We start from the raw sequence: 55,052 nt of genomic DNA, 5'->3' as shown, positions 1-55,052 counted from the left end.
GTCTGATGGAGCCTGGTGGAACCCCTGAGACTATGGCCCTAGCTGCCCTTCAGGTCTGGAATCGAACCCACTCCTGTGGCTTCCAACCAAACAAAAGACAGGCATATGAGCTGAACATTTATATTAGGTAGATACACTCCTTGGAGAGGTCAATCCTGGGAGAATAGAAGGGCTGTGTATCAGCAGGGAAACAGCTGGGGGCAGGAGTACATGGGAGGGAAGGATACAGGGAAGAGGTAACTATGGAGAGAAAGTGGGAAGAGAGCTGTTGCATTGTGGAAAACTGTAGTCAATGTCATGAGATAGAGTGTATGTGAACTGCTGTATGGAAAATGAATTTGCTCTGTAAACTTTCACCCAAATCACAACAAAAATTTTAAAAAATATACCAATTTTTAAATTTTATATGGATCCACAACACAAGATAATGATGCATTGCATTGGGCAAATCTGCTGCAAAAGACCTCTTTAAAGTGTTAGAAAGCAAAGATGTCACTGAGGGGTAAGATGCACTTGACCCAAGCCTTGTTATTCTCAGTCACTTGATATGCATGTGAAAGCTGGACAATGAATTTAAGAACTGATTCATCTCAATTATGGTGTTGGCAAAGAATATTAAATACACTATAGATTACTAAAAGAAGGAACAAATCTGTCTTGGAAGAAGTACAGCCAAACTGCTCCTTAGAAGCAAGGATGGCAAGATTTTATCTCACATTGGACATATCAGGAGGGTCCAATTCCTGGAAAAGGACATCATGCTTGGTATAGTAGAAAGTCAGCCAAAAAGAGGAAGACTCTCAATGAGATGGATTGACACAGTGGTCCCAACAGTGGTCTAAAATACAGCAACTATTATGCATATCGTGTGGGACCCACAGTCAGATTCTGTTGTACATGTCACTGTGAGTCGGGGCTCACTCCACAGCACCCAACAGCAAACAACAACATAATAAAGTGCATCTTGGAGGGTTTAATGAAGACTGGTAGGTAACGTTTCCTGAATTTTAATTTTTGAAGGGGAAAAAAAAATCAGGTTTTGGTTCTTATGTTAGGGTATTATCAGAACTAGCCATCACTCCATTTAATTCTCCTAACGATTATGCGAGATAGGCACCACTGCCTTCTTTTCACAGAGGCTCGAAAACAAGAAGCAACTTATGCAGTGTCCCGCAGTGAAGGGCCCAGCCAGAAGAGCCTACCTATCCCACCTCGCAACGCCACAGTTCTAAGGCGGGGCCAGTGCGGAAATGTATGCTTGGATTCTCTGAGCCCTCTCACCAAATACACCAGCAGTTTCCGGAAGCTTGCCCGAGACTCTCAGTACGCTTGCGCCGCCCCGCCCCGTGACGTCACGACGCCGCCCCGCCCCTTTCTGGAACGCGAAGCCGCTGAGCGGGCCGGCGGCCATTTTGTGAAGCGGCGAAGGAGGTGGTGACTGCGGTGGGCTCCGGGAAGCCGTTCGGGCTGGGGCTGTCGGCCGCGGGGCGGAGGCACTCGCGCGGGGGGTAACTCGGGTCTGGGTTCGGGTACCGCGCAGCTCTCCCCGGTAAGACTCCCGCAGCCCAGGAACGGGCGGGGCAGTGCGGGGCTCGAGCCGCCCCTTGGCTCGGGGCGGGGCTTTCGGAGGCCTGCTAGCCCGCCTCAGCGAGCGCCCCACACAAAGGGTTGGGGCAGGGCTGCAGGGTATTTGGGACGCTGCTTAAACCTGTAAGGTCTGAAGGATGCAAGGAGCAAGCAAGAGTTAGGATGAACCTGCGTACTAAAGTGGAAACGAAGCCATGGAAAAGATGCCCCTTTGGTTTGAGGAGGTGGAGGCCAGAGCTGGGAGGCCCAGCAGCCTGCAAACTAACGGAGACTACATTGAAAACACACCTATATCCTGAAACAGGGTCGATCTTCAGAGCCTCTAACGAGGAAGAGATGATAAATCTCTGTTTCCTGAGGCAAAGAGATAATCGTAGTGAGGGCCTTCCTTACACTCGAAGTGGAAAGGCGGCCCTTGTGGCCTACCAGGAAAAAGGGACAAAAGTTGGCACAGCTGGGGGTGGGTAGCCGAAGTCGACACACCCCTGTGAATCCAGGATGAAGTCGGAACTGGCCGCCTCTGGCCTGAAAGTGGGAGGGATTACAGTGAAATGGCTCCTAAGATCCCACTTTGGTCTAGTCAATTTGAGAAACCGGCCACTAGTCTCCAATGGTCTGAGAATTGCTATGAAGATGCCTCCCAAGTAGTATGGGTAGCTATGAATCGGCATCGACTCGATGGCAGGGGGTTTGGTTTTTGGTTTAAGTCTAGGAAGGGCCTGCTATGAGCTGCACCATTACAGTTTCTTTGGGAGGGTGCCTCCGGCAATGAGGAAGAAGGCAGCCCAATGGGATATGGAGAGTGGGTGCTTTTGATGGAGGGTCAATTGAGTTTTTCTGATGAAGGCTAGCAGTGCTCATTTGCAGCCACGTGAAAGAGTGGCAGGATCTTAGTATCTACAGGTTATGAAAAATCAGGGGCCATAGGGTTTTTGAGGATTGTTCAGCGCTAAACCTCAGCTGGGAGGTGTATACTGAGAACTTGAGCTCTGTAGGAGAACTTTCTAAGTCCTAAAGCTCCACTTGACTGTTGGATTCCCAGAGATGACCTAATGTAAATTTTGAGCATTTAACAGGAACCATTTTATGTTATTTAAGAGTAAGGTGATGCTTGTCAGTGAAACCACCTGAAAAATGTGATCGCAACTAAATGTTGAAGATAGTGGCTTGTGATTGGAGTTAATCCTATTATAGCTTATTGCTCCATTGGTTTCAAATAGTGTAAGTTTTGTAAAATGCAGTATTAGCCACAGAATTGCTTGGGACCTTGTCATCTAGTTTATATTGTTAATTCATTTCAGAGTGTTCACGGTTGACGAAAATAGCACAAGTTTGGATATTTAGGGAGATCCTGTTTTTTGATGATAAAAATATACAGAACTATTTGATTTTGAAATTTGGTACTTTTGATAGAATGGAGGACTTTTGGATCTAGTGGAAAGTAGTATGTCTAGGCATTTTCCAAGAATATTAAGGAGTTGGAAAAAACTTACAGGTGGTTCAAATAATTTTGATGGTAATTTCTGAAGAAAATGAAATGTGTTTTTATGAAAGTTAATGAGGATGTACTTTGTATTATTGGACAGTTTTTGTTGTTTTAAATGAAATAGGGAATGCATTTTATCATGACCTATATGCTCCATTACATTTTGATTACTTTGTTTATGGATTGTAATGTATAATTTCTATTTATCTTACGTTCACATTTGTTAGGTGAAAAATCTGAAGCTTTAGAAACCATGCTGGTAGTTACTTGGAACATTTTGTTATGTGATAATACCAGTGTATACTTAGGTTTCTTTCACTTTCTTTGACCTGCCAAATGTTTTGATGACTGCATATTGAGAGTTGGGGATTGTTGGTACAATTTTTAGAAGTGAAACTGAGTTTTGTGGACCAGTGTGTTCAAGGTGCTGGAACACAGTGACAATGTTACTCTGTTTGTATTACATTTTGTAGAGATCTGCTCCATCATTCAGTTTAGATGAATGTTTTCCTTTGTAGGTATTTTGGAATGACCTCTAAGTGTCAATAATTGGCTAACAAAAGATGCTCTTAGATATCGCTCCCTAAAACGTGGGAACTGTTGATCATTTTTCTACCTTCTGCCTGGCTCAAAAGTACTTAATAAGTGTTCATGGGATAAATGAATATTGTTAAATGTTTTAGGGCAACTCAGCAGAAAAATAAGTTCACCCTTTATAGGTTGATCAAATTTTACTACTACCCAACTACCTTTTGATTTGCATAGGGTTTAGTAAATTAAATTTAAAGATTAGATCTTAAAAGCAGTAGTGAGAGTGAACATGGTTGGTTAGGTTATAAGTAATATTGTTGCTTTGAAGAGTAAATGAAGGCAGAATGAAACTTTCTGTTGGCATTTTGGGGGAATGAAAAATATTAAAATCAGGCAGAATAAATGTCTTTTTATTTGCTGCCTTTGAGTGCTGACTGTTAATGGGACAGTTGAGTAATAGATCATAAAAAGGATAGATCTCTTTAGGATCAGAAGCAATGTTTTATTAAGATGATCCCAGAATCTGAAATGTGATTCATGTGGGGGAAGAAGGGGCAAAATCAAGTGAATGAAGTTACGGTTGTTTTGTAATACCTACCATAATGTGATTATGCTGCTTTAGCAGTGTGCCAGTTGTGGTTGTCAGTTGCTCATTTCTCTCTAAGGTGAACATTTGAGTGGTTATTTTTGTTTCTTTTGGATCTACAGAACCTAGTTCTGCTGTATCTTGGTTCTTGTTGCTTAAAGACTGTTAGCTGAACAAAGTTAAAATTCACTTTTGGATGTATATTACCAAATGAAAAGTAGACATAGTCAAGTTCTAGTTTGTGCCTTGATTTCCTTCCTGATAAAGAGGATTGTTGTCAGACATTTTATTCTGAAATTACTAGTGATTGGAATGACTAGTAAAAAAGAAAGTCCGTCTTGTTATAATAATATGCTACATTATTTAATTTTATAGCAGGTATTTATAAATATCTGTGTATGTATCTGGTGTTTGTAAAGCTGAAGCAAGGACATTATGTAGGGCTAATTCCTAGCATAAAGTGGAAAGTATACCAAGGCAGCCTTCTTGTTTTAGATCTTTTGAGTTGAATTTAATGCAAATCAGGCATCTCTTCTCCTTCCCTTCCCTTATGCTGTATGTATAGGTAAAACATGTATATATCTGTTTTGTTACCTAGAATTATTCCAGTGTTAATCTTTTAAAAATTTACCAGTTTAAAGTGAGTTGATTGAGTGGATTTTTCATTTTGGGATCTTGCATTCAATCTATAGCTGGCGTTCAGAACACAGGATTGAGCTGGTTCCTAGAAAACAGTGATACCTCTCTTAAATTACTGTGCTCTTTACAAAATGAAGTCTTGAAAACCAAAGAATAAAAATTAAAAATCATAAAAGTACTTCAATGTTCAGTTTCCATTTCAAGGAATAGGTTTGATACCAAGGTTTGTGAAATTCTGTCTTCTAGCTTTAACTTTCTGTATGATTTTCCTTGGTATGGAGTGAGATAAGGTTTCCTCTTTGCAGAAATAGATAAGAATCACATATTTATTTATATGTACGTTGACGTTGGGTGGGGTTTTTTTTTTTTTTGACATATTTTTAATTGAACACATAATACTTACAGTTGTCATTTGCCAGATAAAATTGAACATTTTAACCTTTCCTTGTTTAATGAAGTTTCTTCTTGTTAAAGTAATTTCTAGTAACCTGTTACAGAGATTTTTGAGAGAGTGTTCCTTTTGGGTTTAACTGACTGATCCAGAATTTGTTCTTCTCCAGGACAGATGGTGCTTTCTTGGGTCTGGTAGAGAAGAGGCTGAGGAGCCTGTTTCCCTTATCTTCCAGGGCACATGTCCTGGCCCATGCCAGACCTTTTAAATTGGAATTTCCACTGGAGGATCAGATGTTTATCACATGTGCTTAAATGAAAAATTATGCTGGTTCTGTGGGTCATTGAGCCAAACCTCAAATTTAGAAATGATTGCTGCAGTAATTCTGTTTCACATTGAGCATAGACTTTACTGGAAGCAAGCTTTTCTTTTTCAAATTTCATTTTGTGATCCATTGGATAAACTACTAGATGTGGCTTTTAAATGTAGAGTTTTTAAACTCTTCAGATCTAGTTAGTAAGGATAGATTTGTACAATTTGTAAAAGATTAATACAACGCCCTAGGCATTTAAAAATGTCGGGTTTTTTTTGTTTGTTTTTGTGGCAACACAGTCTCACTGTTTTTTAGTAATTTGAGTAGTTGATTAGATTTTTGGCTTGTCCTTTAGAAAGATTTGGACTAACTATCACTTAGAATTTCAGAAATATGTTACTTCTGGGTGGTGAACGTTAAGCTAGCTGGTGGTCTTTTGATTTTGAAAGATATTAATTCAAAATCAGCATCATTCTGATAAGTAAGTAGTCTTCTGTTGATAATTCTGTAACAGCCTTTTTTTTTCCCCCCCTACTCTGTTTCTCTGAAGTAAAAAACCTTTTGAATAGAGTTGTCTTAGCATGTGGTCATATATATTGCTTTTGTTTCGTTCATAATACCATTAGTTTGGAAGAAATTCCAACGAAAGATGAGTGACTTACCATAACTTTGGAAAACGTTTTAAATATGCCAGACTCTAGAAGTTTGTTGTTCTTTTAAAATAAAACAAGTTTCTTGTTAGCGGAAAAAGTGTTTTTCCTTAGTACTTTGATATCCAGTGGTTTTAGGTAGGAATTAGTCCTGATAGCCAGAACTTTTCACATCGTGTATGTTTTGTGATGTTTGATGCTATTTTGGTGCAGAGGAAAGCATATTGAAAGTAATTGCAGTAATTTCCATGAGTATCCTTAAATTGATGATTTAATTTGTCCAAGAACTGTTACTGTGTGAACTTACACTTTTTCATCAAAAATTTGGTTGGAACCTGGGGAAATAGACAGCAGTTGGACTTGTGTGATGGAGTTTTCTGGACTTCTTTGTGACAGTTTTTATTAGACCCAGCTAGTTTAATCATCTAGTGATAAAAACAATTACCAGTTGTGAAGCTGAGCTTTTATGACTGCTTTCAATTCATTCTTGGACTGATTTTGACACATTCTTGATCTATGTAAATATATTATGTTTTGAGAGATACTCAGATTTGAAATCAATACCAAGTAATAATCATGCGTGGGATTTTGGATCACATTGTCGCTCCCCCCCTTGGTATGCATTCTAATGAAGTACTCTGGTGGTTTCAGACTCGCCTTCTTAATGTACAGTTCAGTGTGGCCTGTGCTTGTTGTTTTGTGTTTCCTGCATTGATTTTTGCCTCCGTTTATTCTCTATTGCAGTCTAAAAGTTGGTTTTAATTGGTTGCCCACAGGATTGACTTGGCCTCTACTTCTTGTTAAGAAAATACATCTCTTGTTTTATCAGGTAAGAGATTTTGAATAGAGGTTTGTTTTTATACAAAATAAAATGATATGGCTTAAATAATATAAAAATATGTATAGTAACTAAATTGTATGTGTGTGTGTGTTTAAGCTTATCTGAGGGATGGAGTTGGGGGTTGGGTGAACTTGGGTGCTTTAAACAGTTGTTGCTTCTCAGGGGTCAGTTTAGGATGCATTTTTCCCGCTGCATTCCTGACTGTTAGGCAGTAAGTAGCTGTTTTTTCCTCAGTAGTATTTTAGACTAATTATAAATACAGGTGCTTGTTATTGCTGTGGTTATTATGCATATTCCCTAGAGGTATGGTATAGATATCGGGCTATATGTTTCAGAGAACAAATTTTGGACTTCAGAAGGAACCTTAGAGATTGTAATCTGACTCTCTTGTTTAGTTAACTAAGTTAGGTTTAAGATGAGTTAAAATGACTTCTCTGAGGTTAGATGGGTACTTAGCAGAATAGCAGATGTTATTTTATATCTTTCAAAACATGTAAACTAAGTGTTCTGCAGGTGGCTTTATGAATAAAATCTTTTGCTCTACTTTGGTTTTAATCTTCAAGCCTTTTCTAGCTGGCAATTGAGGCAGATTTTCAGTAACATGCTTTGTGTGTATCTTGTGTAGACTTTAAATCTTGTGTAGACTTTAAATCCCTTCTTTCATCAGCATATGGTGTAAAGATTTACTGTGTAGTCATTTTAGCCCTGTGTTCTTGGAACTGTATCAGGTCCTCATCTTAACTGTCTCAATACAAGCTAGCATCTCTCTCTCAAGTTGTTTAGGGAACCTGTGATATTTCCCCCTTATAAACTGGTTTTGTATTTTGTGAAGGTGAATAGGATTGCTGAGTTTTGCACATAGCCATGCATTCTAGAGTCAGTAAGGAATGCAGATTTTATTTGTAACTTGGAATCTTCCAGATGAACTTCTTATAGGCTGCTAAATAGTAAATAAGGAGAAAAGTAGTCCATGTTGGTGTGATTGGGGGGGGGGGGTTAGTTTTTATTGTTGACTCTTGCAAATCAAGAAAAGCTTCTTCCCCCTGCACTTTCCAAATTTCTAGTGTTCTGTAATTTGAACCCTGCGTAGTTCAAATGGGTCATGCCCTCAATTGCTAACTGAAAATGTGGGAGATTTGTGTCCGTTCAGAGGTACCTGAGAAGAAAGGCTTGGCAATCTACTTCTGAGAAATTGGTGTCTGAGCTTAGCTCTACTTTATGACATACATGAGGTCACTGTGAGTCAGAGTCTACTCGGCAGCAGCTTGGTAATAATAGCTTCAAAAGGGGACTGTTCTTTGTTTGCCAGTCCAACTTTCTGGAATAAATGAAGGTGGTTTTTATTTTTGTGTATGTATGTGTGATAAAATTGTCAAAGTCAAACAATATATTTCTCTTTTGTGTACAGCAGTCATAATAAGATATATTTACAGACTTTGTTGTATTCAGGTAGTGACATTGAAAATCTGCTTTCATGGAGTTACAGGAGTCTTGGAGCTTGTAGGAGACATTGCCCCTTCTAAAGCTGTTTTTTGAAAAGTGATAAAACCACAGCTCAAATAATGTATAACTTCCCTGAGATCACAGAGCCAGTTAATAGGGAAGGGGGGGAAAAAATATATATATATATATATATATATATATATATAGTGATTTGGGTGAAAGTTTACAGAGCAAATTCACTTTCCATACATATAGGCATATTTTTAAAAGTTGATTTTTAAAATGGCTTGGAAAATGATTTATGTTGTTGATTATGTTAATTTCAAGTAATTTTTTTTTTTCTAGTTTCAAGAATTTGGTTTGCGTCACTTTAGGAAGGGTTGCCCTTGAATTTGTCCTTAGAGGCCATTAGAACTGAAAATCTGAAATATGATTTAAGTTTAGGGGAAGATTTTCTTTTTGATTAGATAAAAATGGACATGATCTAAGGAGATCAGTGACATATTCTGCCTCCTCTAAAACAAAAACACAGGAACTTTCTCATTTTAATTCCCCACAGGAAAAACAAGACTTTTTTCCCCTCCTGTTTTTCTTTCTCTGTCTCTGTCTCTCTCTCTCTCTCTCTCTCTCTTTTTTTTTAAAGGGCTTAGATTTGAATGAGTCATTGGACCTGAGTTTTAATTAAAACAGTTACAGTAAACTGTACTGTAACCAAGTTCCACTTTTTGAGATGATGAATATATCTGTGTAACTCAGATTTTGCCTATTTACTATTCCTTTTGGAGTCGTAGTATGTATTAACCTTGTTACTAATAGTAATTCCACATGTTTTATTTAATAAGTAAACTATAAGGCTGATGGAAGAGTTTTAGGATGAAATGTGGAATCGGTTCTCATTTGAGGATTGAGTCACCTTTAGTGCTAAGTACTATTTGCAATTTGTTAGTATTCTAGCTTTCTGTTTTTGTTGGATTTTAATAGTGAAGCATATAAAATGATACTGATAATTCTGTGAAATTTATTGGGAAAATTCTAAGCTAATTTTTTTTTTTCTTTTTGGTGACTATATATAGCAAAATCCACTCTTATCCCACAGTTTCTATACATAAAAATCAGTGACATTGGTTAAACTCTTTATATTGTGTTAACATTCTCATTATTTCTGTTCTAGGTGTTTTCACTTGCTAAGCTAATTTTAAATAGTAATTTCATGCATCCCTTGCATGTTTTTCCCTTAGAGACTGTTAAACTTTTGTTTCTTGATTCAGTGTACACATTTCTTTATTGAATAATCAGTGGTTTGAGTGATGTAATTGGTGGTATTACTGTCCTTTGGTTCTTTTTTCCTGAAACTTTTGAGTCTTGGGACTGAATTTCTAATTGTTGCCTGAATCAATGCCTTTGGAAGTTGAAATTGTCTAGGGTTTTACATTGTAAATGGCATGCAATGTTCAGTTTTTAGAATATCCAAATAAAAGAAAGACATTGCCTGTGATAGCTTGAAGGGAAAATTTTAGGGCCTGATATGGTAGTTGGTCTTTCTTGTAGCTAAAACCTTGGTGTGATAAACAGGAGTCTGACCTGGCCGTTGCCTTTTCTCATCTGCAGGTGTGTGTGGTTTCAGCGCAGCATGGCTGTGGTCATCCGTTTGCAAGGTCTCCCGATTGTGGCGGGGACCATGGACATTCGCCACTTCTTCTCTGGATTGACCATCCCTGATGGGGGCGTGCATATTGTAGGGGGTGAACTGGGTGAGGCTTTCATCGTTTTTGCCACTGATGAAGATGCAAGGCTTGGTATGATGCGCACAGGTGGTACAATTAAAGGGTCAAAAGTAACACTGTTGTTGAGTAGTAAAACGGAAATGCAGAATATGATTGAACTGAGCCGTAGACGTTTTGAAACTGCCAACTTAGATATGCCACCAGCAAATGCTAGTAGATCAGGACCGCCACCTAGCTCAGGAATGAGTGGCAGGGTAAATTTGCCTACAACAGTACCCAACTTTAATAATCCTTCACCCACTGTAGTTACTGCTGCCACTTCTGTTCACGAAAGCAGCAAAAACATACAGACATTTTCCACAGCCAGCATAGGAACAGCCCCTCCAAATATGGGAACTTCCTTCGGGAGCCCAACATTTAGCTCAACCATTCCAAGCACAGCCTCTCCGATGAACACAGTCCCGCCGCCACCAATTCCTCCAATCCCAACGATACCATCTTTGCCACCGATGCCATCCATTCCCCCAATACCAGTTCCTCCTCCAGTACCTACGTTGCCTCCTGTGCCTCCTGTACCCCCAATCCCTCCAGTCCCTTCTGTGCCACCCATGACCACACTGCCACCCATGTCAGGCATGCCACCCTTGAATCCGCCACCTGTGGCACCTCTGCCTGCTGGAATGAATGGCTCTGGAGCACCTATGAATCTGAACAGTAACCTGAACCCTATGTTTCTGGGTCCTTTGAATCCTGTTAATCCTATCCAGATGAACTCTCAAAACAGTGTGAAGCCACTTCCCATCAACCCTGATGATCTCTATGTCAGTGTGCATGGAATGCCCTTTTCTGCTATGGAAAATGATGTCAGAGATTTTTTCCATGGGCTCCGTGTTGATGCAGTACATTTGTTGAAAGATCATGTAGGTCGAAACAATGGGAATGGATTGGTTAAGTTTCTTTCTCCTCAAGACACATTTGAAGCTCTGAAAAGAAACAGAATGCTGATGATTCAACGATATGTGGAAGTTAGCCCTGCCACAGAAAGACAGTGGGTAGCTGCTGGAGGCCATATCACTTTTAAGCAAAGTATGGGACCTTCTGGACAAACCCATCCCCCTCCTCAGACACTTCCCAGGTCAAAATCGCCCAGTGGGCAGAAGAGATCAAGGTCAAGATCACCACAGGAGGCTGGTTTTTGTGTTTACTTGAAAGGGCTACCATTTGAAGCAGAAAACAAGCATGTAATTGATTTTTTTAAAAAGTTAGATATTGTGGAAGATAGTATTTATATAGCTTATGGACCCAATGGGAAAGCAACTGGTGAAGGCTTCGTAGAGTTCAGGAATGAGGCTGACTATAAGGCTGCTCTATGTCGCCATAAACAATACATGGGCAATCGTTTTATTCAAGTTCACCCAATTACTAAGAAAGGTATGCTAGAAAAGATAGATATGATTAGAAAAAGACTACAGAACTTCAGCTATGACCAGAGGGAAATGATGTTAAACCCGGAGGGGGATGTCAGCTCTGCCAAAGTCTGTGCCCACATAACAAATATTCCATTCAGCATTACCAAGGTGGATGTTCTTCAGTTCCTAGAGGGAATCCCAGTGGATGAAAATGCTGTACATGTTCTTGTTGATAACAATGGGCAAGGTCTAGGACAGGCATTGGTTCAATTTAAGAATGAAGATGATGCACGTAAGTCTGAACGCTTACACCGTAAAAAACTTAATGGGAGAGAAGCCTTTGTCCATGTAGTTACCCTAGAAGACATGAGAGAGATTGAAAAAAATCCCCCTGCCCAAGGAAAAAAGGGATTAAAGATACCTGGGCCAGGTAATCCTCCAGTTCCAGGAATGCCTGGTGCAGGAATGCCCAGTGCAGGAGTGCCCGGTGCAGGAGTGCCTGGTGCTGGAGTGCCCGGTGCAGGAGTGCCCGGTGCAGGAGTGCCCGGTGCTGGAGTGCCTGGTCCTGGAGTGCCCGGTGCTGGCGTGCCCGGTGCAGGAATGCCTGGAGCGGGAATGCCCAGCTCAGGAATGCCTGGTGCCAGAATACCTAGTGCAGGAATACCTGGTACGGGAATGCCAGGTGCAGGAATGCCAGGTGCAGGAATGCCTGGTGCAGGAATGCCTGGTGTAGGAATGCCTGGTGCAGGAGGTGAAGAGCATGCTTTCCTGACTGTAGGAGCAAAGGAAGCCAACAATGGGCCTCCATTTAACTTTCCTGGTAATTTCGGTGGTTCGAATGCCTTTGGGCCACCACTTCCTCCTCCAGGATTAGGAGGGGCTTTTGGTGATGGTAGGCCTGGTATGCCTTCAGTCGGAAACAGTGGTTTGCCTGGTCTAGGACTTGATGTTCCAGGTTTTGGAAGTGGACCAAATAATTTAAGTGGGCCATCAGGATTTGGAGGGGGCCCTCAGAATTTTGGAAATGGCCCTGGTAGTTTAGGTGGCCCCCCTAATTTTGGAAGTGGCCCTCCTGGTCTTGGAAATGCCCCTGGACATTTGAGTGGGCCGCCAGCCTTTGGGCCTGGGCCTGGGCCTGGGCCCGGCCCAATCCATATTGGAGGTCCCCCTGGCTTCGGATCTAGTTCTGGAAAACCAGGGCCAACAGTCATTAAAGTGCAGAACATGCCCTTCACTGTATCTATTGATGAGATTTTAGATTTCTTTTATGGCTATCAAGTAATCCCAGGCTCAGTGTGTTTAAAATACAATGAAAAAGGTATGCCCACAGGTGAAGCCATGGTGGCCTTTGAGTCTCGGGATGAAGCCACAGCTGCTGTCATTGATTTAAATGACAGGCCTATAGGGTCAAGGAAAGTAAAACTTATATTAGGATAGCTGTTCACATCAGTTCTTTGTAGGGTAGCTCTTCATAGTGCTGTGATTAATGCATCAAGATTGTTTTCTTAGTATTTCCAGGTTAGAACCTGTGGATTGTTTAAATTGCAAATAGATTGGTTTTTCCATAACATATAGCATTGGTTGACTGTTTTCCAGAAGATTCATTACCAGGATAAACTTGCTGTATGTTATAGTAGAGCTGTTTGGAGAGAACATAAAAATGATTTTGGAATACCATTTGTAAAACTCAAATGACCACATAAAGCTTATCAAGGAGTCTAGATTGGTTTTGTTTTATACCATGTTGGATAAAGAAAATAGAAATGTCAGTAGAGCTCATTAAAGGTGCTCTTGCCAGCCACTGAAAAAATTGATGTTGGCTGCTCTTGCAATTTGGTTTAAAGCTGGACAGATATGCTTTGTTATAGGGTCAAAGCTTTGTCTAAAGTCCTGGTTTTCTTTTAAAATTAAATAAAATCTCTGTATACAGATTCATTGTATGTACTTTTATTGCTTCTTGAGGATTCTTGCTGTATGGACAGTCCTGCTTCTGAAGTTGCTGCTTTCTTTGATTGCCTAATTAATCTGTAAATGAGCAGAACTGTGCTTTGTTTGTTGTTGTTTTTTAAAATATAAAACTCCATACTCGGTTTATGCTATAACCTTAACATTTGATTTCTAATGTCACACAACTGTGTGGAGTAAGACTTTTGCCACAGAAGTAAAATATGGAGTCCTCTACTTACCAGAACTTTTTTTGGTTTGATCACCAAGTTTTAGTTTAGTCCGTTTAAAAATTGTTCGTGGTTTTTGGATGGCATCGAAAACCAGAAGCCACTTTAAATCAGTGTTTAAGATGCTTGATTTGAAATCCTGTCCAGGATGAACTACTTGTTCTGGCAAATTCCTTCTGTCCCAATTTATGTGAAAATTTGGCCTATATGTAAACTAAGAGGAGTCCATTCATAAGAAAGCATAATATTGTCTAGGTTTTTAAAACTGAAGTTGAAACTCTTAGCCTTATTAGCAATAGTATTATAGAACAAAAGATCTGTAAACTAATCCGTAGGTTGATACGCATTTAATCCTGTTACTTGGAGGTGTTTTGGCATCGTTGTTGCATCAGGAGTCTATTTACAAAAATTCTTCGTGCAGACTACAAATGGAGCTGCCAAAGGGGAGAGAATCGAGGCTCCTTCTCCTTTCATACTCTTTTCTTTGACATTTGGGACACTAAGGGAGAACAGCATGGGTTTTGGTTGTAAAGTGTCCTTGTCATAAAAACATTAGCCTTAAAACCCACTGCCACAAAAGGTACCACTCATGGTTACTTTCCTTCTTAGTTAAAATGCCCTTAAGATGTGTCATATTATATTACCAACATTCAGAATGGGAGATTGATAAGATGTCATTAAAAACAAATTTTGTCTTTTGCATGGCCTTCTTGTCTTGGTTTGAAACATTCCCAACATTTTCTACAAATCAATGTACTTGCAAAGGAGGCAGCCTTTTAAGAGAAACATTTCATATTAAAATATAGTGCCTTTTTGGGATTGTAAATCAGTGGAATACTGAAATAACAGCGTCTGTAATTTAGAGTTTAATAAGAGTGGCAACAGTTTCATTTGTATGATAAGATTTGGAAAGCCTTTTCATTACTACATTTGTAGAGGATTGACGGTACAGGATTTGTGTGTAGGGAAAGAATTGTTTGGACTTTCAAAGAAGAGGTGGCTGCGTTGTGGATCTTTTGATAATTCACAAATACAAATTTGCTTTGACAGATCTCTAGATATATTGTCTCCTCAATTGAAAAAGCAATATGATGTTTGTATATGCTGTTCAATTTTTCTGTTAAGTAATCATTTCTCATTCCAAAGATAGAGTGCAAAAAACTTAAGCACTGCTTAGGAGTCTTTATTTCAACTACAGATTTTTTTCCTCATTGAAAAGCTATTTTCATTTTAGAAAAATGGGTTGTTTAAAGATGAATGTCTTTTTTCACAATTTATTTTGGTTCTGTGTTCGTACATTCTTATTAAATATTCCATAAACTTTATTGCAACTACTTTGTTATTTCTACATCTTAGATAAATGCTGAAAAGGAAACTTGACTTCATTGTTCATCAAAATTAAATAAAATAGTGGTTTATGTAGATATTGGAGAGAAATATGTTTCATATTTGGTTTAATCACAACAGTGCTTTTTTTTGTTGTGAAATGTAATTAAATGCTTTGCTCTCTGGAACTTGATTTTTGTGTATTTGAGACTTATTAACATAGTGCTAACTGCCAACTATATTGTTGATCTTGTTCTGCGTATTGGGAGTTTCCTTTTTTTTTTTTTTTTAATTGTTGAAAATGCGTTCTGTGAAACTTTTCATACCCCTCGTCAAATTTTCTCGCAAGAAGTAGGTGTGGGGTGGAAATGAATTTCCGTTATTTTCTCATTTGCTTTGTATAGTATGAAGGATTTGTAAAGCTTTGCTTAAAGTTGTGTGCATCTGTAACAGTACCATGATACTTTCCATTTTCTGTGTAAATTTTATTGTCTGTTTTTGGTGATTCTTATATTAATGGAAGAGCATCTTTTCTATTAGGTTTATTTTTCTCTATATCCTGAGTTTTTATGGTTGTTCATTTTTCTTTTGGTTTAAAGGGATGAGAGAAATCTACAAAATGTATTTTCTTAATAAGCAAATTTGTAAAAAAAAAAAAAAAAAAATTGAACATTAGGGAAACATTCTGTTCATGAGCAGAATTTAGAGGTGTGTTCTGTGTTTATACTATAGTTTGAATGTACGATCATGAGTGTTTTTGTTTTGTTTTTTAATGCACACAGTGTTGAGTGAAATGGAGTGGCTGGCTTTATACTCCAAGTTGTTAAGGCATCAACAATGAAAATTCCATTAGAAAACGTTATTCAGAATTTCACAGAACGTAATATTCAGTGTAGTTAAAGGTCAGTTTTAACTCAGTGGATGGAAATCTAAGGCTGAGTGTGGAAGTGGGCAAACATATATATGTTGGGTGGAAATAGCCACCTTGGGTAAAATTAAGGTTGCATGAAAAGCCTTACAAACTTCCTTTTACTGGATTCTATCATGTGTATAGATGTAGGTCAAGTGTGTAAAGAAGAAAAAAATCTACTCAATTTTAAGAACATTTGAAAAATAAAGAAAATGTAAAATTGCTGCTAGTCAAATCTTGGAAGGAATGTCTGGCAGCAGTCACTTTTAGAAATTATTGCCCATCCTTGCGAAATTGCCAGACTTACTATTTTATTGGCAATTCTACAGCAGTCCAGCTTTAGAAACCAAACGGTAAAATGGCTTATTGCCAATATAGCCACAATAATATTGCCAGCAAATACTGCCTTGGCATTCTTCTGCAGAGGATTTTGTTTATTAAGATGAAATCTTTAATATACTGTTCAATAAACTTGTCACAAAATAAAACAGGGTGATACTTTTAATGCTTTAAATGTACAAGAGTACTGAGCTCTGAGATACTGTTTCCTATGGGGAGGTGAAGTCAGTGTCTTAAGACATTATCAGGTGTTTTTTCTTTAAACTCCTGAAAATATTTTGTGCCTTTGGAGAGATTGATTTGGTGATTTTGGTGGTAACAATTGTCGCTTATCCTTGTCTGCTAATGCTGAAGTGTGGAAAGAAGAGGATGCCTGGAAAAGCAGGGAGGAAACTTGATCTTAGGTCAAATGGCATGGTGTCTACCTTTTTAGAATTTTATTTTATTATGTGTTTTTGTTAGCAAGCTACTTTGTTATGTGGATTCAGAAAGAACTAGAGACTAGATACTCCTTTGCACAGAAGGAATTTTAAAGGGAGGGTATGTGAATATACATTGATTACATTTGGAAACAGCAAAAAATCTTTAGATTGTCAATTGCACAAACCTCTAAAGCTTTGTTTTTCTCATTTTCTTTGTTTTTGCATGCTATGTGAGGTATTTGAGGTGAGAAAGAAAGGAGAGGAATCAAAAACATTGCTGCTTTTCTGATATTGATGTTCTGATGTTGTCCTTTCACATTTGTACAACTTCTAAAAAATTAGCAAATGAAAAGTTTTCCATAAACTTCCCCAAGTGTTCCCCACCTCCACTCTTTTTTTTAAAATCTGGATTGAAGTTGCAGAGAAACTAATGGACTGTTGTTTATAACCAAAGCTCTGAAAAATGCTTAATTTTTTATCTTTATCATGAAAGAGTTTAGCTTGTATTTGAGTATCCAGTTTATTTTAAGGAGTTTATGTCAGATATACTTGTTCCAGATAGTATCTGAGCTGTTAGAAAATTATTGAGGTTTCACTAAGCATTTGAAAAATCACTGAGTGGAATCAGCTACCTACAGAGATCCAGTATAGCCTTACCATGTTAAAGGAATGGACTGTGGTAATCTGTCTCCCTCTCTTCCTCAAGAGAGCTCCTCACTTTCATAAGTCATTGTCGTCTGCTTTCTAGTAATGTGTACCAAGAAATAGCTTATCAGTTTTATACATCATCACCGTTCTTTTACCACCCAAAAAAGTGGAGGTTTCTTTTAAAGGATATGCTAGAATCCAAATTTATGACTATCTTTTTTTTATTTAAAAATGGCTTGGTTTCATTTTCATCTTTTTAGAGTAAAATCTGATCACATTGACTTTGTAAAATGTTTTGGAAAGAATGTATTCTGGTGGTGGTACAATTCTGTGATGCTGTAGTGACTTTTCTGGGAAAACCTTTTCTTCTGGTCAACAGTATAAGCACATTCATCTCCTATTGCTATGCTCAGGTAAATGTTAATTTTTTACTCTGCTGTTCTGGGATTATTCTTGGCACTCTGGAGGTACTTGTGCCAAAGAATTTCACAAGCATCCTTTTCTAGGTAACATAATTAGCACTGAGCAACCAAGGTTGCACTGCTTTTCTGTGTATTTCTCTACTAAGGAGTCTAGAAGGGCAAAAAGCCACCTGATGGAGACATTCCAGCCCCAGAAAAAGGATAGTACTCTAAAAGTCTGGGGACAGGAAATTAGTGCTGAGGAAAATCCCATTAACCTAATTTCTCGAATTCTGTTGTGCCTTAGGGACCTCTACCCAGTCAAAATGTTGAATGTTAGAGCATAGAGATTTGGCCCATAGTAGCTGTAGAAAAGTAACTGGCACAGTAGAGCATGAATTGGCATCCCGGCTCTTTCCAGACATCTAGACTCCGAGCTTAGTAACTTAATAGTTTAAAGTCACTTTTTCTAACCAACTGATGATGGCTTGTCATTCCATGTTGAGAGAAGGAAAGGGTGATGTCTATCGGGAAAATGAAGCAATGACCAGCGAGAGGATATAATTCAGTATGAACAGAGTTAAAGATGGTGAATGAGCTTGGCTCATCCCAAGAGTGAGTTATGCTGTATTCAAACTGCCTGCTCCTTGGTGTTTCATTCCATCTTCATTTAGATGCTGCTCTCCTTGCTCATATAGTAGATTTTGAGTTTGTCTTAGACTGAAGCCCCCTCAGTGCCATCTAAGTAGAGGGGAGGGGATAGTTCTCTCTCAGTTCTCGATTAGTGAATAGTATTTGTGCTACTTATCAAATGTAACCAACACATTGTGCCACCACTAGTCACGTGTTAGGCTTCACATAGTGGAAAGGCCCAGAACAGGTGTAGAAAATTAGTGACTTATACTACTATTAATTAAATTCTATGCTAATGCCGATTTTCTGATTTTCTTTTGTTCCACTTGAGGAGTAAGTTAATACCATCCTCCACTCTCGTACTTCATTTTGCAATGCAGAGGTGGTCACTTCCTTATTCTTAACTCTCCTGTGGTATGGCCCATGGGACCTATAGCTTCCCTCTGTTGCTAGTCTGGCAGGATTAATGCAACTGTTAGTTACTACAGTGTGTTCCGTCAAGTAGAGTCCAACTCTCAGCGCCCCTGTAGAGCAGAGTAGAACTGCTCCATAGAGATTCCTAGGTTGTAATCTTTACAGAACCACACTGCCACGTTTCTATACCTTGCAGCAGTTGGTGCATTTGAATGCTGATCTTTCAGTTAGCAGCCAAGTGCTTAACCACTGCTCCAGCAGAGTTTACTGAAATAGATACTGCTGATTACCTTTGCTTCTCTGACCATTGCGTTAACAGGTGGGTTTCAAAAGCCTACTGCCTGATGAAATTGGAAGCATCTCTTGCCTTCAAGTTTTTGAGGCAAGTTTACATGGATCCTACATCTTAGCCATAGTCCAAAATTGGGCCTGTCCTGGAAGCCCATGATGAGCCTGTGAGGGCCTGCAGCCTGAATGAGGGCAGGCAGGTGAGGTTCTAAGAGTGTCCTGGCCCAGCTGAGGAATAGAATCTTTCATCTCTTTCGTACTATTTGACTACTGCTAAATATCACTAATACAGGTGCTCTACTAAGACATTCATAAACACTCCAGTGAGCTTTCCCCCAGTTCAACCACTAATGTGCATAATTGATTACCTGATGTTTTCCTTTCTAGTTTTGGTTACATTTGTCAGTTTTATCTTTTTTCTATATGAATTGTCTACCCTTGGTCCTTGTTTTATCTTCTAGACCAGCTCTGTCCAAAAAACTTTTCCATTAGAAATGTTCTAATTTGCACTAATGTAATTAATACCCACATATAGCTACTGTTAACTTAATATAGCCATATATGGCTAGTGCTCCTGTATTGAACAGCACAGCTGTAGACTCCCAGAATATCAAGGTTCCCGCTTTAATGTCAAGTCTTAGAAACCTCCATTTTAAATAACACTGGTGGCATAGTGCCTAAGGCATTTGACTGCTAACCAGAGGCTGGCAGTTCAAACCCCCCAGCCACTGCTCCAAAGGAAGATTGGGCAGTCTGCTTCCATAGTGATACTACCTCAGAAACCCAAGGAGAGGTCACTATGAGTCGAATCACCTCGATGGCAGTGAGTTTGATTTTTGGTTTGGTCCAATAGAAATAATAAAAATCACATAAGTGATTAAATATTTCTGGTTTAAAAATTTTTAAAATCTAGTGCATATTTTACAGTACATCTCTCTCTTTTTTAAAAAAAAAAAAAACTTAAAACAGCAATCCTTTATTTATCTTAAAATTCTACGGGTCAGCCAGCACATCTCAATTTGAACTAAGTGTATTTCAACTGCTCAGTAGCCACATATAGCTAGGAGCTACCCTTTTTTGGATAACACAGATTTAGAATATTAGATTCTTCCCTGTTCCTCTCTCTTCTATCTCTGGTGCCGTTTCCACCTGCATTTCTTCACACTTGATTATTAAACCTTGTTCTGAACATTACTCCTAACTTTTCCCCTCCTGTTGTTTTCAAGAGAACTTGCCGGAGTCACTGTTTTAATGGTCTGTAGCAGAGAGTAACTAGGGGACAGTTTTACCTTGTTAAATCAATCCTGCATCAAAAGTAGCAGAAGCAGATGCCCCTGCGACCCCCTGCAACCAAACACAATGGCAAGTAGGCAAACCAGTCTATGGCTATAGTGTCATTTCCCTATTGTTGAAATACTTTCCTTTTTATCTTCTTAGTTGTCCTGAACATCCAAGTTGTGAAGAGCAACCCATTTAAAAATCTCTTGCGTATTCAAAGTGAATTTATTCTGGTGGGAGGTAACTTGCATTATGAACATAGATTTCTTTTCCAAGGATTCTGGTCTGCTGCTTTTGTTCATTCACTCAGTTCTGTAGGCATAGATTACACACTGGAGATGGAGAAGTTCTTGGCACATGCCCTTGACCTGGAGATGCTCAGAAGTGTGGGTAGTCCAGTACTGTTGTCTCACACAATGGAGCGGCAGGGATCTTACTAAAAGAATGTAGGTTCCATCAGGAGAGAAATGTGACTACCCAGTACATGTTTTTAAAAGATTTTTATACAAGTCACATTTTCTTGAGGCAAATCCTACTTTATTTGCACTATTCATGCTTGCTGCTTAAAAAGTGCCCCTTTGATAAATTCCTAAAATGTGGAGTCCAGCAGTTCATTCATGCCCTGGCAGTCAGACAAATAGGGAGAAAGTACGGTGGAAGCAGAGTTTTGTGTCTGTAAGACTGGTAAGATAGGGTATGGAGAGAAGCCACATGAGCCTCTTCAATGCTCTTCCAGTGACCAAATGGGCTTCACTGTGGACTGGATTACAAGATGAGCAGTTGCTAAGGTGGATGGACATGGAATTGACATTCTCAGGGAATCAGCACGGTTCTATCACTCATTTACTGTGTGGACAAATCAGTTTTCTTTCTCTGACTTCAATGTTTCTCCTGCAAATTGAGATTAAACTAGGTAATCTCATAACCACTTTTAAACTTCCATGATTCTTTCAACCCAGCCATCCTGTTTCTTTCTGGAAATCTTCAGTAAATTGGGCCTTAAACTCTGGTAGCATAGTGCCTAAGGCACTTGACTGCTAACCAGAAGGCCGGCGGTTCAAACCCACCAGCCACTCCCCAGAAGGAAGATGGGGCAATCTACTTCCGTAGTGATAATGCCTTGGAAACCCAAGGAAGGGTCGCTATGAGTCGGGTCCAACTCAACGGCACATAACAACAACAAACTAATAAGACAAGCTGAGTGGACCTCACAGTTTTGGTCTGAATACGACCCTACTGCTTTTTGTATGAATATGGTAGTTATCCCACACTGCAGCTTTTTATAACTTCACCAGGAGAGAGAATGCTGAAGGTCTTCATTTTCCCCCTTAGGCTGGTTCTGACCAGCCAATTCGGTCCTCTGGAGCAGGGAGACCGGAGACTTCCTTCTAGGGGTCCCATGAACCGATAAGCAGTTAATGATACTGCAAATGGATTCAAGGTTACATTTACCTATTTTGTGAGCACCAAAAGAACAGCTAACATACAGGTACTTCCTGGTATCAGGTAAAAACCCACTGCCATTGAGTTCATTGCGACTCATAGCAACCCCCGTTGGATTTCCGTGGCTATAAACTCAACAAAAGTAGATTACCTCATCTTCCTCCTGAGGAGCAGCTGGTGGGTTTGAACCACTGACCTGGTTAGCAGTCAGATGCCTTACCCACTACACCACCAGAGCTCCTTTAGTGTCAGGCAGGGGCAACTTTCTATTGTCTCATTTAATCTCTACGTTAACCCTTTAAAGTTCGTATTGTTATCTCCACTTTACAGATGGAGAAACACAAGAAAAAAATAGCAAAGCAACTCGTTCAGGGTCTTATTGCTACTAAGGGGCAGATGGAGATTATTTGGTCATAGTCTGCCTGCATGACTCCAGAGGCAGCGCTCCTCTCTAGCTGTTCACTGTTGGACATTTTGGGAAGATACAGGAGGCCACTGACAGTATTTTTCTGCATCCTGAGCCTATGAGGGAAGGACTCCAACCCTACTCCAATGTCTTTTCAGTTCACCAACTCCCAAATATAGTGTAGAGGGGCAGACAGAATGACTTGTTGATAAGGTTACTTGGCCTTTACAGCAAAGCCCATCATTACATAGTGCAACCTGAACTTTACTTTTTTTTTTGAGGTAAGCATAAGGAGGAGTTGAATAAACATGTTGAGGATCTCAGGGCAGGAAAAAAAAAACTGCTTCCTTTTCTCCTGCTTTGATACAGCCCTATCCTGTTTAAAGATCATGTATTCCTCATTTTGCCGCCGCCTCCTATCCAGTGCTTCCCAAGCTAGGTTCTCTTTGAAGGGTTGCAAACAGGTTAAGATTGATTCGGTTTTGGGTAAATAATTGGGGATATTGGGGTTGGATCAGTGGCTTCCAAACTTGACCATCACCCAGTATAGCAGAATTTGTGGCCACCATGTTTACATTTTCCCACTTTCCACTTTTTGTGTGCCCAAGCACATTTTAAGGAGTTCTAGTCATGTAGTGCCTAAGGCATTTGACTGTTAAACAGAAGGCTGGCCGTTCAAACCCACCAGCCACTCCTTGGAAGATTGGGCAATCTACTTCTGTAGTGATACTGCCTTGGAAACCCAAGGAGGGGTTGCTATGAGTCAGATCCAACTCAACAAGTTTGGTTTGATTTTTTGGTTTAAGCACATTTTAAGCTCTGCAGTGTTGCCCAATATTACATGGTAGCCAGACTTATAGTAGTATGTACCTCTAAACCAAATTGTTACTTCTAAGTTTTAATTTATGAATCCAGTTTTAGTTAGCTTTTAATCATATGTATGATTCAGGATAATGTGTTGTTTTATAGTAAGGACTTCATTTTTGCCTCTGTTTTTGACCTTTCGATACTGCCCTTGGGGATGCATATCAATACATTCGGGAGTCTCTGGGTTAGAGAGAGAAACAGGAATAAGAAAAATTGTCTCTATGTCCCTCTGGGAGGCAGAGAAAGAACAAAATGGTGGGGTAGGAACAGTTTGTCTTTTCAATCACATGGCTTTATAGGATGGTTGTTCCTCCATCAGAAGCATATGGAGGATTATCTGATTTGCTTTCAACTCTTGGTTTCTTGATCCAGCAGCTGAGATGCTCCAGCATGTCAAGGTAGGCAAGAGAAGCATGAGCACGGCTCTGGTTTGTTGAAGGAGTGATTCTGCCACGCAGAAACTTTGGTGTTGTATTCCTCCTCCTCGCAGCCTGCTCTTCTGGATGAAGGATCGCTGTGTAACTTTTGTGTCATTCATTACCTAGGGTGAGCAAGGGGAGACAGGAATTGAATGCTGGTACCTTTCCTGGTTAGGCTGTTGAGAGTGAAATTAAGTTTGTGTTACTCCTGAACTTGAAGGACTGATGAATGAATCCCACTCACCTGGCATAGAATTGGATCTAACTAGATTCACTGGAAAAGATAGGTCCTTAGGTCTATGAAGAGCACAATTAGAACCTCCCAAGGTGGGAGTTCTGGTAGCATAGTGCCTAAGGCACTTGACTGTTAACCAGAAGGCTGGCGGTTCAAACCCACCAGCCACTCCTCGGAAGGGAGGTTGGGCGATCTACTTCTGTAGTGATCCTGCCTCAGCAACCCAAGGAGGGGTCGCTATGAGTCCTTTCCGACTCGACAGCATATAACAACAACAACACAACAAGGCGGTAGAGGAAATCCAGAGTGGAGAAGGTTAAGTTAATCCCTTAAGAGTAGAATTCCCTGTCAGTCGTTGTGTGCTGATGGAGTGAAAGGAAGGGATGCCTTAATTTTTAGCATTTGTCCAATTTCTGTGACTTAAAACCCTTACCATGACCTGCTGAAACAATTCCTTAGTATTTCACAATTTGCTTTTGCAAGCGATATAAGCCTACTTCAGCGCGCTACTCCAAGCCTCCCTCGGGTGTTTTCAATTTCCATTATGTGCTCAGGTCTGTGGTGTGTGTTGGAAGATGCAGAAGCAATGTTTGTTCTAAAGAAGTTTGTCGTATTATTGACAGGTCATGGAGCCAGAAACTGATAGGATATAATTAATTGTGTGGGATGGACTGAGTATATAACCTAGAAACAGGAAGTTTTTGAGTGCTGAAGAGATCATGAAAAAATGAGCATACGTATGAGAGTAATACTTGAAGGATAGTAATAGTTCAGACCCTGTGCCAAGCACCTTACATGCTTTATTTAAGTTAATCTTCAGAAATAGATAATATCCCCACCCTACATCTGAGGAACCTAAGGATTAGTGAGGGTACCTTGCCCATTACATAGGTAGGACATCGTTCTGGGGGAGTATAGTGATACTTCATTGTGGCTAGAAAGAAGGTCAGTATTTGGAACCTAATCCCCTTCTTCTGGAACCCATTCTCTTGTCCATTACATCATATTGCTACTGAAGAATAGATAAGAAGGGAGGCTCATCCAGGAGAGAAGAGTGCAGATAGTACAGGTACAGAGACTTAAGGTATTCTCAAGCTTTGACAAACTGCACTTGTAACTTTAAAAAAAAAAAAAAATGTTGGGAGTTCTGGTGGCTTAGTGCCTAAGGCATTTGCTAACCAGAAGGCTGGCAGTTCAAACCCACCAGCCACTCCTTGAAAGGAAGGTTGGGCAGTCTACTTCCCATAGTGATACCACCTCAGAAACCCAAGGAGGGGTCACTGTGAGTCAGATCCCACTCAATGGCAGTGAGTTCGGTTTGGTTTTTTGGTTTGCATGTTAGTAATATGTACTACAGTGTTGCAACATATAGTTTGCTGATGTATCTGTAAGTTTATATGTAATGTTTCCAACCTCCAAAGGCAAAGATTAGATTTATAAAGATACTGATAATAAAAGGCAATAATAATGAAAACTTAAGAAAAAAAAGTATTCTGTTTATGTCAGAACTGATTTATGATGGTGTCACCAGAATGGAGCCCCATTCAGGGACCACCTGTGTATAAAACAACAGTCCAGTGTTCTAAACTAAGTGAGAATATTTGAGTTAGGGCCCTTATTTAATTTAACCACATGGGGGGGGGGAGCTTTAGCCAAATCATGTCTCTCTGCACCTTGGTTTTCTGATTTGTAAAGTGAAGGACTTAGATGAGATGATCACCCAGTTCCTTTCTGTTTCTGACATTTTGTGGGAATGAGTCTGGCTTCTTAAGGGACAATGAGGGAATATGTCACTAAAAGGCTTGAAAAGCATCCTGCAATAGGGAATAGAGCCCTAAATGGTGGAAAGCAAAGGCAGAAAGGATTGGAGCCATATACTTAATTTCTGTTTGCAGTTCCTGACTAGCATCAAATGGAAAAGTAGAGGTAGAGGGTGCCCACAGAGACAACAAACTAGTCTTTCATGTTGGATGTTCTCAGAGTGCTCACTTCCCCTTTGATGGCTTAAGTAGTAGGTCAAAGCTAAATTTGGATCATTTCTGAGGATCTTTGTGTTCTCACTCTTGTCCTGGCACTCATTAATTTGATCATTATAAAGTGTTTACTATGTGCCAGTCACCAGAATGGAGCAAGATAGATCTGGTTCCTCTTCTTGGTGATTCATAATCTAGTAGGGGAGATAGATAATAAATGAGTAGAATAAATGCAAGTAAAGGTATATATTTTGATAGGTTTTAGAAAAAGTGGTTTGTCTTAAGAGTGTTGGATTAAAGTCTTGGAAGTCCTCTGACTTAAATATAGAGAACAAATATGAAGGAAGTTGGAGTGGAAATAGGTCAGTTAGAAGCCTATTACAGGCATCTAGGTAAAATGTAAGGAGCCCTTGTGATCTAATGGTTAAGTGCTGGTCTTCTGACTGAAAGATTAGTGGTTCAAGCCCATGGATTGCTCTGCAGGGAAAGATGCATGCTTCTGTAAAGATTTACAGCCTTGGAAACCCTGTGGGGCAACTGCTCTGTCCTACAGGATTGCTATGAGTTTAAATTGACTCAGTGCTAATGGGTTTTTTTGTTTTGAGGCAAGATATTCAGGTGACAGAAAGAGGGTACACAAAAGACCTAGCAAGATCTATCTTACAAAAATAAGAAATTTAAATGACAAAATTTCTGAGATTTCTCAGGACTGATTGAGTTTTGATACTTAACAGGGTTTTATAAAATGCCAATCCTGTAAGGGGGTTGAATAATCTAGATGGGTTAATTATAATGGCACTAGATGAAAAACGAATCCCTGGATGATGAAAACGGTTAACATGCACAGCTGCTAACTGAAAAGTTGGACGTTTGAGTCTACCCAGAGATGCTTTGGAGGAAAGGCCTGGTGATCAACTTCCAAAAAATGAGCCACTAGAAACCCTATGAACACAGTTCTGTTATGACACAGATGGGGTTGCCATGAGTCAGAGTCAACTCCACAGGAGCTGCATGGAAATGAAAAGCAGATGAGACTGGTTTAGGGTTCAAGGGATGTAGAATGATAGAATAACATAAACCAGGAGTTGTAATCTCAGATTTCCAGTAAGAGGTAGGCTTACAGGTAGATTTTAAAGGAGATAAAACAGGATTTGGAAGAGATTAATACACCCATGGGTTAGATAATTTAAAAGGGAGTATGTTTCATGTGTTAGAAACTATAAATTATGAAGATTTGCTTCTAAAGAGTTGCAAATTCCAATGAGAGAGAAAAGGAGGCAGATCTGTGAAAAACATCAGTGTGGTTACACAGGAAGCTATTGCCTCTCAGAATAGAACCCAGGCCAATGTAGTGGCACGCATCGATGAGAAGCCAGCCTGAGATGATACTGAAACGCGCACATGCCCAAGACAGTCTGGGTTCAAAGAAAAAACTGAACAAGTACGGAATTGGACCAACTTTGGGGAAAGTGGTGTAATAAACTGGGAAAGGATGCCCTGATACCCCCACCAGAAATCAAAGCCTAGCATAGGAAGTCGCTTCTGGCTCACTCTGCTTGTGTTTGGCCCAGACCAAAAGCATAATTGAGAAGTGATGGAGTGAGGAAAAGGCAGCAGTTCCAGTTCTTGGCTATAACCTCACCACCATATGTAATAACTGCTAATGCTTTTGTAGTTCACAGCAAAGTCTTAGGAGGGATAAATCTAGTCGTGTATTTAATTCCCACATACACACACCTAGTATTTTATTATGAAAACTTTAGCATACTGGAAGTCGAAAACCCTATACAGTGAATACCCACATAGTCACCATTTAGTTTCTGTGATTATATTTTTCTGTATTTGTTTTATCCTATGTTTCCATTAGATAATCATTTTTATTTTTGAATGCATTTCAAACAAGTTGCAAGCATTAGTACACTTCACCCCTAAGCATTTACATTCTTTAACTTTGTTTATGGGTTTTTTGGAGTGTTATTTACGTACAATAAAATGTATATAACTTCAGTGTACCACTAGATGTTAATGACAGAAGCACACATTCCTGTGACTCACATTGCTATCAGAATGTAGAACTTTCCGCCCCAACCCTGAGTTCTAGAGTAACCACTGCTCTGACGCTTTCTCACCGTAGATTAGTTTTGTCTAATGTGGAACTTCATAAATGAAATATTTGTACTTATTCCTCTGATTCATCCTGTTGGAGATATTAGTAGTTTTTGTTGTTGAGTATTTTTTTATTATATAAGCATACCATGGTTTGTTTATCCATTCTCATATTGGTGGGTACCTGGGCTGTTTCATGGTTTTTGGTTTTTTGGTGTTATGAATAAAGTTGCTATAAACATTCTTGTATAAATCTTTTTGTGAGCATAATGTTTTTATTTCTTTGGGGTAAAAACCTAAGCATGCAATTGCTCTTGATCTAAGTATATGTTTAGTTTTCTAATAAGCTGCCAGGTGCTTTCAAAAGTGGTATATTTAATCTGTTCATTAACAGTGTATGAGAGTTCTGTGTCTTCACCAACATTCTGTATTGTCAGGTTTTTTTTTGTTTTTTTTTTTTTAATTTTAGCCAATGTGGCAGATGTGTAATAGTATCTGATTATGACTTTCCCTGATGATTGATACTGTTGATCGTTTCTTCATACGCTTATTGTTGATTTGTCGTTTTTACTTTATGAAGTGTATGCTTATTGCTGATTCCTTCCTTTTACTTTATGAGATATCAGATAAATCTTTTGCCCGTATTTTAGTTAGATTGTCATTTGATATTGACTTGTGGGAGTTCTTCATTTAAGTTTTAGAGCTCAATTTTGCAAAGGCATGATATAGAAGATTTACTGCTGGACATTAGTTTAAATAAAAAAGACCTGAATGTTTTAGTTTAGCAAAAATACATTCACTGTTCCTTCAGCAAATGGTTATGGGTACCAACTAAGTATTAGTGTTGGGGAGATAGAGGTAATGCCCAGTCATAGTACCAAGGAGCCCATAGGTTTTGGGGGAAGACAAACCCACCTACTGCCATCAAGTCAGTTCCAACTCATAGTGACCCTATGGGAGTAGAACTGCCCCATAGGATTTCCTAGGGTGTAAATCTTTATGGAAGCAGACTGGCTCATCTTTCTCCCACAGAGAAGCTGGTGGGTTCGAATCACTGACCTTTTGGTTAGCAGACTGCCTTAACCACTGTGCCACCAGAGTTCCTATGCAGGTAGCAAACCAAAAAAAACAAACTCACTGCCGTTGAATCGGATCTGAGTCATAGCGACCCCTCCTTGGGTTTCCGAGGCAGTATCACTATGGAAGTAGATTGCCCAACCTTCCTTCTGAGGAGTGGCTGGTGGGTTTGAACAACCAGCCTTCTGGTTAGCAGTCAGATGCCTTAGGCACTACCCCACCAGAACTCCCTGTGGTGGTAGACAGGTAAAATTTATGATATAGTAGTCTAAACACTTAAGTCAGTGACTAAATATTTACCAAGTGCTTAACTATAGGGTAGGTACTAGAGAGATAAGGATGGACAAACCAGACATAATTCTACTCTAATACAGCTTATTTTCTGGGAGTCAGCACAGAAAGACCCTGAGCTGGAATGAAATTGATTTTGTGGCTCAGAAAGGACAACCTAGAGCATGGTGAGCAAGGGAGAGGGTAGTTAGATGATTAAATATGCAAGGGCCAGGTCTTGCACAGCCTTGTAGACTCTATTAAGAACTTGGATTTTATTTTGAGTGTTTTTGGAAGGCATTACAAGAGTTTTAAGAGGAATGACAGGATCTTTTATTCTGCTTGCTCATTGGAGACTAAACATGCAGGTGTGATTGCAGAGAGACTGGGGAAGCAACCATTGTAGTCATCTAGAGGAGAGGTAATAAAATCCTTCTTGGGGAAGATGGTCAAGGCTTCATAAAGGAATAATAGTAGAATCTTGAATGAGAAGGCATTTGATAGGCAGGAAAAAGGGTGTGTGTGGTTTGTGTGTGTGTCTGGGTAAATTACCAGAAATATTTTGGGATGGTAGGGTGTGTGGGAAAATGGCAGGAAGTAGGGCAGGTGTCAGTCTGGGAAGGGCTTTGAAGGTTGAACTAGGGATGCAGGACCACCATATCAAACAATTACTAAATGCTGTGCCCTCTGGAATTGTGTAGCAAGGTGGCTCTTCTAGAGAGTTTAGCTCTGAAACCTCAGGATCATGGACAATACTACAGAGCTTCTAATTAGAGACAAGACTCCAGAAGCTGGCATCAAGGATGACAGTGCTAGAGAAGGAGGCAGGAAACAATAAACCTTGAAGTTTATTCAAGGTGGAGGTTATTGGACCAAAGGCTTAAGAGTCTTTAGAATGAATAGTCATTCTAAAGCATGGATTAGGGAAAAGCAAATGTGAGGTCCTTTAAAAATACAAAGTAAGTATAAAATGTTGAAACAGTGAAGAATTGTGTAGAGAACATAACATTCACGTTCTTCAGAAATAATTAAAATTGCTTTTATTTGGGACGTTTTCTTTATCGCTTTGTGTATTTCCTTTACATATGTATTTAAATCCATTGTATCTGCACATGCGATTGAAGTTTAAAATGAAATCCTACTCTTACTGTTTTTTGTTTTTTTTTTCCCCTATAACATCAGTATAATTTTGCCTTGTTTCATAGCTGCTTCTCAGCATTCCATTGTTTGGATGAGCCGTAATTTACTTGCTAATAAACCAAACCTGTTGCCATCAAGTTGATTCTGATTCATGGTGATCCCATGTGTTACAGAGTAGATCTAAGCTCCACAGGGCTTTTTTGGCTGTAATATTTATGGAAGCAGATTAGATTACCAGGCCTTTTTTCCATGGCACCACTGGGTGGGTTTGAACCCAGAGACATACCTAAGTTATGGTACGTATGGCACATGCCCTGGGTGCCACTTGAAGGGGGCACCACTGAGTAGCTTCTGTTAACTTGGTATGGCCTAATATCCTTCCTCTAGCACAGTAGACATCAATGCATATAAAAGCCAAACAGCAGTCTGACAACTGAATTTGATACCTAAATTTCTGTGAGAGAATGTTCTTACTGAAAGTGCTGTTACTTATTTCAGAATATTGTGTAGGAAGACTATGAAACGTTTCTTCATGAAGAAGGAGGAAAGTAGAGTGGGAGGACGCAAGAGACGAAAGTTGGAAGCAGAGGAATCCAAGAAGTCCAGCAAATTTTTGCCCTTGGAAAAGCCCAGAGAAAGTAATTTGACATGTTGCCTGTACCTGCTGCAAGTTTGTTAGAATCCAAAGGTGGATCCAGTACAAATGCATCACAAGCCAAGGAAGAGGTCAAGTCAAATACATCTGAGTCTAGCGAGGTTAAGAATGAGGCTACCAGAGAAAATGTGGACATGACAGGAAGGGAAAAAGTGGTTGTAGTGGTGATACTGAGTTTATTAATGAGATTCCACCTGATGACATTGAACTTAGTGAACTAGATGGTATCGAAGAGTATCAAATTACCATACCAAACGTGGTTGAACAGCATGACATTGGACTTCTGAAGTTTGACAAGGAGACTAGAAAAGCAGTTCTCCTGATGGGTTGAGGACAGAAATAATAAAACTAGGTTTGAGGTATGTCCAGAACAGTGAGAGGCCTTTCCTACCAACAAATAATCACTTAATGAACAAAACTTGGTACAAGAAGAAATTGGGAAAATGGTCACAATGAGGAAATTACTTTCTCACAGCTAGTCGAATAGACTCTACTAAAAACTGCATTTTGTATCTGTTGTTTTCTCTGGCCAGTCAGACTGTCAATCTATAATTGACCAGGAAAGTAAATTCAACCAGTGGACAGAACCTGAAAGGATTATTGTTCATAATAATGCCAAGAGTCATTGTGAGTGCTTCACACAGTGGAAAGAAATTTAGCTGTAAACAGGATTTATTGATGTAAAACTTCAATCACAGATTGAGAGGGAAAACCAGAAGTAGTTGATATCTTGACAAGAATCCTTCACTGCGTAAAATTCCTTGTGAATCAGAACTTGGCTTTGCAAGAACACTTGACTTTGCAAGTCACTGGATGATGACTCCAATATGGGCATTTGCCTTGGTTTCTTTTAACTGCTGGCCATCTTTGACCCTGTCATGAAGGAAAATCATCTTAAATTCATATCTTATTTTTCACTGGTTGTCCAGAATGAACTCATCCACCTGATGGCATCCTGTGTTTGCCAGAGTTTACTAAGAAACATTTGTAAAGCCAAGTACTGTGGTCTCTTGTTCAGTTCCACTCCTGATCGGGCACATTCTGAGCAGATAATCAGAACTAGTGTGAGATATGGAAATTGATTTTGAGAGGAATATAGTCCATGTATAGGGTCTTTTCTTGGTTTTAATGGGTAAGCCAAAAGGATGCTGAGAGCTTAGTTGAAGGCATCTTGAAGCAGCTAGAGAAGGATGGACTGGAGCTACAAGATTGTTGATCACAGTGCTATGACAGTGCTGCTGTGATGGCTGGACATGTGAATGATACTTACCAAAGAATAAGTGAGAAGAACAACGTGCCAGTGTTTGTGAATTGTGACACACGTTCAACTTGGTGGTGTATGTGCAACCAAGCAGCGCACAGTGATGGTCACATTTTTTGGGAACCATTGAAGCTCCCTGTGTGTTCTACTCTCATTCAACACAGTGCTGGGGAAGACTCAGAAATGTCCTGCCTGTGGTTGTTAAATCAGAGTCCAAAACTGGGTGGAGGGCAAGGACAGAAGCAGTGAACACCTCAACAGATACCCTGAGGAGCTATTTCAAGTTCTTCAGGACATGATAGCTGATGAAAATGAGGCCAGTGTAACAAGAAGTAACCCGAAGCAGCTATATAAGGATGTGGAGTTAGGATTTTCTAACTTTGTTAAGATTTTGAAACAAAGCACTCATTTGTATTTACCCTGTTCAAAAGAGGTTTCAGGATTCTAGTATGAACTTCCATGATGCCGCCCTGGATTTGAAAGCCCTCCAAGATTATTTTGATGATGAAAAAGAAGTATTAAGGAGTCTCTCAGAGAAGAATTCAATCTCTATCAAGAATAGAATGTCAAAGTTGAAAGACATCAGAGACTAAAGAAACAAATGGCTGATAAGAACTTCACACAGAAATGGATGAAAGGTTTGCAGGTTTGCATGACACCGATGCTGACAGTAATGACTGAAAGAAGACGTGAAAATGTGGGTGAATCCTGTAATTTACATTGTCAGCTGTGCTCTGCTGAGTGTAGGAAGAAGAGAAACTTGAAAAATAAAATTACTTTGATCATATCAGACTAATTTTATCAGAAAGTATGGAAGGTACAGTTGTAATTTTCATGCAGTGCCAAAATAAGTAAAGGATTAACAAGTTTGACTTTTATTTTTGAGCTGATATTACGGTTGTTAGTGCTGTAGAGTCATTTCTTACTCGTAGTGACTCTATGTACAACAGAAAGAAATAATGCTATGTAATCCTCACAATCATTGCTATGTCTGAATCCATTGTTGCAGCCACGGTGTCAGTTCATCTTGTTGAGGGTCTTTCTCTTTTTTGCTGACTCTCTACCAAGCATGATGTCATTCTCCAGGGACTGGTCCCTCCTGATAACATGTCAAAAGTGCATGAGATGAAGTCTCACCATCCTTGCTTTCAAGGATATTATGGTAACAATATCTAAAAGATAAGTGTCAGATGTTAGATGGGCACAATTTCAGTGCTAGCCATAGGAGCTGTTTACCATACGTATGCCTATTCAAAACACCAAGCTTGTCAGTTAGTAGCCAAGTGCAAACCATTTGCGCCACCCAGGGACTTATACTCACCACATAATTGATGGACTTTTAATCTATGTATAGTTTTTACTGTTCTCAGTACTAGTGAACTAGCATTCTTTTTCATTTGTCACTGCTGTGCAGATAATGCCTTAGGGAACATGTTAGGTGAGAAGTGTGGAGTTCAGATTATGATTTGGGTGAGGTTGTGCTCTAGCTCCCTTGAGCAGAGGTGTTCTACTCTGGATCTGCCCTTGAGGAACTTCCATGAGGGCAATCAGGATAGTCAGAAGTCTCCAGTTCACATTCTGAGAGCAATAGCCAAATAAATAGGATGATTTTAGCTATGGTTGTTTACTCCTTCCACTTACCAGACGAATCCTCATAGGGAAATGCAATTGACTTTCCTGTATAACTCTAGACTGGGTAAGGAACAGGACTGATGTGTAGAAGTGAGAATTCAACAGATTTTGTTCAGTTTGGGATAGGACTTAATGGGCCTGGACTTTCTGATCAGTGGATTGTAAGAGTGATAGGTTTTCCATTGTTGCATGCATTCAAGCAGAGCTGTTATGGAGGAGCAATTGAACTCTTAAGAATCATTCCAACCTTGGTTGATAGCAGCATTCTAGATGGGGATCATGAGGCACCAAGATTGAAATAACACTAACTGGACTGAGGGAGAGGGAGTGAGGGTCACTGTAGGGGGTGTTGAGGCTGGAGGCATCCAAGGGTATAACTCACTGCCATGGAATCAAATCTGACTCATACCAACCCCTCCTTGGGTTTCCAAAGCAGTATCTCTACAGAAGTAGATTGCCCAGTCTTCTAAGGAGTGGCTGGTGTGTTTGAACCACCAGCCTTCTGGTTAGTACTTAAGCCTTAGGCACTGTGCTACCAGAGCTCCTATCCTAAGATGTAGTACTGGGAAAACTGGAATGCTGAGTCAAGTGCAGTGAGAGGTAAGAACTTGGCTACAGTCCTGGTGTAGAGGTCCTGCAGGTATATGGGTCATAGGAGTCATAGAGATAGTGAGGGATTTGAGGATAATTGTTAAGCTGGTTGTAGGAGGAAGGACTAATGGAGTGACCATGGTGACCTGTGTAAGTGGAAAGTGTTTGCAGCAGATGAGATGGGTGAACTAGAGAAGCTCAGTGCTGACATAGGGCCAAGAAGGAAGTCAGTTTGCAAATGGATGGGTTGGGAGCTGGGGGTGGAGATGGCGTTTTAGATTTCATTCAGAATATATTTATTGTCTAGATGCTTGGGATAGGGATAGGGTAATGAAGCATACAAATATCCCTTGATGGAGTTAATAATTGTCTGATGGGGAAAATGAATAAGCAAAATATATGTAATATGTTAGATAGTAATAAATGCTAAAGAGAAAAAATAATTAGGAAGGGGGTATGTGACATGTCAGTGTCAGTAGAGTTGCAATTTTGGAGCAGTCAGAAGAGGCATGATTTTGGGGAGGATGATTTTGAATAAAGATGTAGAGGAACTGAGAGAAGAACAAACCATGTGGATAATTTCGGGGAAGAACAATTCCTACCTGCAGAAACTTAGAGGTAGAGAAAAGCTTGCTCTACTTGAGGGATGGTAGGCAAAAAGACCAGTGTGGCCAGAATGGAGCAAACAAGAAAAAGTGTTAGGAGATGAGGTTAGAAAAATGTAGATCTTTCCAGACCTTGTAGGCCATGGGTGAGTTTGCATTTTTTCTAAGTGCAGTGGAAAATCAGAGGGTTTGGGCAGAGTATGACATGATGTGCCTTATGTTTTAAATAGGATCACCCTACTTGCTATATTGAGAATAGCCTGTTGGGGTGGAGATGGTATGGAATAGGGAGACCAACCTAATGCTGTAAGTCAGGTGGAAAGTGATGACTTGGACAGGTTAGTGGCAGTGGGAGTGGTGAGGAGTGCAATATTCGTGGCTTAGGAGAACCAGGTGGATGTAGAGGGTGGGTTTTGAGGTAATTCTACGTCAGGATACAAGGTTAATGGGAAATCATTGGAGGAAGTACTTTTTGGGGGACAGCATCTGGGACATTTGGGCAGTGTTAAGATTGGAACTTGGATTAGGGTCTGAGCTGGGGCCAGTAAGGGGGTCAGTGAGATTGGTTTCTGGGGAAATCAAGGTTAGAGTTCAGATGTAGGGAGTATTATTGGAATTAGGACTTATTTTAAGATGAAGACTAGTTTGGATGTCAAAGGATGGAGGCCAGTATACTTTTTCTATATCTTCTCCTCATGTCCTTGGACTAGGGTTGTTTCTAACTACCATCTCCTATCCCATTGAGCTTACCTAGGGGGTTGGGAACATCGAAGCTATAGTGACTTCTCTTCTTTGAGTGCCCTAGGGGTAGATGCAGGCTCTTGGCCTTCCTGAACTGGGCCCATCAGGGAGTGGGGGAGAAACGTCCCTGGTGCTTGACCCAATTCCTTTTTCCCAGATGGCCCGCTGCGTGACCTTGGTTCAGCTGTCCATTTCCTGTGACCACCTCATAGACAAAGACATCGGCTCCAAGTCAGACCCACTCTGCGTTCTATTACAGGATGTGGGAGGGGGCAACTGGACTGAGGTGAGAACCATGGGAGTTAAGGTTATAGAGGGATGCTAGCAGTGTTTTGAGGGAGTGGGTAACTAATGCTTACTGGCGTATGCCTACAGCTTGGCCGGACTGAGCGAGTACGGAACTGTTCAAACCCTGAGTTCTCCAAGACTCTGCAGCTTGAGTACCACTTTGAAACAGTCCAAAAGCTCCGCTTTGGCATCTATGACATAGATAACAAGACACCTGAGCTGGCGGACGATGACTTCCTAGGAGGAGCTGAGTGTTCCCTGGGTCAGGTATGCAGGACCAGGGATTGAGAACCTTCAGACCCAGGTTCTGTTAAGAATCCTATCTATCAGACATCTCAGCCTGCTTGGAACTTGGAGGTGCCAAGCAGGACCCAACCTAACCCTGCCCTAGATCTTGACCCCCTGCCCCTGCTTTCCCTTAGATTGTGTCCAGCCAGACAATAACTCTACCCTTGATGCTGAAGGCTGGAAAACCTGCTGGGCAGGGAACCATCATGGTAAGAGAAAACCCAGTAAGAATGGAGGTGTGGGTTAAATTAATGAGGAATTCATGAATGATACAGTCTCCTGCCTCCCCAACCTAGGTCTCAGCTCAAGAGCTAAAGGATAATCGTGTAATAACCATGGAGGTGGAGGCCAGAAACCTAGATAAGAAGGTGTGTCTGGAAAGAGGGCCTAGGAATCCAAGAATAAGGGACTGGGATGATGTGTATGGGAGGAGTGGGGACAGAGGACTGGTATAGTAGTTGTCTCTCCCAAACCTTAAAACTGGAGTCTCTGGTTTGTCAGGACTTCCTAGGAAAATCGGACCCATTCCTGGAGTTCTTCCGCCAAGGTGACGGGAAATGGCACCTTACCTACAGATCTGAGGTATGAGACCCTTGGGATTGGGTAGGATTGGTTTGGAGAGAATCTGGGGTCTGGGACCAGGGTTTGAAATAGGAAAAAAGGAACTGCAGATGGGTAGAAAAGGGTGGCAAGCTCCAGTGGGCCAGGCCAAACCTCACTGGAGGCCTTATCTTCTAGGTAATCAAGAACAACCTGAACCCTACATGGAAGTGCTTCTCAGTCCCCCTTCAGCACTTCTGTGGGGGAGATCTCAGCACACCCATCCAAGTAAGGAGCTTGTTCTGTGTGGCCTGAACAGAGACAGGCAGCCCTAGGAAGGGCTTACTCTCCTGTCTCTGTGTAGTAATATACCCACACATACCTTCCCACCAGGTACGATGCTCAGACTATGATAGTGATGGCTCACATGACCTCATTGGCACTTTCCACACTACCGTGGCCCAGCTCCAGTCAGTCCCAGTGAGTGTTGGCCATGCTCAAGGGTGTCAGTGGGCCTCGAGGACTGCAGCCCCAGGGAGAATGAGGGGAGGGCAGCTCAAGTCCTTGGCTGATGCTCTGAGAGTTTCCTGCCCTAATTTTTCTTTCCTCACCAGGCCAACTTTGAATGCATTCATCCTGAGAAGCAGCAGAAGAAGAAAAACTACAAAAACTCAGGAATTGTCTGCATCAAGACTTGCCAGGTGAAACAATAACCCCTGTGACCCAAGCTCTGACCCCTGAGCTCCATGAAACTAATCTCTATCACTCTGGCCATGACCCTGGTTTTGTCTGCAGATAGAAACGGAGTATTCCTTCTTGGACTATGTGATGGGAGGCTGTCAAATCAACTTCACTGTAAGTTGCCGTCCCAGGGCCAAGAGGGCAGGTATGGCGCTTAAAGTTAACCTTCATTGCCCTTCATCATCTCTTCCCAGGTAGGTGTGGACTTCACTGGTTCAAATGGAGACCCCTCTTCACCTGATTCCCTGCACTACCTGAGTCCAACGGGTGTCAATGAGTACCTTACAGCACTGTGGAGCGTGGGTAGTGTGGTTCAGGACTATGACTCGTGAGTAACAGGTTTTCTTGCCCATCCCTGTTTCTGGCAGATATTTCAGTCTATGGGCTTATAGTCCCCTCATTGCCTCCTTCCCAACTCACTGTCCTCCCACAGGGACAAGCTGTTCCCAGCATTTGGATTTGGGGCTCAGGTGCCCCCTGACTGGCAGGTGAGCTTTCCTGTCCTCTTCCCCACTCCTGTTTTCAGTTTCAAGGTTCTTGTTTTGGAGGATGCACCTAATTTACTTGCTGCCTGGCAACCAGATTTATAGGGAGATGTAAGGCTGCATCCCTACATACATGTATACAGCAAGTGCTAAGTACTAAATATCTCCTGTAAGATGCTCAGTACATGCCATAGTGCCCTTTTTCTTGGCATAAAGTGGGGAAAGAACCTTATTTTCATTCTCACCCTCAGGTCTCCCATGAATTTGCCTTGAACTTCAACCCCAGTAACCCCTATTGTGCAGGTAAGTCACAGAAGCATTACTGTCTTCACCTAGAGGGCCCAGCCCAGGCAGGCAAGGGAAAGTTAGGGGGCAAATACCTGACCTCATTGTCCAGAAGATTAGGTTTTTAGAACTTAAGCTTCTGGAGTCAGACTGTTTAGATTAAGGTCTTTGTCATGCTACGTGGTAAATTGCTTAATCTCTGTATACTTTGGTTTCATGAGGTAAAATCATACAGGATTTTGAATATGCAAGGACAGGATATGTATAAAGCAGGTTTTGACACAGTAAGCCTAGCACATATTAAGTGCCCTCTAAAAAATGGTACCTTTTATATTATTAGGCCTTACTGTTGACCCCTGATGAATTCTGGAGGACTCAGGGCATCACTGGAAGCCTTGCTGCCTCCCTGCAGGCTACTTTTTGCCTGAGTCCCCCAAGCTCTTTTGTCTAGAAGGTAACTAAACCCTGCTGACTGGTGCTTTCTGACCTTGTGGTTCTCCAGCGCCTCTAGGTAGGCAAAAAGCTAAATGGAAAACTTGACCTGACTCAATAAGATCTGTGTTTTTTAATTTATTTGGACATAAATTCAGACACAGAGAAGAATTATAAGAATAGTTACAGGGGTTGAGGTTCTGGAGCTTAGGGATCAGGCTAGGTTCTTCAAAAGTTAATTGCCATATCTACTACTTTGCTTTCTTTTTTTTTTCTCCACCTCCCTTTTTCCCCTGAAATGTTCAAGAATAGGTTACAGAGAGTAAGCCCTGATCCATAGTTTACCTCTGTGGTCCTACCAAATTGGCGTATCGTCATTCACATGGCCCTTTACCCCTAAATATTTTGGTATTTCCTGAAATGAAAGGCATTCTCTTATATAACCATAGTATAATTCTGAAAAACAGGAAATTAACACCATCACAATACTTTAATCTATGGAGTTTATTCATACTTTGTCAATTTTCCTAATGTCTTTTATAGTGAAATAAAATCCTAGATTACCCATTGCATTCAGTTGTCCTATATTTTAATCTGGAAGAGTTCTTCATGTCTTACATGATATTGACATTTTTGAAGAGTTTAAAAACCCGACGCTTTGTAGAGTATCCCTTGAGTTTACCTGAAATTTCCTCATGATTAGAATCATGTTCTGCATTTTTGATGGGAAATACCACAGAATTGAGGCTGTGTGTCCTTCCCAGTGCATCATATCAGGAGGCACATGATGTTGATTTGTCCCATTACTAGTCACGTTAACTTTGACCACTTGGTTAAGGTAGTGTCTAACAAGTTTTTCTATTATTTAAGTACTGATTTTCCCTTTGTAATTAATAAATTACAAAGGGAGCTCTGGTAGCATAGTGCTTAAGACACTTGACTGCTAACCAGGAGGCTGGTGGTTCAAACCCACCAGCCACTCCTTGGAAGGAAGGTTGGGCAATCTACTTCCTTAGTGATACTGCCTCAGACACCCAAGGAGTGGTTGCTATGAGTCGGGTCCGACTCGACGGCACATAACAACAACAATAATTAATAAATGTCTTGAGGCTATGTAAATGTCTGGTCACTCATTAATTTTTACCCTTTTAGCATTCATTGATGATCCTTGCCTAGATCAGTTATCTCTATGATGACTGTCGGTGATTTTGTAGTTGCTCCTTTTACATTTGCTTTCCTTCTCCACTATTAATTATTTAATCTTAAGTGGATTGTAATTCATTATTTTATAAAGTATTTTATAATCTGATATGCAGTGAGATCCCTCTAATTTGGGTTTTAATTCGAGCTGCAATTAGGGCAAGTCTCGTCTCTTTAAGCCTTTGTTAAATAGGGTTAAGTACTATGAGTCACAGGAGCTCTGGTGGTGTAGTGCCTAAGGCACTTGACTGCTAACCAGAAGGCTGGTAGTTCAAACCCACCAGCCACTCCTTGGAGGGAAGACTGTGGGCAATCTACTTCCATAGAGATACCACCTCGGAAACCCAAGGAGGAGTTGCTATGACTCAAACGCCTCGACGGCAGTGAGTTTCATTTAATTCTTTTTTTTTTTTTTTACTATGAGTTACAGGAGTAAATTGCCTGAGTGCTAAGCATCTCCCGTAAGATGCAGTAAAATACACTATCTCAGGACTTATGACCCATATACTGTCCCCAGGAATTTACAGTGTTTTTGCCCACTTTCTCTGCAGGGATCCAGGGCATTGTGGATGCCTACCGCCAAGCTCTGCCCCAAGTTCGCCTTTATGGCCCTACCAACTTTGCACCCATCATCAACCATGTGGCCAGGTTTGCAGCTCAGGCTGCACATCAAAGGACTGCCTCGGTAAGGAGCTTGGGTGGTAACAGTGGTCTTGGTCTTATTTTCAGGGACTTATTTTCAGTGTGGGAATGTGTGGCTGGGTTTTTATTAATTTTCAAAATATTTTGGAGGAGTAGTCTTTTGGACAAGGGTATTATTGTGAGCTATCTCCAAGGAGTTTGGGAGGGAAGGTCAGCCTTAGCATCTGACTTGGTTTACCCCTCAGCAATACTTCGTGCTGCTGCTGCTGACTGACGGTGCTGTGACCGACGTGGAGGCCACACATGAGGCTGTGGTGCGTGCCTCAAACCTGCCCATGTCAGTGATCATCGTGGGTGTGGGTGGCGCTGATTTCGAGGCCATGGAGCAGCTGGATGCTGATGGTGGGCCCCTGCGCACACGCTCTGGGGAGGCAGCTGTCCGTGACATAGTACAGTTTGTGCCCTACCACCGCTTCCAGAATGTGAGTAGGGCCTCTCCCTGATAGGCCTCAAAGATATTTGCTCTTTTACCCCATGAAATGTAGACCTTGGGAGGCCACTATGATCACCACTGACCTTGCCCCTCTTCTCCCGGCAGGCCCCTCGGGAAGCATTGGCGCAGACTGTGCTTGCAGAAGTGCCTACGCAACTGGTCTCTTATTTTAAGGCCCAAGGTTGGGCCCCACTCAAGCCGCTTCCACTCCCAGCAAAGGGGCCTTCACAGGTCCCCCAGGCCTAGGTTCCCTTGGAGGGTGGACTGTGGATAGTCATCAATCCTTTGTCCCCAGTGGCCTTTTGGGTCATGGCCCAACTCTGTATACATTCCCCAGTGCTGCTAGCACTTTATGTTTTATACTTTTGTACTTGCCCCAACTGCTGCTGCTCTTTTCACAACTTCTTGTTCCTAGCCTGGTGCCTCTCATTCAATAAAGACCAATGAAGACCACTGCTTTCTGTGTTCTGGGGTGAGAGGCTACTGTTAGCCATGTTTACTTCAGGGGTTATTGAGTGAAGGATACCTAATACCCTTCTGCTGTCAAGTAGATGCTGACTAATAGTGCCCTGTAGGACAGAGTAGAACTGCCCCATAAGGTTTCCAAGGCTATAATCTTTATCCTAGGGAACAGCTGGTAGGTTCAAACCGCTGACCTTTCACTTAGCACCCAGACACTTAACCACTGCACTACCAGAGCTCCTTTAGCATAATAGCCCCTCAAAGAATTTCTTATTAAACTGGGAATTACTATCCAACAGTGAGAGATAGTGACACTATTTTTGGAAACACAAAGATTGAATGTAAGTGCTAAACCTCATAGGTGGAGGAATGGCTGAGGGGGAGGGGTGAGTTTCAAATGAAGCAAGGGCTGTGTTAGAATTCCTGGAGGAAGGAGTAATGTAAAGATAGGCTTACAAGCCTGAATTTTTTTTTAATAGGTAGTTAATTTATATTCATTGTATTCAGAAAAAAAAAGTTATCGCCAAAACTCCCGTTTTCCCATAGAATATTTGGTGTGTATCTTTTTTCAGGTGTTCATGTATATTTGTAGTCTCTACATGTTTTTATTGTACAAAAATAGAAGATTGTACACACTGTTTTTGTAGCATACTTAAAATTTCTTTTTCTAATTTTAAAAGTAACGCATGCTATGGAACAAAACTCAATCATTTAAGAAAAAAAAAAAAACAGGTTTGCTGGTCTGATCGAGCCTGGTGGTACCCCTGAGACTATGGCCCCTAGCTCCCCACCTTCAGGTCTAGAATTGAACCCACTCCTATGGCTTCCAGCCAAACAAAAGACAGGCATATGAGCTGAACATTTACATTAAGTAAACTTCTTGGAGAGATCAATCAAGGGAGAATAGAAGAACTGTGTATGCACAGGAAGATGGCTTGGGAAGCAGGAATGCCTGGGAGATAAGGACACAGGGAAGAGGTGGCTATGGGAAGTGGGAGGAGAACTACTGCATTGTTGGAGACTACAGTCAATGTCATGAGATGAAGTATATGTGAATTGCTGTATGGAAGATGAATTTGCTCTGAACTTTCACCCAAATAATAATAATAAAAAGTAATGCATGCTAGTTAGCACAAATTTCAAATATTACAGAAGTAGATAATGGAGCTGGTGAGGGCCCTGTCTGATAGGTTTAAGACATAATTAACAATTTAGGATAGCATTCCAAAAAATATTTTTTTTCAAAATAGGATATTACACATACTGTTTACATTTTGTTTTAACTTAATATAAGTGGGAGCTCTGGTGGCGTAGTGCCTAAGGCATTTGACTGCTAACCAGAAGGCTGGTGGTTCAAACCTATCAGCCACTCCTTGGAAGGAAGATTGGGCGGTCTATTTCTGTAGAGATACTGCCTCGGAAACCCAAGGAGGGGTCACTATGAGTGAAAATGGACTCCACAGCAGTGAGTTTTTGTTTTAATATGAGTGTCTACCCATCAGAACTTACTGCCTACATAGTATCTTTTAATTCCTACATATTATTTCTACTGTATGAGCTTCTTTAGCCAATCTCTTATTGATGGAAAAATAGATCACTTCCAGTTTTTTTCTCTTATAAGTAATGCTGTTATGAGCATGCTTGCACACTTATCTTTGTACTCTTAAAGAAATATTTTTTTGAAGGATTTGTTCCTAGAAGTAGAAATGCTATGTTAAGGATGTATTTAACACTTTAATAGATACTGCCTTCCAAGACAAAATTTACAGTCAATTTGCCCCTTTTGTTAATCTGTCAGAATATATATATTTAGTTTGAATTTAATTATGAATGCTAGGTATCATTTCATTTTACATACTTGTGAATTACATTTGTTTCTTCTGAGTAGTAGTCTATTCATAGCTTTTTCTTTCTTTCCTGTGGTTACAGCCTTTATTCTGGTTAGTTCTTATACATGTTGAAAATATTTCCTTCTGGGCTGTTAGGTTTTCTTTTACAGTGTCCTCCCAGAACCCTTAATAAGGAACTTCAAAAAAAATTTTTTTTAAAAAAACCTCCCTTTGGTTACTTTTTCCCTGTGCCCTTCTTTCCTATGCAGTCCTGCCCTTTGAGCTTTCTTCCTGTGCAGATGCTGCCTTTCTGATCACCCATGGTTGATTGTTCTAAGAAGTATACCCACTTGGTATACTTCACTTTGTAGGCCTATCTGTTGTTGGGCTGGAAGTTAAGTGTGAGGCCTGAAGGGTGACTAGAGGCCGTAGTCTCGGGTTTCACTAGTCTCTGTCAGACCAGTGAGCCTCCTCTTATTTATGATTTTGAGTTTTGTTCCACATTTTTTTACACTCTACCCAGTATCTCCAGTTTTGATCCCTTTCCACCAAGTGATCAGCAGTGGTAGTTGGGCACCATCTAGTTCTGGTCTCAGGGTCATAAGGAACTTTTAAATTTTTTATGTAAGCCAGCTTAGCTTGCTTTTTTTAAAAAAAATGAACCATATATCACTAATTACATTCCATGACATTAAGCATTCCTTTATATTACCATTTCTGTTGACTCTGTTGGAGGAGCTCTGATGGGAAATTGGTTACAGCATTTGGGTACTAACCAAAAAGTCAGTGGTTCAAACCCACTAGCCATTCCATGGGAGACAGAAGAGGCAGTTTGCTTCCATAAATATTTACAGCCTTGGAAACCCTATGAGGCAATTCTACTCTGTCCTAGTCAGAATCAACTCAATGGCATTAGGTTTGTTGTTTTGTTTTTTTATTGACTATTATTTTGTGGCATATCTACTTAGAAACTAAGTTTCCTTTTTTTTTTTTTTTTTTTTCTGTATAAACAACAGTGTGATGAATATCCTTCTAAGTATTATCTTTTGGATGCATATCTGTATCCTTTGGATACTTTCTTTAAAATGGCATTGCTATGATCAAAAGTATAAGAAGCTTTAAGGCTTTTGGTTTCTATTGTGAAACTGCCTCCAGGAAAGCTGTACTAGTTCACATTGCTAACCTTAGGCTTTGACAGCATGGGATAGAATCTTTTTCTTTGTCTTCAAATTACGGAATACCCCCCAAATTCAAACATGGATGGATGTTCTACCCTTACATATACATGTTTTAGACACTCAATTTCATTTCCTGTTAATAGCCTGTATATTCTTCCAAAACATGAACACTGGGAAATACCCTAACAAGCCAAGCTGTTGAGCATTCTTTTCCTCATTCTGATCCCTCTTTCCTATTCTCTGTTCAGGTAGAACTTAGTTCTTTGATGCCTGTTTCCTTTATCCCTTAGTCCTCCAATTCTACTTGCAACCATTACCCAAATCAGACTCACTTGCCATCAAGTTGAATCTGACTTACAGCAACCACCATTAGGTTTCTGAGGCAGTAAATCTTTATGGTAATAGATTGCCACATCTTCCCTCCATGAAGTGGCTGATGAATTTGAACCCCTAGCCTTTTTGTTGGGAGCTCTGGTAGCATAGTGCCTAAGGCACTTGTTTGCTAACCAGAAGGCTGGTGGTTCAAACTCACCAGCCACTCCTTGGAAGAAAGAAGGGGCAATCTACTTCCGTAGTGATACTGCCTTAGAAACCCAAGGAGGGGTCGCTATGAGTCGGTTCGACTCCTCAGCACATAACAGCAGCCTTTTGATTAGCAGTCAAATGCCTTAGGCACTATGCCCCCAGAGCTCCTTTTTCAACCACTAGAGTGAAGATTTCTTGGATCTATACATGAATTGTCCTGTTTCCTGGGACATCTTTTCTCCTTTATCAGGCTACTTCAGGGTAGGGACTCTTGAACACCAGACCACCATCTACACTGCCTGGCAGAGGGACAGGCATTCAGGTCTCAGTAAAGACATTCTGAAAAGGTGCTACCAGCCCTCACAAGCTACCTAGAGGTTCTCAAGTCTCCTTAGTTTTTGAATGTTTGCCTGAAAAAAGGGGTAGTTCCCCCTAGACCTCCTTGTGTACCTAGCAGGAGTTGGAGGACTTTCCAAAAGGTTGAGGGTGGGGATTGAAGAGCACAAATGGCTCTGGCTGACTGGCAGCTCCACAGTTAAAGAGGACGGCTGAAGGAAGGAAGGCCTGGATCCTGCTCTGGCTCTGGTCTTCCCTCACTGTGTGAACTTGAGCAAGTTTTCTGACCCTATGGTTTTAAGTGTTTTCCCCCTCTGTGGTTGTAACGATTAAGTTGGGTGATGTGTATAATGCCCAGAGCACTGTCTCTGACACATGACAAACACTCAATAAATATGAGCTGCCACTAAAATACTGACCTGGACTTCTCCAAGAAAGAGGGATGCATTGGGAGGCAGATCCCCACCGTATTTAAATGCTAAAGGCAGCCAGGGCCTCCAACAGCCACCCCCAGCTGATCCAGCTTCCTTCAGCACAGACCTGCACTCTACTCCAACCATCAGTGTGTTTAATGGGGCCCTCCAGTGGCCCCTGTGGTACTGTCCCTTGCCCCTTCTGAGGTTCGTTCGCCATGGGCACGGACTCGATATAAGCATGTGAAGCGAGGGTGGCCCCAGTTGCTTAGAATCTGGATCTTCACCTTGGGAAAGGCTGTTGGGGGGTCATTCTGGGGAGATAAATGGATCATGCCAGGACCTATCTTCCCAAAGGCTTTCCCCCTCCCTAGTCTTTCCTCACTGTCCCAGTCCCTCAGCACATCCATCCCCTAGGACAAACACACCTGCAGGTGGAAAGTCTGAATCTCAGATTTCTCCACGTCAAAGGTGAATTTCCCCAAGAAAACTTCAGTCTTGTCATCAGCCTGGAGGCCCTGGAGGTGAAGAGTGAATGGAGGGACAGTGAAGCACAGATGGAGAAGGGAAAAAGCAACTTCACTGAGGACCTACTGTCTACTCAAGAGCTATATACCTGTTGTCATGTATTTTTTGGTGTTAGAGATAGTGTAATGTGTAAAAAGGGTTTGAATTTTAGTGTGACCAATTATTAGCTGTGTGACCTTAGGTTAACTTCCCTTTTCTGAATACTAATTTCCTCTTTTTCATGGATTTCACACTGTGTACTGTCAAAAGTGGAATGTTTCAATCACATAGTTACAAAAGTGGGTTTTTTTTTGGGGGGGGGCGCAAAATGTATGTAGCATTTGTTTGTGGTTTTAACTATTAACAGGAAAAAGTTGAAAATGGAGGAGATGATAATAGTGCCTCACAGGGTTTTTGTGTGGCTATAAGGACATAATCCATGTAAAGGGGTAGGCACAAAGTAAGTGCTTATTAAGCCATAACTACTACTTGAATGTGGTTATTAAAATGTACAGCAGCCCTGAGTTATCTCCACTTTTGGACATATCTCCAAATAAGCAAGCAAAGGCTCAGATACTGGCACCAGTTCTCATAACCATCTGATGCTTTCTAGGCAAAATCTAGCCCCAATCCCCCATCTTCTTGGCCTCAGCCCCACTCACATAGACTGCGAAGTCACGGGGAGCGCTCTTGGCTCCCTCGGTGTGTGCCACGCTGGGTGGCGGGTGCTGCAAGGTGATGTCGCTCAACTGCACACGACCTGGCAACCGGATCACCACCTGACCCTGGTCGCCCTCAAAAGCCCAGCAATTCCCAGGGAACACATCTGGCTGTAAGCAGGCAGACAGACCATCAGAACCTGTGAGCTCCAAACTCAGCCCCGGTCCCTTCCCTTCCCAGCCAAATCCTTTCCAGTGCCCCAGTTCCCAGAACTTCCAGGTCTCTCCTTCAGTTTAATGCCATCCTCAGCCTAGTTGAAGAGTCTCACCTTAGCATGGCCAGGCCCTGCCTGCAGTCCTTGCTGTGTCCCTTACCCCAGCATCCTGCCTATAGTCCCATCCCGGAAACTGGATTGGAAGCCCACCTCCAGGATAACGGTGGGCGGCCGCGCGTAGTTCCAGAAGCTGAAGCGATTCCAGAAGTAGGCAGTGTCTGTGTCCTCGTAGTCGTGGGATGTCTTCTCTAGGTCGATAGATGCTCCTGGAGCCGGGCAGGGGAGGAGTTAGGGCTCCGTTGCCTGATAGACAGCTGGGACGGGTCTGTCCAAGCCGCTGTCCCCTCCTGCCACTCAGTCTGTGTCATTGGCTCTGAGTCTCTGTTCCTCAGTGTCTTTGGGCCTTACCCACAGAGCTTAGCGCATAGTCTGGTTTCTGCACAAAGTCTTCATTCAGCCTCTGGAACACCAACTTGGCCACTCTCTGAAAAGAGTGAGGGCAACGGCTAGCCCAGCAAGGCTCAAGGGCACGTTTTCTGGTGGACAGAGTCCTCTAGGGACTAGACTCTGTGGCCTTGGGAGGAACTCCAATGTCAGAGATTAAGGCTCTGGGGTGGGCTTCTAGGACCCTAGGACCCAGGAAGCGGGCTCTCCAAGGGGTTTCCAGGGTGAGCCGGAGCCATTGGGGCCAGGCTCCCAGACACCCACGGATAGGTGTTGAGTCTAGCATGGGGTGCGGGGCTCACCTCGCTGTTGGCAGCACGGACGCTGGACAGCTCCTTGTGGAGTTTATCCAGCTCAGCCTGGAGCTGCTGCAGCTGTTGTCCCTGGGAGCGCACACGCTCGTGGTACTCGCTGGAGGCGGGAGATTAGGCAGCGAGAGGCTGATTCCCTATCCTCCCTGGAGGACTCACCCAGGGCCCCCCACAGAAACATCTTTGAGCCCCCCTAATTTCCCATCCCAAGTGCCCTCTTTCACCTCATGGTCAGCATCTCCTTAGGTTCCTAGTGGGGGGTGGGGGGACAAAATACAGCACTCAGCTCCCGCTCCCCAGACTCTCCCACTTCAGCCTCAGAACAGCCACATTCAGTGCCCCCATTTTTGAGAACTGTGCACTCCCACACTCTTCCCTGACCTCCCAGCATCACAGCCTCAGAGACCCCAAGCACCTCTGGGCATAATCCTTCAGGAATCTCTGGGTCATTCCAGCCCTTGCTTAGAATCCATCCTCCAGCACTACCCACCTCCCAGAAGCCTCCCTGGCTCAGGGCCTCCCAACACAGTCCAGGACAGTCTCCCCAACTCACATTCTCCAAAGGAGGAACCAGATACAGGAGCCCCCACCAGAACGCTGGGGAAAGAGGGGGATCTCAGGAGAAGGGAAGGAAATGGTTTCTCTGGCATAAAGGGACAGTGAGGAGAGAAGAAGCCTGAGGGGGTAGAGCTTGGGACAGGTTGTAGGGGTCTGAGTGGGGACTAGAGGGCTCTAAGGATGGCAGGGGGCTGAGGGTGATAAGAGTAAACGGATTGCATTTGGATGCCGAGCATGCATTGCATCCGGGACTGGGGCTAGGTCACCTCCTTGGGGACCGAAGGAATTTAGCACTCTCTCACCTGCCAGAAAGAGACTCAGCAGCGACACAGCCGTGAGCAGGAAGCGGATGGAACAGACCTCCCTGAGGAGACCAGAGGGAGACTGAGGCCCTAGGCTCCTGTCACCTCCCCCAGCCCACATCCCAAGGTTTTAGACCCAGCTCCTGTGAACAAGAGGTCTGGGTCGTCTCAAGCCTTAACCGCTCAGGCCCTGCTCCCCACCCCCTACCAAAGAGCAGTCCCTGGGGCTCCCCCTTCCCTTCCTCTGACCTGTACACACTGACCAGCACGTCTCCTACCAGGGATAACAACACGCTCAGGACCTGGAAGAACTGGCCTGAGAAGAGCAGAGGGAGCTCAGGGAAGGGGTGTTTAGGGAGAGGGAGGGGAGACAAGGAGGGAAGGGGGTCCAGGTTCTGAAACGATTAAGGAAGGGGTCTCAGAAAGGCCTGGGGCTCCGGAAGAGAGGATGTGGACTACAAGAATTAGATGAGGACTAGGAGAATGGATTGATATTCAAGGGGACCAGGCTCTGGGGAGAGATGAGAGGTCTCGGAATGCGGTTGGGGGCTCAGAGATAGGACGAGGGCTCAGAACAGAGACCTTGTACAGTGCTCCGAGATGAGCATTGGCATTCAGAGGAAGAAGCTGGGTGCCCAGAGGGGGATGGGGCTGGGCTGGCCAGGCTCGTACCCAGGAAGCTCTTGGACACCCGCGGGGTAGGCATCTCCGGCCTCAGATCCAGGGTCGGGAGAAGGTCGAGCTGCTCCTCAGAGACTACAGGAGACCCAGCCGGTTCTGCGGGGACCCAAGGGTTCCACTGGGGCCTTGCGCATCGCAGGTTTAACTCTTTCCCCAGGACCCCGTCGCAGGGTCCCCAACCCAGAAGGCTAGCCTCGCACAGGCTTTAGTCCTACCGCTACCGCATCCTAGGACTCTCTCTGTACACTGAGGCGGTGCTTCTTAGGGATGCTTAGTCAACACGTTGGCCCCGCCCCCAAACGGAGGCCCCACCCCCAGTCCCAGGCCTTGGTTTGGCGGGATTTCTCTTGTAACTACTCACGTTAACTCCGAGGCCGCGTCTCCTCAGTGATGCCCAATCACAGGACTTTCCCCGCCCCTTCCCAAGACCGTCCATCACATAAGGCCCCGCCCCTACACCGCCCCTCCGGAGTTGCCCAGCCGAAATGTTATCCCCAGTCCAACCCAGGACCCGCCTCCCTACGCCCCCCCCCCCCCCGCCTACGGCTTACCCAGGTTCGACCCCGCCCGCACCCGAGGCCCCGCCCCTCACGGTTGCCGCGCCACAGGCCGTCGGCCCCTTGTAGCTTCGGGGCGTCGGCTTCTGCCGAGAGCTTCCGGCCCCTGCGGTTCCTCCGGGCACTCCTGCGTTCAAGGCAGGCTCACCGCAGCTTGAGCCCCGGGCTCTTTTGCCCTCGGGCTCCCCAGGCCCCGGCCCAGTTGACCGGTGCCCGCTGCTCTCCCCCGAGGTGGCGCTCATTGAGCTGCTGTCGTTGTCGCTGTAGAAGTTGGAAGTTTGCTTATGCGGGGCTGAGGCCGAGCCCGGTTGGGGGCTCCGCCGCATCCTGACCTGGGGCCTCCCCCTCACGGATGCCAAAGTCGTCGATGCAGCAGCCAAGGCCCTCAGCTGGTGCGCGCCGCCGGGACCCCTGGGACCCTGCGAGCAGCCCGCGGGCCCGGCGACTGAACCCAGCCGTCTCCCCCAGTATCTGGGCTCGGCTGCTGATGTCATAGAGGAGCTCCTGATTTGCGCCTAACGTCCTGACTGGCTGTCACGGAGCTGGCGGTGATGTAACAGGGAGTCATAGTAGTCCCTCTTATTCTTTCTGACGTTATAAAGCAAGCAATGACATTACAAGACTTCCCTGAAACCCTATCTAACATTGCACCTAGCATAAAACAATTTCTGTCTCCTTTCCCTGCTTTGTTTTCCTCCTCAGCGGGAGCAGAAGGCCAAAACCTGCAAACTAAGAATTATGGTCCTCCCCTCAGCCCCTGCGTTTCCTGTTTGTGAACACCATTGGGCCCCTGTGACCTCATCTGCCAAATGGGACGGTGAAACTCTCAGCATCTGAGGGCCTTGGGGTCTAATCTGGACTTTGATTAGAAACAGAACTACCTGACCATCTTGTCTGATATTTTACGTTATTGTTAGGTGCTGTTTATTCGGTTCCATCCATAGCAACGCAACGTACAGAACAAAAGACTGCCCCGACCTGTGTCATCTGCACAATCGTTGCTACATTTGAGCCCACTGTTGCAACCACTGTGTCAGACCGTTTTGTTGAGGGTCTTTCTCTCTTTTACTGACCCTCTACCAAGCATGATGTCCTCCAGGGACTGTTCCCTCCTGGTGACAGGTCCAAAGCTGTGAGACAAAGTCTCGCCATCCTTCCTTCTAAGGAGTATTCTGCCTGTACTTCTTCCAAAACTCGTATGTTTGTTCTGGCAATCCACAGTGTATTTAATATTCTTTGCCAATACCATAATTTAAAGAATCAATTCTTCTTCAGTCTTCCTTATTCATTGTCCAGTTTTCCCATGCATATGAAGAGACTGAAAATACCATGGCTTTGGTCAGCCACACCCTACTCCTCAAGATGACATCTTTGCTTTCTTCTTTTCCTTAGTGCCCTAAAACTCATATGAGCCCCCAGCAACTGGGAAACAGAACAGGAAGTTGAAAATTCAGCATTGAGATGGAGAAGCACAAGAAAGTCTGGGTCAACCCTGCATAGCAAGACCCAGCTCCTCTGACTCTTTCTGATCTTATCAGCTGCTGCTGTCTGATATGTTCCTTGTACTCAGGCCAAAATGAACAAATTGTATATTCCAGTACACCCCCTGCATACCTCCCCAGTGCCTGGAATATCTATTTATGCTCCCAACTCCCATCCTCAAAGCCCATTTTAAACACTCCCTCTGAGGAGTCACTGGGTGGTGCAATTGGTTAGGCTGGGTTGGAGGTTTGATTCCACTCAGAGACAGATGGCTGGGAAGAAAGACTTGCTGATCTACTGCCAAAAAGTCAGCCATTGAAAACCCTGTGGAAGACATTTCTTCTCTGACACAGATGGAATCTCCATGAATTGGGATTGACTAGGTGGCAGCTGGTACTGATCGGTCTCTTCAGCAGTATTCACTCATAGTATTTGCTACGTGCCAGAGGCTAGGGTAAACACCTCCTCTGACTTCCCTCCACTGGGCTCCCCAACCTTGACCCTTTCCCACTCTGATGGTGATTGCAGCCCTTCTAGGCTTGGCTAGTATTGGAGTTCACAGAAGGCAGAGCACACATCTGATTTACCTCTGTGGCTATGCTCTCTGCTCCTAGGGCGGCATAGCACAGGTCCTGCACATAGGAGGTATCATTAAATAGAATGATTAAGTGGATGGCCATGAAATGTATTCAACACATAATTACTGTCACCTATTAAATGTTCAGAGAAGCAGATACATTCATTCCTTATTTCATCAAAAGTATTGCCCATCTGTTTAAATGTATAAGGGTTATTTGCCCAAACTAAGAACCCTATGTCCTGAAAAATGCACACATGCTCAATATTTTGCAGACAATATTCAGAGGTCACAGAGTCTCTGGAGCCCATCTATGGTACCACTAAGGTGCTAGGGCCCAAAGTTAAGGATCCCTGGCCTCAGGAAGTGTATTGAACAACTACTATGTGCAATCTGGAGACACACATTCAATTACTCATTAATTCATTCACTCAGTAAATGTGTTGAGTGCCTATTGCACATATGTTGGGGGCTAGGGGATTCATTTGTTAATCTATCCAATATGCTGAGGGCCTACTATGTGCCAGGCCTTGAGCTGGCCATTAGAGACAGAGAGATGAACAAGAAACAACATGATATCATACGCTAGCAGGGGCCAGACGGGGGTCCTGTCCTCTTCCATTCCCTGTATCCCAACTCTATCCTAACTTCCTCTCCACAAGGATGCAGGATGGAGCCTGAAACAGTCATGCCAGTAAACTGGCATAGGTAGGAAAGATTGAGCTGAACATGGGGACCTGCCCCCATCTCTTAGTTCTTGTACTCCCTGTTCACCCATGACCCCCAGGCATGCCGACTATGTATTTGACTAAAGGGCAGGGATTGCTGAACCTTCTTCGTGAGGACAGTGAGTCAGAGGCAATTTAGGTGGTCAGGAGGGCAGGCAAGCAGGAGAGACAGTGGCACTGGGGCCATGGACATCTCTACACCCTGTCCCCTTTACCCCAAGCCCAACATTTCTATCTTTCTGGCTCCTTCCCTCTCCATTTTCTACCCTGACCTTTCTTTGTGAGTCCAGGAAGAATGAACCCTGGGCCAACGGCAGTGGTGGGGAATGAACTGTTTTTGTGGAGGGGGGCCAATTAATGACTAGTTTCAGTTCTGAACAGGTTTCATCCAAAAAACAAGGAAAATTCATTGTAGTCAAGAAGCAGATATTGGTGAGGTCAGTAGGGTTGGTTCCTGGATAGGGAGGAATTGGACTTGTTCAAGTCAATCCTGGAGTTGGGAAGCTCATTCCTGGTTTTTAGGTGGTTTAGTCTCAGGAAGTGGGGGCAGTCTCAGATTTGTGAGGTCACACCTAGTTTGGGACAATCAGTACCAAGATTAGGGGGATTAGTTATTTTTAGTAGCTAGCCCCAGTCAGCCGTAGTTTGGAGTCAATCCCATGTTGGGGAAATTGGTTCCAGAATTGAGTGGTCAGTCTTAGAGTTAGCTACAAGTTTAGCCTCTGTTTTGGGAATAGGCTCTGGATTTGGGATTAGGGTCAAGTCAGCACTGGGTGTCTCAAGGTTCTCCTTATCCCCAGCTGTTCCGCTGGCCACACTGTGCACTCCATTGGCTGGGGAGTGTCTGTCTGTGCAGGTGATTAATTACAGCCATGTATCCAGCCCCAGGTGAGCAGGCCTGGGGGAGCCAAAGGCTGGGCTGCATATTGGGCTGGAAGACTTGGTGCCATTTCTCTGGGTCATTCTACTGCCCCATGCTACTCCCCCAGGTCTCTGAGTACCCTGATGATATCCCTACAGCAGCTAGAGACTGTCGGACGTTTGATGCTGAGGGAGTCCCTAGTGGATGAGAACCTGCGAGTGTCCCCGGTGAGCCCCATCAGTCTTCAACCAAGCCTGAGAGAATTTCTCTAGATAAAGGATTTCATTTCTCACAAGGGAAAACCTAAGACCCAGATGGGAATGGTAAGAAGGCTCTTTTCATTTAGCCAGGGATCTTTTCATTTTACCCCTTGCTTAAGTCTCACATGAGGCAAGAACTAGATTCAGGTCCAAAGCCCAGAAATGTGATGATGAGGGGAGATAATGGGGTTTTGAGCTGCTCCCTGGCCCTGCACCAGATTCAATTCTTGTGGAAGACAGATTAACCTGGCTGGATTTTCTGGTTTTCTTTTTTGTTGTTTCTTTCCCATGGAGGGTGAGTATAGCATAGTGGAAATGGATCTGCCACTTCCCAGCTATGAGAACTTGGACATATTATCTAGCTTTTCTAATTGGTTTCCTCCTCTATACAGTGAAGTCACCCTTTTACTAATTCAGTCTGTCATTGTTTACTGAGCCCTTACTATATACCAAGTGTGGTGCTGTGCAATGAGGATTCAGTGGTGAGCAAAACCAGACAAGGATTTGCCCTCTCGGAGCTCCCTATTTATTTGTCTGAATATTTATTTTTATTTTTGCGATGTTTCCTCCCCTCCCCTCCCATTCCTGGTAACCAAGAAAGAAAGTTTCCTTCTATATATAAACCTTTCCTTGACTGTTTACAGTAATGAACTAATACAATATTTGTCCTTCTGTGATTGACTTATTTCACTCAGCATAATGTCTTCCAAGTTTGTGTAAATATTTTGTAATGTTTAGTTAAATATTATTTAATGTTTAACCTTTAGTTAGGTTAGGGAGACAAACATTGAAAAATATTCACACAAATAAATATAAAATTGCAACTGACAGGTGCCAATCTGTGGGTTCTCTTTTGAC

General features: G+C 42.4%; 2 protein-coding genes across 2 annotated transcripts; one reads left to right on the top strand and one right to left on the bottom strand.

The window, feature by feature from the left end:
• The first annotated feature begins 10,097 nt into the window (after nt 1-10,097).
• On the top strand, nt 10,098-41,494 carry RBM12 (RNA binding motif protein 12). The gene is given in 17 exon segments (XM_042783589.1): nt 10,098-12,147; nt 12,298-13,049; nt 36,012-36,140; nt 36,230-36,409; nt 36,565-36,639; nt 36,727-36,798; nt 36,932-37,012; nt 37,169-37,258; nt 37,364-37,450; nt 37,585-37,671; nt 37,766-37,825; nt 37,906-38,039; nt 38,145-38,199; nt 38,448-38,499; nt 40,665-40,798; nt 41,001-41,237; nt 41,354-41,494. Coding segments are annotated over 17 exon segments (4,416 nt in total).
• A 4,652-nt stretch (nt 41,495-46,146) lies between these two features.
• SPAG4 (sperm associated antigen 4) lies at nt 46,147-50,611 on the bottom strand. The gene is made up of 12 exons (XM_007934603.2): nt 50,302-50,611; nt 49,720-49,824; nt 49,297-49,363; nt 49,048-49,109; nt 48,741-48,784; nt 48,412-48,437; nt 48,179-48,287; nt 47,841-47,916; nt 47,583-47,698; nt 47,161-47,328; nt 46,420-46,509; nt 46,147-46,305 (listed from the first exon to the last, which is right to left on the bottom strand). The coding sequence occupies exons 1-12, from the start codon at nt 50,609-50,611 to the stop codon at nt 46,147-46,149; spliced, it is 1,332 nt and encodes a 443-aa protein (XP_007932794.1).
• Nucleotides 50,612-55,052: the final 4,441 nt, after the last annotated feature.

The sequence above is a fragment of the Orycteropus afer genome, unplaced genomic scaffold, assembly GCF_000298275.1.
Source record: "Orycteropus afer afer isolate SDZICR_OR568_19922 unplaced genomic scaffold, OryAfe1.0 scaffold00020, whole genome shotgun sequence".
In the NCBI taxonomy this organism is placed as follows: Eukaryota; Metazoa; Chordata; class Mammalia; order Tubulidentata; family Orycteropodidae; genus Orycteropus; species Orycteropus afer.
Note: the sequence above shows the minus strand (reverse complement) of the source record. Positions and strands in the feature narration are given on the sequence as shown.

Bases quoted from the DNA above. Each gene is read 5' to 3' on its own strand.
- SPAG4 (XM_007934603.2), bottom strand. From the start codon at position 50,611: ATGCGGCGGAGCCCCCAACCGGGCTCGGCCTCAGCCCCGCATAAGCAA. The intron at 48,785-49,047 runs GTGAGAGAGTGC...CTCTTTCCCCAG, and splicing joins GCTGAGTCTCTTTCTGGCAG to CGTTCTGGTGGGGGCTCCTG. The intron at 47,699-47,840 runs GTAAGGCCCAAA...GCCCGGCTCCAG, and splicing joins CTATGCGCTAAGCTCTGTGG to GAGCATCTATCGACCTAGAG.